Source organism: Cololabis saira, chromosome 3, assembly GCF_033807715.1.
Source record: "Cololabis saira isolate AMF1-May2022 chromosome 3, fColSai1.1, whole genome shotgun sequence".
In the NCBI taxonomy this organism is placed as follows: domain Eukaryota; kingdom Metazoa; phylum Chordata; class Actinopteri; order Beloniformes; family Belonidae; genus Cololabis; species Cololabis saira.
Window position 1 is genome coordinate 41,694,232 of NC_084589.1, and position 71,379 is coordinate 41,765,610.

At 40.7% G+C, this 71,379-nt stretch overlaps 2 protein-coding genes across 5 annotated transcripts in view; one reads left to right on the forward strand and one right to left on the reverse strand.

Annotated features, from left to right (window-relative positions):
* Window positions 1-248: 248 nt before the first annotated feature.
* On the forward strand, window positions 249-40,117 carry scap (SREBF chaperone). Of its 4 annotated transcripts, XM_061717544.1 has the most exons (24): window positions 3,626-4,129; window positions 6,621-6,821; window positions 9,075-9,195; window positions 9,478-9,635; window positions 10,336-10,556; window positions 11,880-11,985; window positions 13,040-13,212; window positions 16,338-16,464; window positions 19,693-19,805; window positions 19,898-19,992; window positions 20,783-20,881; window positions 22,287-22,499; window positions 23,860-24,263; window positions 24,896-25,045; window positions 29,611-29,812; window positions 30,764-30,879; window positions 32,947-33,094; window positions 33,185-33,490; window positions 34,572-34,657; window positions 34,878-34,960; window positions 35,243-35,409; window positions 36,286-36,366; window positions 36,678-36,884; window positions 39,380-40,117. In XM_061717544.1, the coding sequence occupies exons 1-24, from the start codon at window positions 3,954-3,956 to the stop codon at window positions 39,623-39,625; spliced, it is 3,999 nt and encodes a 1,332-aa protein (XP_061573528.1). In that variant the 5' UTR covers window positions 3,626-3,953; the 3' UTR covers window positions 39,626-40,117. The 4 variants fall into 4 exon arrangements, with proteins under 4 accessions (XP_061573530.1, XP_061573529.1, XP_061573528.1 ...); XM_061717546.1 differs by lacking the exon at window positions 3,626-4,129 and adding an exon at window positions 249-392 and having other exon boundaries at window positions 32,947-33,490; XM_061717545.1 differs by lacking the exon at window positions 3,626-4,129 and adding an exon at window positions 2,795-2,996 and having other exon boundaries at window positions 32,947-33,490.
* Window positions 40,118-44,034: 3,917 nt separating this feature from the next.
* Window positions 44,035-71,379, reverse strand: part of ptpn23a (protein tyrosine phosphatase, non-receptor type 23, a) — a 29,241-nt gene continuing 1,896 nt past the window's right edge. Inside the window, exons 2-26 of the mRNA XM_061717547.1 lie at window positions 68,747-68,821; window positions 66,710-66,837; window positions 66,154-66,230; window positions 65,292-65,341; window positions 65,079-65,210; window positions 64,081-64,161; window positions 63,849-63,980; window positions 63,709-63,756; window positions 63,281-63,337; window positions 61,703-61,761; window positions 61,516-61,595; window positions 60,931-61,045; window positions 60,782-60,847; window positions 59,827-59,972; window positions 58,331-58,648; window positions 56,926-57,080; window positions 56,496-56,827; window positions 54,419-55,499; window positions 51,866-52,872; window positions 50,158-50,530; window positions 48,738-48,922; window positions 48,230-48,334; window positions 47,995-48,133; window positions 46,991-47,104; window positions 44,035-45,477 (exon numbers count right to left, since the gene is read on the reverse strand). Coding sequence (XP_061573531.1) covers window positions 44,893-45,477; window positions 46,991-47,104; window positions 47,995-48,133; window positions 48,230-48,334; window positions 48,738-48,922; window positions 50,158-50,530; window positions 51,866-52,872; window positions 54,419-55,499; window positions 56,496-56,827; window positions 56,926-57,080; window positions 58,331-58,648; window positions 59,827-59,972; window positions 60,782-60,847; window positions 60,931-61,045; window positions 61,516-61,595; window positions 61,703-61,761; window positions 63,281-63,337; window positions 63,709-63,756; window positions 63,849-63,980; window positions 64,081-64,161; window positions 65,079-65,210; window positions 65,292-65,341; window positions 66,154-66,230; window positions 66,710-66,837; window positions 68,747-68,821 — 5,640 coding nt within the window. The 3' untranslated portion in view covers window positions 44,035-44,892. The remainder of the gene's footprint in view (window positions 45,478-46,990; window positions 47,105-47,994; window positions 48,134-48,229; window positions 48,335-48,737; window positions 48,923-50,157; window positions 50,531-51,865; window positions 52,873-54,418; window positions 55,500-56,495; window positions 56,828-56,925; window positions 57,081-58,330; window positions 58,649-59,826; window positions 59,973-60,781; window positions 60,848-60,930; window positions 61,046-61,515; window positions 61,596-61,702; window positions 61,762-63,280; window positions 63,338-63,708; window positions 63,757-63,848; window positions 63,981-64,080; window positions 64,162-65,078; window positions 65,211-65,291; window positions 65,342-66,153; window positions 66,231-66,709; window positions 66,838-68,746; window positions 68,822-71,379) is intronic.

A 71,379-nucleotide genomic window follows, 5' to 3' on the forward strand; every position in this document is an offset into this window, starting at 1 on the left:
TAACTTAATATAATAATACACTATGAAACCATATATCATGATAATGCCAAGAATAATTATTAGAATTAGAATTGGTAATTTATATATTGTATATATTCTGTATTATATTCTGATTCTGATTCTGATTCTGATCTTGACGTGTTTTTAAAGCGCCTGGGTGTATTTCCCCCCTCGGCCGCCAGGGGCCGCTGCCGCCCAGGCGGCGCCTGCGCGGGGTCAGAGGTCAGAGTGGAGAGGTCTCTCCTGAATCTGACAACCCGGAGTCCCGACTCTCCTCACGCACATCCGCGGCGGATAAAAACAACCAAAAAGAGGATAATAAACCGGAGGATCATCGATTCAGACGGGAGGATTCCCTCACGTTTGCCGAGCCGGGACTTTTGTCCGCCCAGGTGAGTGAGGAGCCGAGGCTAACGTTAGCCGCGTTAGCTCAGCGAGGGCACGTGAACTGTTTAAATGTTTAATCCGGTTTAATCGCAGCTCCTGGTCCTGCCAGCAAAGTTACACACACACCACTGGTGCTACTGTACACACGAGCCATAAAAACTAAACTATCCTGCTCTAAAAACCAACGAGTCCAATGCACTTTTGCAAAAGCTGATAATGTTTCAAGATTGTTTTAGTTTTTATTGTATTTATGTCACTCAGACCTTTATTTTCCTTTTCTTTTCTTACCTAAAGCTGTGTAAATTAAACCTACATCGAGTGGGATCCGAGTAAACGGAGGTAGCTGTTATTTAGCAGAGTTAGCTGGTGAAACTTCAAGTTGTTTTAGAAACAAAAACTTTATTCTTGCAACTATAAAAGAGTAAATGTGGCTGTAGTTTTTAAAGTGCTTCATTTTGAGGGTTTTGTTGATGCTCGACATCAGGAAACATCAGAAATCATGTTTGTTTTTTCTCCTGTTGTAGTTTTAGTGCTTGTTTTGATTCGTTGGTGCCATTTAGATCTTAAACCTCTGAAAGTGAAATGGATAAGTTTAGTTTAAGTATCAGTAGTTTTGGATCAGGGGCTTCAGTAGAACCCTTTTTTCTATCCATATAATTGTTTTTATGGGACTACACTTTTTATTTTGGTTTTTACCTTTTTTTTTATTTTTAATATTTTTATCTTTTTTTCTTAACCAGTAAACTACCTCATACTGTGCGATATTTTCTATTTTCTATCCATAATGTTTCAAAATTCCTTACTTATCTATGTGCAATACTCTTCCATCCTTCCAAGTGCAATATTCTTCCACCCATTCATGTACATTTTTATCCTCCCATTCACTCTTTTTTATAGTTTGTGTGTGTATGTATGTATATATATATATATATATATATATATATATATATATATATTAGGGGTGTGCAAACAAGGGTACCTCACGATTCGATTTGATTTCGATTATTGGAGCTTCGATTCTTTGATTATTGTGATTTTTAATGCTTTTTTCCATACAAGATTGATTTTGTCTTCATCTGTGGCTACATTTGAAAATAAATAGCCAATCAATTAACTCAGTTCCTGTAACAACACTCATTAAGTAAATAACAAGGTTTTTTGAACATTTGACATGTATTTTTCAAAGACACAAAATAATTTATTTTATGACTATGTAAACATTTGCTCTTTGACTTACTTAACGTTGACCAGGGAAAGCTGCACTTGCATGAGAGCCCACTCTATTGCAGAAAACACTGAAAACGGTCAAGCCCTGGATTTAATGAGTTCATTAATTCAAGTAAACAAGATATGTACTTCCATCAAATTTATTTACCGTAGTGTAACCATATCTGCCATATTTCAAGTGAACAATAAGAAATGTGCATTCTTGAAAATGAAATGATTCAGCAGCTTATTCAGTCTGGAATCTGGATAGGATAACTTAACAAAAAAAAAAAATATATATATATATATATATATATATTTTTTATTAATCGATTCCAAATCGTCACGTGACGCATCGCGATGCATCGACACATCGATGAATTGCACCCACCTCTAATATATATATATAAAGATGTTTCCTGTTTTTCATTTTGTTGTTTACAGTACTTGTTTACATAGTCTTTGCATGTGTGCACTCTTACGGAGCTGCTGCCTAATCTCATTGTACCAGTAAAATGATAATAAAGGCTTTCTATTCTATTCTATTCTATATGGGTGTTTGGGTTTTGGGGTGTTTGATTTGTAAATGACAGTGCTGTGTCTGTGAGATGGAGATGTCAATTTCCCTGAGGGAACCTCCCAAAGGGATTTAGTCATCTGAATCTGAGATGTCTTAAAAGCTCCTTAGTCAATAAGTGGGATGTGCTTAAATTTTGCCAATAGTAAATCTATCAAAGGTGACTTCTGACTTAGTTTGGGAGTTTGTTCTCGGCAGGTGATGTTGCACGACGGTTGCATCAGCCCTTTCATCTCAGCATTTGCCAACTGTCTTGGGGAAAGCCATTTCACTATTACTTCACCGCATGTACTGTATGTTTATGGTCGTTTCCTGGCACTATAAATGATAAATAAACTCAGTGTGGTCACTCTTATTTATTTATTTATGCAAAAAAAAAAAAAAGAAGAAAACTGCTTCCCTTTTAAGATTTCACCACACACAGAAGTCCAGGAGTGGAACGAATTAGCCGGTTGCACATCATTAGTCGTTACAGTATGGTTACTGATTGACAGAACCTTTCCCTGTTTTGTCATCAGCTCGGCTCGTGAATGGCTACGGCTGCAGCTCATTTACATTGAGCCCGTCTCTACATTTACAGCAGGTCGTGGTCTCCGCCGGTTAGAGGTGGATGTTTCAGCCTAACGCAGCCGTGTTACAGTGCGTGGATGCAGGTTTTCTCCTGAGAGCAGATGCATTCTAAAGCTGCCTGGAATGTTGATGGATATTACTTTTGGCTGCACAGTGGAAACCCTGCATGAAACATAAAGTTAACGATCATGGCGCTTGGATCTGTGAATCCTGGGAATGCTTTCAAGTTGAGCATTATACAAAGTATTGAGAAGAGGTAAGATTATTTTTTCCCCAAAAATAACTTAGTAAACAGTGTCGCACACGGCTGTGCTGTGACTGAATTTCCTCTTGCTGTGAACAAGTTTTTTCTTCTCTGTTTTAGCTTGGCTGTAGGTGTGTGAGCTTCTCGTGTGGGAAGCATGGAAACTTTTCTTTGTTGGGTTTGTGTAGCAAGCACTAAATGCAAAGACATGATGCTATTTGACTGAGATTATCAATGCTATTGTTATTAAAGTCTTGGGGTTTTATGAAAAGTGTCACTTTAGATGCCTCAACCAAAAGCGACCCAACAAATGACACTACAATAGGATTTCCTAACAGTCTTTGGTCAACTGCCAAAATGGCTAAAGAGGACATAAACTCACCAGCGTGAGTCTGCTGCTTACAAACACTCGACTGCTGGCTTGAGTTCATTTTCTGCGCTGGTTATGAGGTTTGTCGTGTAAAGCTCCCTTTGTCCGAGCCATGCTGTTGGGACATGAATGTCTTGACTTTCTATGAGGGATTATAGGCCGGAGGAGGGACCGGAGGAGGAGGGAAACAGTGCGATCTGTCTGCAGGGCCCGTGCCCCGCTTGTTGAGTTTCCGATCAGTTCAATCCCAGATTAGTTGACTGACGGAGATGCTGCTGAGCCTTTGCCAAATCAGGCCTTACAGCTACACCCACATAACCTTGCAACACTTAGTGAACCAGACTGACAGCTGAGACATGGAGGCACTCACTGAGAACTTTCAATGAACGCCTGGCAGGACCAACAGGCTGGACCACAACCTGGCTTGGAGACAGCACTACTTCAGAAGCGGAGACTAAAAAGGATTTTTTTCTTCAAAAAGCCTCTACTGACCTTCACAGAGCCCATTGTGCAAGCTTGCTGGGACGTTGCTGTGTTTACCGTATAGAGTATTTATAACAGCACATCAAGAGACTCCTGAGGAAAATTCCTCCCAGGGAATGTTTCCGCTGCTCCCGGGAGGACAAGCCAAGCAGTCGCACACTCTGCCCGAGTCAAGAAGGGAGCACTATGTCAACCACAAGGCACAGATCAAACTAAAAAAGCCCAGCGCTGCTGCTTTCAGGGGACGTAAACATGTGGGATCCACAGAGATAAACTGGTCTCCAATTAGCAGGTACAGTTTCAGAGCAGTGCAAGCCTGGTATGACTGGAACAGTGGCTGATTTATTTATCTTCTTGTGTGTGTGTGTTGTGGAATCGGTCACAAGTTACAAGGGGCTGCTTATTACCTCAGTAGGAGAGTTAATAAGAGTCAACACTATCAGCTGCTGTACACGTTTAGCCGCTGTTGACTTTGTGTTCCAGCAAAACTAGTTAAATATTGTAATAAAGCAATGTGCAACTGCAAACAGTGAAAGGCAGCTCTGGACCAGTATGTTAAGCAAACACAAAACAAGAGCTGAGATTGGGCAGGGACGTCGGCAGGAGATTGACTTGTTACAGGAAGGGGAAACCTTTTGAAGTAAGGTGAAGTGAACCCTTAGGGCAAAAAGACTTTTAGCTCAAGATGACCCATCAGTGTTCAGTCTGATTTCAAGCACAGAGAGAAAACTAAAATAACCTGCACAGCTTGTTGCAACTTAGTATCATACAGCGTAGTTACACTGTACTGAACATATGGGAGGTTTTCCAGGATTTTCATTTAAAATTTCTTGCCATTTACAAATCAAAGTTGACGGCCTATTATTAAGGGGGGGACAATCACAAGGGGGGAAAACAAACAAACAAATAACATTTATTAAACTACTCAGTAAACCCAATTTATAAGTAAAACATTGAGATCAACAATGAAACTAATCAAGTTTTCAGTTCCTACATCAGTCTTAAAATGGTAAACTGCATAATATATCTGCTAGCAGATCTATTTGATTGAGGATAGTGAAGGTCACTCATTAGCTCCACTGATATACAAACAGTACGTCTTTGTTTAACAGCGTTTCACAGCTTTTCTGTTATAAGATGCTTTCTTCCATCCCCAGATGTGAAACATGATCCAAATATTGTCCAAAGTGAAGACTTCCAGGTGTTTACTTGGCAGCAAAGGCTAAAAACATTAATATTATCAAGCCAAAAACTATAAAAAAGTTTTTTCTTTTTCTTTTTGAAGCTAAAGTGCTTGTATTCTGGGCAACGTATCCCTCTGCTCCTTCCTATCCACATGGAAACACACCGTCTTCTTAGAAAAGGGAGTGTTTGGTTGTGTTTTTCCCCCCAGGTGTGATCAGTTGGGGCTTCTTGCTTTTCTACACTGGAGAATGTGCCCACACCTCTTCGGCTGCTGAATGAGCTGTGTGTTTAAGCGCTGTCTAGCGTGTGACCACAGTAGGAGTTTCTCTTTAGGAAAAACTCACCGTGTCTTAAGTCAGCAGCATCCGTGCCAATGGAAGGAGTGTGCAACGGATTTGGTGCTCACGACCGAGTCGAGGTGTTTGTCTTTGCAGATGTAGCTAAAAAAAAGTATCCCAGTTTACAGTTTTCTGTCACATTTGTTTGATGTCAAACTTTACAATTTTTTTTTTTTTTTAAATCAGATTATTTATCCCTGTCAAAAATGAACAAAACCGGAGTTTGATTTTTATATTTTTAAGCAATTGAGCACTAATTTATTAAAAGACATATTGTATCATAACATTTTGGACCGTTATTTTATGATGCAGCTTTCAGAAATGTTCCAAAAATGAGCAAGACATTGACCCCCAAATGACTGATGGATCTTTATGCATTCCTCTTACTATTTTGGATTTCATTGTAAGACTTTTCTGTGTCATTTTTGCAGTGACAAGAACTTTTGTTGATTAATTACATGTGTCAAGTGACCTAATTACATTTTTTTTCTCTCTAATGAGATGCAGACTGGATATACTGTATAAACAGGGGGGAAGGCACATGCATTTGTATGAATTGTCAGGTGTTTCTGGTGTCATGCATATGTTGAGATAAGTTTGAACTGAATATGTGGATTTGTGTCTGCGATTTAAATTGGCAGATCTGATTTACCCTGTTAATGCAAGTCATGTGTCCTTGATAATGCAACAATGGAGAACGCCGTAAACACGGGTGGAAAGGCTCTTTGCATTCTTCTCCGCTGTAAGATATTCCCAATCCTTCCCAAACCTCCAAAAATGATTTGGAAGCAAAAGAGAGGGTTAAAATCTTGTGTAGTGTCGTCTTTCCCATTGTAATATAATTACAACTCTTGGTGAGACTTTGACCTGTGCTCATTGATTTTTATTTTTTAAATTCAATTTTCCTTCTTTCTGCCTAACTTTTTCTCAGCCAGTAGCTAAGACCCGCCACCTTGAATGTTGTTTCCCCAGGTGTTAACCAGTTTAAAAGCAGATTATGGATATGACTCTTTTCAAAACATGATGTCAACACCTTGTCAAATGAATTGGACTTGGCATAAAAGGCAGCTGTGTACATATGGTCTAAGAATCTTTCTAAGAAACACTCGTTTGATGCTTAAATCCAAATTGAAGTATTGTCCATGATGAAGACGTTACAGTTGGAAGAGGAGAAATGAAACATTTATTCAGATTAAATTAGATTTAGGGAAGTATTAATATGATTGTATTGTTAATCTCTTCACTTATTCACACCCGCAGGTCCTTGGATGCCACGCGGCGCGCTATCCACGGCCGCTCCGTGCTTTCCAATGGCCGGAAGCTGACCACGCCCACCAGGATGACGCTGCGCGAGCAGCTGAGAGAGAAGATCTCGGCGGCCTTCTACCGCCATGGGCTGCTGTGTGCCTCTTACCCAGTACCCATCATCCTCTTCACCTCCGCCAGCATCCTCACCTGCTGGTACGGTTCCTGGGATTCTGCTTTGCTTTTTAAGTTCAGAACTTTGATTTGATTTGTGTGATGTTCTCAATTAGGCCCTGTCCCAATACTCCCACTACCCCTAGTTTTCATCCCTTCCCCTAAATTTTGCGTGTTCCCGTGAGGGTAGTGGTGTCCCAATTCCTCTTTCCACCTAGGGTTAGTGAAGAAAACTAGTGTAGTGGCTATGAATCTGTCCCTACGGATCGAGGGATTTCTGATCCTCACTAGTTGATCTAGGGACAGAAAAATTTCCCAGAATGCTTTTCGTCGTCATTTGCGGACTGAATAAAAAAAAACAAAAACATGGCGGACATTTCTTATTTTTTAGTGAATAATATCAATATTTTGAGTTAGTTTCTGCAAAAAAATGCGTTTTTATTACATTTCTAGCGAGAAATATATATTTTACTTTCATAATATTCACTCAGTGAATGTACATAATCACTCGTTTGCCCGTTGTTGCGAAGATCACGCCAGAATAAAGGCTGATTTATGGTTCCGCATTACACCAACGCAGAGGCTACGGCGTAGGTTACGTAACTGAGTGAATATTATGAAAGTAAAATATATATTTCTCGCTAGAAATGTAATCAAAACGCATTTTTATGCAGAAACTAACTCAAAATATTGATTTTATTCACTAAAAAATAAGAAATGTACGCCATGTTTTTTTTTTTTTTGATTCAGTCCGCAAATGACGACGAAAAGCATTCTGGGAAATTTTTCTGGCACTAGATCAACTAGTAAGCATCGGAAATCCCTCGATCCGTAGGGACAATTCATAGCCACTACACTAGTTTTCTTCACTCCCCTAGGTGAAAAGAGCAATTGGGACACCACTACCCTCAGGGGAACGTGCAAAATGTAGGGGTAGGGATGAAAACGAGGGGTAGTGGGAGTATTGGGACAGGGCCTTAGTCTGCCAGTTTCTTCCTTATTTTGCTTTGTTTTACCTCAGCTTGATGGATCTGTTTTGAATTTTATGAAAAACATTTTTCACATTTCTTATTGGCGCCTTTTAAAATAGTTAATCTTCCACTAAAACACGAGAGGACTGCAGTCTTGTCATGCAAACTCAGCTGTTCAGAGCAAGACAAATAAACGGCCCGGTTCTTTGAGGCCACCTGAACACACACAACTCCCCGCTGACACAAACACTCACTTAACACGTGCACATACAGTATCTGCTCTTGCTAAATCACCGGTCCACAGCGAGGGCATAGGTCAGAGATCTGCCTGAGCTGCACCAGCGAAGGCATTGTAAAACAATCCCACATGCACCTGCTGCGTGCTGTCCTCGCAGCACCTTGCGGCGGGGGTGCCGAACAAATGGCCAACTGACCACCACCCGGGGGCAAGTGAAAGGAAAGAGCTGGACGAGTGGGCTCTTAAAGGCAGGACGGGGGCAGAGGGCTGTGAGAAAGTGGCTCTGTGAGAATGGGATATCTGTCCCCCCATCTGCTTGTCAGGAGGGGGGCCGGCTTCACACAAAAGAAGCCTTTGTGGAGGTACAGTGACCTGGGGGGAGGGAGAGGAGAGGTTTCCATCCAACTAACAAGCATGTGTTTAAAAGAGTAGTAATATTTGGATGAGTGCACAAAGTGGTCATTGATTGTCTGAATGGATAGATGATGTCAATATACCGTATATTACAACTCTGCCTCTTTTTAAACCACTCCTAAACCCTACATGCAGAAAACCTGACATAAAAAAATGATTTCAAACATAAAAACATTTAGTTTTTTAATTTGAGCAGTTATTTCACCTTTGCACCTCCTTCAGGGTTTTCATCCCTTTACGAAGATGGTGTGTAAAAACACCGAAGCTTTACTCCATCCATCATCGCTGAAAGCTCAGTTTTTATCTGGATTTTTTCCCAGTTTGTTCCAGCCATCTATTGTCAAAGGAAACGTTTGTCCCCTTTTACAGAAAAGCAAGCAGTTTGGCTGAGACACACCCGTCTCTAGGATAAATGGGTAGCAGGTCTTTCTGGGTAGCGCATGTTATTAAATCTTTCTAAAAAAGCCAGAGATGCTGGTTTTATGTTCTTAGAGGTGTTGCAACATGGAACGGGAAGATCTGACATTTATTGCAGAATCACTCACTTTTTTTTGTAATCGTCACCCTCTCTTTGAACACGTCTATGTTGCAACACCAGCCTAACCAGGTTTCCTGACTGATATCAAGCCGAAAACGATAACATTTGAGGTTTTTCCTCTCTTTCACCGCCAGCTATCCGTTGTTGAGGCTTCCTCTGCCCGGGACGGGTCCTGTGGAGTTCACCACGGGGGTGCGAGGTTACAGCGTCCCTTCCCATGAGCCTCACGGAGAACTAGGGGAGCAACCTGATTGGGTAGGAGATGAAAGAGCTCATAAAATGCATGCAATTCTTTGTCTTCATAGTTTCACCATCTATTGTCCACTATTTGAAAAATAAAAAAGTAAACAAACTATAAAGTCATTAAGCGACAACAGCAAACAAGATTCACAGAAGACTGACTCTCTGAATTCAAGTATTATTTAAAAGAGAGAAAGTTCAGCTGCAAGTTGCTTTGAGATGAGGCCATTGCAGGAGGTTTGTGTTTGGATGTTTGTGCTTCCCGTTGACCGTGTGTGTTTGTGTGTCGTGCTGCAGTACCGGGGTCCTCCGGTCGCCTACATCCAGCAGGTGTTGGTGAAGGCGGCCGTGTCTCCGTGGGACAGCAGCCTGGTGCCCGTGGACGTGTTTCGCTCGCCGCTGGGTCAGGTGTTCAGCCTTCTGGAGGAGATCCGTAACCACATCCACACCGACAGGTAACCATGGGAACTGGTAGATGACAGGGGAAGACATAGTTTGGGTAAAACGAACACCAAGATTGAATTGTTTTATATTTTTTTTTTTCAAATACAGGACTGTCTCAGAAAATTAGAATATTGTGATCAAGTTCTTTATTTTCTGTAATGCAATTTAAAAAAAAAAAAAAAAAAAATGTCATACATTCTGGATTCATTACAAATCAACTGAAATATTGCAAGCCTTTTATTATTTTAATATTGCTGATTACGGTTTACAGTTTAAGATTAAGATTCCCAGAATATTCTAATTTTTTGAGATAGGATATTTGAGTTTTCTTAAGCTGTAAGCCATGATCAGCAAAATTAAAATAATAAAAGGCTTGCAATATTTCAGTTGATTTGTAATGAATCCAGAATGTGTGACATTTTTGTTTTTTTAATTGCGTTACAGAAAATCACAATATTCAAATTTTCTGAGACAGTCCTGTACACTGGCATCTGTTTCACAACATGTTTTGCAAGAGGCTAAAATAAAACTAAATTTCAATCCACTTGTTTCTCCATAAAAAAAAAAAAAAAAAAACATTTTTAGAATTTCTGACTCTTTGAAAGATCAATCTTATCTTCTGCTTAAATCCCAGAACTACGTCTTTTCTTACATATCCTTCCCTTCTATATTCATCTCTCCGTTTCTTCTCCACCTCTGCCGTCTCGTCAGCTCTGGCGTTCGCAGCCTGGAGACGCTCTGCCTCCAGGTGACCGACCTGTTTCCAGGGTTACGGCGGATGCAGTCAGTGCTGCCAGAACACGGCTGCCTGCTCGTCTCTCCTGGCAACTACTGGCAGAACCAGCGGGAGCTGTTCGACTCCGACCCCGACCTCCTCAAGACCATCCAGAAACATGAACCCAAAGGCCTGCACACTTCTGCAACGCTGCGAGGTAGAGATCGTGTTTGAAGAAGACTGCACCTTCTATCTATAATTTATTATTACCAATATAGTCCTTATTTTGAAATTCTCTTTGAAGGTTTTGACACATAACAGTTAGTTCTGAATCCTCCAGTTGAAGTTGTTGCTTATTGCTTTGTACCAGAGGATGAGAAAATCCACCCCTAATTCTAGATCAGGGGTCGGCAACCCAAGATGTTGAAAGAGCCATATTGGACCAAAAACACACAAAACAAATATGTCTGGAGCCGCAAAAAATGAAAAATCTTGTATAAGCCTTATAATGAAGGCAACACATGCTGCATGTATTTATATGAGTTATAACTAGGGGAAGATTTTTTTTTTTCATTATGCACTTCGAGAAAAAAGTCGAAATGTTGAGAGAAATGTCGAAGAAATAGTCAAAATGTTGTGAAAAAAATCGAAATGTTGAGAAAAGAGTCTAAATGTTGAGAAAAAAGTTGAAATGTCGAGAAAAAAGTCAAAATTTCGAGAAAGCCAAAATGTCGAGATTAAAGAGGAAGGAAAACGGAAGAAAAAAGGAAAAAAAAGAAGGAAAAAAAAGGCCAAACATCTTTGACAAAGCTCCAGGAGCCACTAGGACGGCGCTAAAGAGCTGCATGCGGCTCTAGAGCCGCGGGTTGCCGACCCCTGTTCTAGATGTTTAAAGTTTGGTCACAATTAGTGTCCTTTAATCAGTTATTGGAAATTAAGGGCCCATATATCTGTTTATGAAGGGCATTGTTCTCTTGTGTATGTTGCAATCCCTCATAAGGCTCTGACAGAAGGTCATTATACTTCCTTTGTATGAAATAATCCTCCATCATTGACCTGAGTAACTTTTGGGATTAAGTTTTTTTTTTCTTGTTTGTTTTAATAGTTTCAGAGAATAAGCAGTTTCATTCCTTGAGAATGTAATGAATTCTTTTGAAACTGTACACACTGACACAGTGAGCCAGGTCATTCTCTCAGGCTCCCTCAAGCCAGCTCAGCGTTTTCACTCACTTTCCAGCTCCAGTGATTCAGCGGTGGGAGTTGTTGTAGAACCGGTCAGGGACAGCTAGGGAACCAGAGGAAGTCAGACTGATAAAAGGCGCCTCAGAATGCTCTAAAAAGACAATAAAATAAATCATAGCTTTTTCCCCAGCTCCACAGTATTAAAGTACCCAACGTTTATTGCATTAAGAATAATTATATGCACATATATTATATATTGAGGTATTAAAAAACATTGTAGAATATTTGTGACTGTGAATAAAAGTGCTCTCATTGGGTTTTGTGTTTGGAAAATCCTAATCAAGTGTTTGGATTTCAGACCTGCTGTTTGGAGTCCCTGGAAAATACACGGGGGTCAGTCCCTACAACAGGAAGAGGGTGGTGACGTACACAATCACTATGGTGCTGTCCAAATATGATGCAAGGTGGGTCGTATTTACATTCCAGGAAGAAATAAAAATGCAGTTTTTCTTCTTTTGTTTTCTATGCAAAACAGTGGCTTTCATATCTCTGTGGTATCACATGTTACTTAAACATGGAAAGCCTCACATGTCTGCTCTGACAAGTGCAATTGATCGAAATCACCTTCTTTTTTATTTATTTAAATGAAAAGTAAGTGTTTTCTTCATGTATCTTACTGGGTTTTATTTTGGCATTTGTGGTTCATTAATTTTTAAGATTTTGTCATATTTTTACTTTGCCTCTCCCATGTCGAGGCACTAGCATGTATTTGATGGGTTTGGTACCGTAACCGTACAGGCAAAGTTGAGGGTGTTTCATTACTGATGTGAACAGTCTTGAACTTTCTAATGTGTTGGTATGTTTTTGTGAAAGAAGCACAAGAATGATGTATTTAAAAAAAAAAAAAAAAATGTATTTATTTTTAAGTTCCTCAGTGCTGTGTGATAGATAGATGGATGGATGGATGGATGGATGGATGGATGGATGGATGGATGGATGGATGGATGGATGGATGGATGGATGGATGGATGGATAGATGGATAGATAGATAGATATACTTTATTTATCCCAACAATGGGAAATTGTAGTGTAGCTGCAGCATTACACACAGTGACGGTGGCAACATATAGGATAAGTATAAGTAACTATAAGAACAGATTGTACAAAATACAATTTCAAGATATAATAAAGTAACAAGCGGTTGTACGGAGAGTATATACAGTAAAAGTCAGTGTGTATAGGAAATAAACACACAGTGACTGTAAGTTATGAGCTGAGATTTTAAATTTTTCTGTATTCAGGAGCACTTTTGGTCTTGAGACTAATTTGCTTTTACACACTTCAGATTGTTTGTTTGCATATCTTCCCGTTTCAGTTCTACAGCAGCAAAGACTTTATTGATGAAGACTTTCTGTTTTATTTAGATTTAAATGATTTCTGGTTACAACAACAAAGTTTTTTTTCCTCAATTTTAAAGGCAGTTAGCTTATTTGATAATGATGATCCATCTGTTTCCAGATTCTTGAACAGCTTGCGGGCCCGTCTGAAGCAGCTTCATCCTTCGGCTAACTGCAGCCTGAGGGACGACCACATGGTTCACGTCCACTTTAAGGAGGAGATCGGCATCGCTGAACTCATCCCCCTCGTCACCACGTACATCATCCTTTTTGCCTACATCTACTTCTCCACACGTGAGTCCCGCTGCCTGCATGACCCCTCAGTCCTATGCCTCTTGTTTCATCCAAGAATCCCTGTTTTAATTTCTCTGTTTTGTTTCTTATTGTGCTGTTAATGTTTGTAAAATGCCAGACATTCAAAGGTGTGCCTACTGCACCTTTGCGCTCGCACATGTATTTATGTGCCAAGGTTGTTCCAGTCTGGTGGGGGATTATCCTCACACTGGAACATTGCACACCTCTGTAAGAATGTGCCTGACAATCCCGCAGCAGTCTGCCAGAGCAAACATTACTTCAGGGAACTACGCACACACACACATTCAAAGAACTTGAAATAAATACTCACACTCGAGCTGATTCATACGTGTTCATTTGAGCCATTCACAAATATTAAGAGAAGAATTCTACCTAATATTTATGGTATTAAGAATTCATATTTTAATGCAACTTTCTAATTTTGGCAAAATGCTGTACTCTGAAGACCTCCTCACAACCAAGGTTATTGTTTTTTATGTGTTCTTTTAATTTGATCTAGTTACTTTTGGTTGGATGCAACAATTTGCTGAGTCAGCTTTAAGTTAGACCTTAAAAATCCTAAATGCGAATCATGTACGTTTCACAACTCAAATCAATTTTGTCTTTTATAAAATGTGGCATCCCATATATATATATATATATATATATATATATATATATATATATATATATATATATATATATATATATATATATATATATATATATATATATATATATATATGTGTTTTATTTTTTAAATAAAAAATTTTTAAAAAAAAGTGTAGTGAAATACACTTAACGTGACAAATTCACTTATTTACAGAAATTGCTCTATTGTGTACTCACTATATTAAAACTAGTCTTTAGTACTTTTTCAGCCTGTGAGTGTACTAATACGTGCTATTTTGAGCCATCATGAGTATGAAATAATAATATTTTTTTATTATTATCATAGAAAATACAATTACAGGCCATTTTAAATATGATTCAAGTACGTTAACTATACATACAGTATGCACTGCGTTTATAATATAGTGCAGGTCCACTTTAATGTGTAAAATAATACATTGTCACATGTAATATTATATAGACATGTAAAAACTGTAATATTGTGCACGGATCCACAATATATTAAAAACAACAATACTTCATGTGAACCGGATAAATGAAGTTGGGCAAAATCAACAATAAACACTTAAAAGGTTTGAAATGTGATTGATTTTTCTTTTTTTCTAATGTGCGTTATCATTTCAATATCTAATCTGTGAGTTTTGTCTGGTAATGATATGAAATCGGACCAGCCCCGTCTCAAGATGATTAACTATTTATCAATGTTGTCTTCAAATAGCACACGAGCATGTAGTATAGTGGGACATTGTTTTGTATACTTAAATTATACTTTAAATATTTTGTGATAGAGTATATTTATTCGCTTTATCTAAAAAGTTTAACACATGATAGCAAGTTTAGCAGGGTCATTTGTTTTACGAAACTGAAAATCCATTAAATGTCAGTGGCCTACTGGTATGCTCAAGTACCTTTTTTGGTTTGAAAAATTATATTTAATTTAACAGTTTTTCATGAAACTGTTGAAATGTAAGATCAAAAGTACCTCAAAATATTGACACGAAAGCAGGACACTTAAAACATTTACATAGACTTTAGAGACGGTACACTTTATTTTAATACACTCAGAACAAATTTAAGTAATTGTTATGTAGTGTTTCAGTAAATATTTAAACTTTTTAAATATATTGCATCTTTAAATAGTTTTTGAATGTTTTCAGTTGTATAAGACATATTGCATTGAAGTAGTAATAGCCGTTTGGGGGTTGAGTGAGCGGGATGCTGCTAAATGATGGTTAAAAAATGAAATAAATAAACGAACAAGTCCCTGCATTGGACTCTCAATCCTTCATTTAACTTCCTGTACTGTTTTCTGTGTAACATCCGAAGAGGACCCCACACAAGGATGAATAAAACTAAAAACGTTTGAATCTGTTGTCTTTGCAGGGTTGGGTAAAAAACGTTGGGTAGGACATGTATAGATTTTATTTTTCTCCTCCCTCTCTTCTGGCACCAAATCCTCTGTTATCATTCAACCACGTTAGGTAGCGGTCAAACTTCAAAATTGGGAAATGGTGACAAATAGGTTTCAGTTCAGCATTTTCTATGTATTTATTTGAACAAATTAAGCTTTTTAAAGTCTAAGGGTTCAGGTATGAAAATGTTGAGTAATGACTAGGGTTGTCTCGATCAGGATTTTTTTAGCTCCCGATCCCGATTATTTGAGTTTGAGTATCTGCCGATCCTGATTTATCCCGATCCGATCACTTTTTTTGGCTCCCGATACATTTCCGATACTTTTTCCCGATCAGATACATTTTGGCAATGAATAAAAAAAAAAAAATAGGACTAAAACTAAATTGTCCCAAGTTTCTTATATTGTCCATTGGAACAACATGGACATTTCTTTGAACAAAGCTTATCAGCACTGGTGCCACAAAATGTAAAAACATGAAATTGTAAACTAAAACAAATAGTGCAATAACTAAAATAAATAAATTTAACTTCAAAAGAGGTAGTTGAATGACATCCAGTCAAACTCACAAACACAAGAAAATGTAAAGACTTTTTGGCTTAACCTTAGTGCAACATTCTGAATGGCATGAAATTAATAGCAGCAGCTTAATGCAACATGAACATATATAACATTTCACAATTCAAACATGTAAACCATGTTAGTTTAGCTTGCTTCGCCAGAAGTGACGTTAAATGCAACAATATATAAAACAATTTAATATATATTAAAAACATTAATAACTAGGTATGTCCCGAAACTTTTTTGGCTGATACCGATGTTTTGAAAATGCTGTGATCGGGCCCGATCGATCGGGCGGATGATCGATCAGGACAACACTAGTAATGACAAACGTGAACTGCCCCCAAAAACTTGAGTTTGGGACCAAATGTGTGGCTTCATCTATGAGAGGTTAAGCCCCTTGTAACCTGTTCAAGAATCCTCTCCAGCTAAACCCTGTCGTGTGAATGTTTTGTTGAGTGCATCTCCTTCAGGGCTGTGCAGACGTGCGTGTCATGCCCTGCTCCTTCCTCTCTTCCAGGTAAGATTGACATGGTGAGGTCTAAGTGGGGCCTGGCTCTGGCGGCCGTGGTCACCGTCCTCAGCTCCCTCCTCATGTCTGTGGGACTGTGCACACTGTTTGGACTGACACCCACTCTAAACGGAGGGTAGGAATTCCCACATTTTCTACATATTTCAGTTAATATGGCTAAAGTGGTTTCATCTGCACAACTGTTGGCTTGTTTTCCACCAGCAGAGATAAACGGTGTGAATTTGTGCCATTTTTGTCGGTTATTAGCCTTAAAACTTTTAAGCCAAGAAGGGTGACAACTTTCCCAGAACTAGGTTATTGAGACATGAGCTGAACTAAAAATAAGCAAACATCATTAGTGTCACTTAAACAATATCACCTGATGTTTGCAGGTGAGGTTTAAAATTAGTAATAGTGTTTCCACTCCCTGAACGCAGACACTTGTGTTTAATGTGATTAACTTTGAGAGGTAAAGTCTGAATATTTGTATTTGTGTTTTTGTTCTCGACAGAGATCAGTGCCTTTAGAGACTAAGATCAATTAGATTGTTTGTATATTTCTGTGTTTTTAGTGCTCTGTGTGCAGTACTCGAGTTGTAAAAAAAAATCAGGGGGGATGGTGGATTTGATCATATGGGGACAGATAATTTGTGCTGATTACAAATAATATAATATATTACAAATAATAGCACTGACCAAAACACCTGCAGAAATACTGCAGGAATGACATAGCAGCAGTTAAATACAGCCTTCTGTAAGCTTTAAATATCCACTGGGCTTACATCAAATACATCAAAACACAACAATAAAAACAGTTTTCTGATTTTATCAATATGATTCTGTCCTTCACAGGATAAGTAAAATGGATCACTGCAAAAACTCACAATCTTAACAAGAATATTTGTTTTATTTCTAGTTAAAATGTGTCATTTTAGTAAAAAAATCTCATTACACTTAAAACAAGACTCATCACTGGAAAAAACAACAATTTTCACCTGTTTCAAGTAGATTTTCACTTAAAATAAGTAGAAAAATCTGCCAGTGGAACAAGATTGTTTTGCTTGTAATGAGAAGATAAATCTTGTCCCACTGGCAGATTTTCCTACTTATTTCAAGTGAAAATTTACTTGAAACAGGTAAAAATTGTCAAATAAGTTATTTTTCTGGTGTAATTTTTCTGGTGATGACTCTAAATGTTGAAATAGCAGTAAAACCACATTCATTGATGAAATGACATAAGGGATGGAAAGGGGGGATGGCAGTTTTACAGGGGGGATGATTTTGAACGTTTTTATTTCAGGGGGGATGCCATCTCCCCTCATCCCCCCTCAACTCCAGTACTGTCTGTGTGACCTGAAGAGTCAATGTTTCTGTCTAGATCAAATTCTGAGTTTGTCCAACACGTGTTGAAAATCAGATCCTTATAAAGTTTGACAACGTCTTCATATACAGTACAGACCAAACGTTTGGACACACTTCCCCATTTGTTTGAATGAGAAGGTGTGTCCAAACTTTTGCTCTGTACTGTATGTACTTCAGAAACTAGGTCTGCAGCTGCTGGAGTCCTCTAAATGCTCTTTATTGCTATCATGGGTTAATTATCTTTTACCTTTTTCACATGAAGACAATCACAGTTCCAGTAGTCCCCTCACCTGAAAACACACACACTCACCAGGCTACTGAGCTTTACACTTCCTTTACATTGATCTGTGTTAATGTTTACAACAGAAGGACAAAAAGTCCCTAGTGTTGATAAAGGAAGCGGTGTGTGTGGAAGTGGGCTGGACTAGCGCAGGGGGAGGGAGGATGGCGTTATTGACATACATTGGTTGTCCAATCATTTGAGGATTATTAGAAAGCACATATGATGGCGTGACTATTGCACAACGTTGTCCAACCACTGAGTAAAATCCACGCAAGTCTGTTGTGGGCCGTGCTTCTACTGGCACACACACAATAAGGTCAGGATTGCGAAATGTGCATCTTACAAGGACATTTAGTGAACACAGGCCTCCACTAAGGCCAAACAACTTGTTTTATTGTTATTTTAAGGACAATAAACTGGGACTTCCGTTTTTTCCATGCACCATAAACGTTGGCCTGGTTTATTATTCTTCATTCTTATTGACAGACAAACACACGGATGATATAAATGTAGTACGTTTGACTTTCCAGAGGAACAAGTTAAACATTTTGCTTAGTCACGATCGGCTCCTGAGGCAGAGATACTGATGAAATGGCAGGATAAGGCCGTGTAATGTTGTATTTGTTAGGTGGGTCAATGACGAATAAGGATTTTCAACAGGTCAATTTTAAAATAAAAATATCTATTGCAGTAGTTCAAACATTAAGAACGTTATGTCCACAAAAAACTCAATTTAAATTTTTTTTATGACTTTATGTCATGATGAATTGGCACTAGCCTTAAAAAAGGTCATGTGGTGCAACCATGATTCATATTAAAATAAATTAATTTCCTTAACATCTTGACATCTTTTTTTTTTTTTTTTTTTTTTTTACAAGTTTTCAGTATTATATAAAAATGATTGTTTTTTAATGGTCGCGCCACATGATATTTTATAAAATGGACATCAGTCGAACTTTGTTTGTATATTATGATGGAAATATACATACAAATGTGTTGTAATCTTACACACTATAAGATACTTCGGAAATCATGCCAGATAGAAGAAGATTGATTTAAATACATTTAGAGTGATTTCAAAAAAAGTTTTCAAAACAAGAGTCCTGGTCGGACGGTCACACCACATGACATTTTGACGCTTAAAACAACAGCAAAATTCCATATAACTAGTATTTTTTTTGTAAAATTCAAGTGAGTCCATATGTGGGACAGGTAGTTCATATATATGATATTTTTTTATACATTTAAACCTTTTTTGAATTGAAAATAAATCTGTTTTTCAGAAAATATAGGCGTCTCGTCATTGACCCAGGTGGAGTGTTACTTTGTGTGATGTAATGTTAAAACTGTTGGCACACTTATACACTTATCTGTAATAACATGAATCTGTTTTCACAGTCCATCAGGGTGAGAGGTTCCCAGCAGGCAGATATGAATAAATAGTTATTAAATGCAGATGATAATTAACCCATACGGGCAGCTGATTGGAAGAAGGTCATTGGTGCACGTGTGTCTTGTGTCAGCACTGTCGTTATTTAACTGATTTATTGTTTGTTTTTTGTTATCCCCAGTGCAGGTTCTAATATTGATAGCTGCATGACCTTTGTACATAATTCTATTGCTTGTGGTCTTTCCATTTAAACTAACTGGTATACTTGTGGAACAGGCTAAAGTTCTTAATTGTCTAATTTAGTCTTTCTTTCTTCCTTTTCTCGCTCAGTGAGATCTTCCCATACTTGGTGGTGGTGATTGGCCTGGAAAACGTCTTAGTCCTCACCAAGTCTGTGGTTTCCACTCCAGTTGACCTCGAGGTCAAACTGCGCATTGCTCAGGGTAGGGCATTGTAGATTAATCATTTTACTTTATTTTGGGATTGAAATGATGATGCTTTTATTACTGAAAATGTTGCTTTTTATGTTCACCAGGCCTAAGTAATGAGAGCTGGTCTATCATGAAGAACATGGCCACTGAACTGTGCATCATCCTCATTGGATATTTCACTCTGGTGCCAGCTATCCAGGTCAGAAAAATGTGTTTAAATAGCTGCAAATTAGGGCTGGGCGATATGGACCAAAAGTCATATCTCGATATTTTCTAGCTAAATGGCGATACTCGATATATATATCGATATTTTTTCTGTGCCTTAATTAGGGTTTCCCCCAAAGCATTATAGCATAGCATCTCTGTTAGCTTCATTTTTTTCTGAGGCAAACCCTTAAAAAAACAGTCAGTTTTAATACAAAGCCTCGTGCCAAATGTCACACAGGTACCTTTGTTAACAGAGGTCTGCACAATATCAAAATGTATAAAACAAATGAAATGAAAATAAACTGCCTGCATATATAGAATAAAAATGCTTCTTGAATAAAATAAAACAAATATCCCTTTCCTGCATAACAATTAAATAAAATACACTGTGCAATTAATACAATGTAGACAGTAACAGGCAGACTTTTCCACTGAGGTTGACAGTTGTGCAAATAACAAAACATTTGTGCAAATCTCAAATAAAACATTCAAGTCAATTTGTCACAAAATAAGCTATATCAAAATCATAAATAAAAAAAATGTAAAAAAAAAAACAATTTTATTTTTTTTTAAATCGATATAAACGATATTGTCTCGTACCATATCGTGTTTGAAAATATATCGATATATATTAAAATCTCGATATATCGCCCAGCCCTGCTGCAAATCTTTTCATATGTGTATATTGTACAGCAGGTTAAAGCAGGATGTCTGATTTAACTAAGAACCAGCGGGAAACTGGGAGTTTGAAGTGTTGTAACCGGCTTCTTACTCATTTGTAGGAGTTCTGCCTTTTTGCCGTGGTGGGACTCGTCTCTGACTTCTTCCTGCAGATGTTCTTCTTCACAACAGTACTATCTATAGATATCCGCCGCATGGAGGTGAGACTCGCACACATTTAAACCTGCACTGAGATGGTCGTTTTACATATTAGAAATTGCTTCACTGATGATTTAAGCCATTGACAAGCCGTCTAGCCACAATTTTAAAACCACTAATAAGTGGGAAAAAAAAAATCCCTTTTGAAAGACACTTCATCATGGGTCTGATCTGAACAGAATGACGTGGAATGTCGGGAACTGGCTGGGATTCATTGATAATGACCCGGGGAGGCCCGCCAGCTCCTCATCTTTAGAGCTGAGGGTGCCATAAATCAGCTGACCACTAAAATGACAGACCCCTGGCATCGCAAGAAATGAAACTCTGGTCTTGAGCAAACTGAAAAACCCTCAAAAAATGTTCTATGCAAAGGAAGACCAAACTGGTCAAATTTCGATTTGTGCTACACTATTTGGAGGAAACCACTGCAAATCCTGTGGCTTTTCACAGTATCAAGGTCTGGCACCGGCTCCATCTTCTGGACCCGGCGCTGCATCCGCCAGCTCTTCTGGCAGTTGGAAGCAGCTACTACGGGGGCTGATTTCACATCTTCTTTAAGTCAAAAATAAGTTAAAGTATAAAGGAAGCCGCCCACTTGGCATGCTCATTATCTCACAGTTTCCAGCTAAACTTCTGACTGGCATATTTGCCATATGCTATTTGATTTCACACACTGATTTGTTGGCATAGTCAGGCTGCCTGACTGGAAACGTAGCGAGGCAAGCGTGGATTAACCAGGGGGCCATTATGATAGTAATGGCGGGAGGTGGATGTTGGCCACATTGTGTCTGAGAATTTAAATCTCTGTGAGAAGACGGAGGTCTCCCCAAAGAAAACATCTACATCCTAAAAGATGATGTACCTTTTAGCAAAATTGCCTTTTTATGCGTTTTTTTTTTTCTTTTGTGCACCTACAAGGACTTAATCTTTTATTCAGAAGGTTATGGTATTTTTGAAACTCAGACATGATATGAAACAGATAGTAGAACTGATCAAACACAGTAGAGGTAAGATGGGGGTCACAGAACTACATCTATTTATTTAATAGTTTTCAGATGACTGTTTTTCCACATGAGCCCATCTTACGCAGCATTTACACACATATTACCGTTAAGCTTGGTGCCTTTTGGAGCATCAGACGTAGCACAAAAAGCCTCTTCATTTAACAGAAAATGGAGAGAACGCTGTTCATCACAGTTTATAAGAGTTTATCAGTCTGTTGTCAGGAGTGGTTGTCTTCATTAAACAAAGTCCAAAATTATTTTAAATTAAAAGCTGCTAAAAATCTTGTGTTAATGTATAAAACCATAGGATTCAAGAAGGATATGCTTCTTGTCTTTTTCAAACAACTGTACACAAGTTTGAGCGAGAGTAAAGTCCTGTCATTGTAACCCATGTCATCTCCAGCTGGCCGACCTGAACCGCCGCCTCCCAGCCGAAGCTGGTCTTCCTGCACCGAAGCCGGGCCCCCTCCGAACACGAGAGGTTCCCCCTCCCCCACGACCCTCTCCCCACACCATCACCCTGCAGACCCCCGCCTTCAGGAACCTCAGGCTCCCCAAACGGCTGCGTGTGGTTTACTTCCTGGCCCGCACACGCCTGGCTCAGCGCATCATCATGGTAAGACAGGAGGTTTGCAGTGTAAATGTTAATGAATGAATGAATGAATGAATGAATGAATGAATGAATGAATGAATGAATGAATGAATTACTTTTTATTTCGAACATGTATATAAAAAAATAAATAAAAACAAATAAATAAACAGTAACATCTTCATATTCACATATGTTCGAAAAAAGGAGTAGGAAGAAGTCTACACTTTTTCCTAGTTCCTACTCCTTTATAACTATGAATTTACATTATTGCTATTATATCTACACAATATCCATATAAATATAGTCTATATAAATACTAAGTAAACATGCCTATTACTACATAATTATCCATATCAGTATATAGAAAATATAAATATTACATAAATATTATATCAATATATAGAAAATACAAATATTGTATAAATATACACTATATAAACTACATAAATATCCCTGTAAATATATATACCGTATTTTATGGACTATAAGCCGCTACTTTTGTCATAGGTTTTGAACCATGCGGCTTATACAAAGGTGCGGCTATTCTGTGGATTTTTCTTCCACTGCTAGGGGGAGTGCTAACCGGAATTAGAATAAAAACTAAGACAAAATAAATTCAAAGAAGAATACGCTACTTCTTCTTTAGCAGATAGAAGTAGGTAGAAGCAGATTTCAAACAGATAAATAGATAAATAAATAGCGGTTATTTTCTCTTGGTTCTGTCCAGTTTTAATCAGCAAAGTTGCTGCCGTGTTAAAATACACTGTTAGGAAAGTATCTATTTAGGTACAAACATGTACATCATTTACAGTTCAAAATGGTTCTGTACATGTAGTAAATATATAATCTAACAACATAAATATCTGCGGCTTGCATATCTTTTTTTTTTTAAATAAAATGGTCCAGAAAATACGTGTATATATATATATATATATATATATATATATATATATATATATATATATATATATATATATATATGCTACATACCTAATAAATATATAACATATATTACATAATTATCCCTCTCAACATATAATATATATACTACAGAAATATCCACAGAAATATCAAAACATCTTAAGCAAGTATAATATACCTTTTTCCCTATTTTATTTGTTTCTCACACTCCTTGTTAACCAATTTCCTCTTCCATAGACCTGTTTATAAATATGTTTTTGTATCTCTTTTTAAACCGATTTATGTTAGTACTTTGTTTCATTTCCTGCTCCAAACTGTTCCACAGAGTCTCCACAGTTCCATATGCACATGCTGCACATTGTTGTTCCTACTTTATGTTTTCTAAAATTTAGTTCTCCCCTAATGCATTATCATAAGTTAAATAATGAATAAACAACAAACACATTTCTCCCTCCATCTGCAGGCCGGCACAGTGATCTGGATCGGCATCCTCGTTTACACCGACCCGGCCGGGATCCGCACCTACCTGGCTGCTCAGGTGTCGGAGCAAAGCCCCCTGGGAGACCCAGCAGCCGGGGGTCTGGCCCCTCCGCTGGCCGTGGCCCCAGTTTTTCGTGGTGGGGATCCGACCAGCACTCTGAGCATCCACCCTGCGCCGGATCCCACTCCCGTACCCGAGAACCAGTCGCAGGGCCACCACGGCTCGGCCCGGGCGGGGGCTCTGCCCCCGGCGGGGGCTCTGCCCCCGGCCCCGCCCTCCGTGCCTCAGATCACATGGGGAGCCGAGGACGAGGAGGGATGGAGGAGGTTGTCCTTCAGGCACTGGCCGTCGCTCTTCAGCTACTACAACCTCACTCTGGCAAAGAGGTGAGTCGTGCAAGGGGTTTGATGGTTTCTCCAAAAGATATAAGAATTTTAATTTAGACATACCATTATTGAAAAGTTGTTCATATCCATTCCAAGCATTAACAATGGAATGCTGTATTTTATTTTATTAAACCATTCTATCAAAAACAAAAGATATTATGCATAAGAATATAAATGTTTACCAAGACATTTGGTATCTTGAAAGTTTGACCTACTCAAGCTTAACTTACAATTTAACATGTCAAATCCATAACTGAAGCACCAAAATATCTCTGTTTAACGTTTGAAGTGATTTCATCTCAACATGTCTCTCTGGCTCGCTGTGGTTATTTTACTTTAATATTTTGTTGGCAGACAAGTCTCACAATAAACACAAAGTCTAAGAGTTTGCAGTTTTTTTTTCAAAGCTAAATGAGATTACCATTTATTCTCATGTTTTTTCTTGTTTTGTTTTTTAGATGCTCCATTAACAAGTTGCACAAGCTCTCTAAACTAGCAGCTTTCTCAATTTGCTTGTATGAAGTCAGAACAAAAATCAGCAGTTCTTCACTAACTGATTTATGTCATCCATAAATAAGTGCAAATCCTGCGTCAAAGGTCCTGTGTTTGATTTTCCTTTTGTCTATTTCCAGGTACATTAGCATCTTACCCGTTATTCCCGTCAGCCTTCATCTGAGTCCCCAGGAAGCCATCGAGACGCGTCACCCTCAGGATACGAGGCATCCTCCACCCCCCATCCCCAAGCTTTCTGTGGATCTGCAGACAGACCTCACCCTCTACAAGTTAGTACTCACAAACTACTTCCTAATATCCAGCCTGTATAGCCGGATTTGTTTAACCTGTTTAAAGATAATTGTACATAATTGTTGTAGCTTTGGGGTTTGTGGTAACGTGTGTGTGTGTGTCTGTGTGTCTGTGTGTGGTCTGCACTAGCGATTTAAGAGTTCAAAGAAACGAGGTTTAATTCAAAATAATGTGTCTGGCTGACCAATCCTCCCACAGCTGTTCAGATTATCTTAGTTTTTCCTGAACCCGTTCAAATGCTCTTTCAAGCATAAACGGAGCAATTATACTGCTCTTGATGTGTACCGCTCAGCGGACGACCTCATCAATCATTCCCAGAACTCATATTTGGAGAAAGGAGCACGTGTGACGTCAGTCCTGACTGCAGATTTACATCTGGGCCGAGAGTGTGACAACAAATCACAGCTGATCTGAGCTTTGTTTTTTGTACAATTTACATCTGTGAGCAAAACGTGTATCCAATTTTGCACAGGAAAAGGATGAACATGTTGGCTCCTTGTTTTGACATGACTCCTGACATTTGATACTGGATAAGATGATTGAAGTTGGGTGTTTTCATAAGCTCTGCCTTTATTTATTAACTTCTTTGGTTTGACAGGAAACTCAGTGTGCGAAGTGTTGCATGGACTGATAGTTATCTTATCTTAACCTGCAGATAAGATAGCTTAAGGTTCTTACTATGACCTTAAGCCATAGTAAGAAAAAAAAAACCAAACAAAGAAAAGGGAGGTGATTTGCTGTTTGTCCTTTGACTCACCGAGCTCAGCTAACCGGTTGTGTGCAGGCCCAGCAGATGACGCATTCAGGTGCAGAACAAGTAGATAATCCTCCTGAGAAGTCTGTACTCGACTGTGCAGTCCCGGGTTATTCCTGTTGGCTGTCGCAGCTTGTGCTGACAGTTCTTCCTTGCTGTATTCATAGCAGAGTTTTAAACACTTTTGTACAATCTGAGCTGTCTTAAAAGCCACAGCACAGAATCACAGCATCCCTTATGTACGGTGGCCGAGACCCGCCATTGCTGCAAATAAAATAAACGCTGCAAACAAAAAGAAACCCTGCTGCAAATATAAAGAAACCCCACTGCAAATATAAAGAAACCCTGCTGCAAATATAAAGAAACCCCACTGCAAATATAAAGAAACCCTGCTGCAAATATAAAGAAACCCTGCTGCAAATATAAAGAAACCCCACTGCAAATATAAAGAAACCCTGCTGCAAATATAAAGAAACCCTGCTGCAAATATAAAGATACCCCACTGCAAATATAAAGAAACCCTGCTGCAAATATAAAGATACCCTGCTGCAAATATAAAGAAACGCTGCTGCAAATATAAAGAAACGCTGCTGCAAATATAAAGAAACGCTGCTGCAAATATAAAGAAACCCTGCTGCAAATATAAAGAAACCCTGCTGCAAATATAAAGATACCCCACTGCAAATATAAAGAAACCCTGCTGCAAATATAAAGATACCCTGCTGCAAATATAAAGAAACCCTGCTGCAAATAAAATAAAAAAAACGATGCAAATAAAAAAGCCACAACGGAAGTGAATTACCGGGGACTATTTTTGCCGATGCACCGGTGTTGCACATTAAAAATTACACGTAGCGACGTTGAACACTAACCTTTTCACTTATTTTCTCGTTCGATGTTCTTCTTATTCCTCGCTCTTCTTATTTCTTCCTTTTCATTTACGTCCTCTTCGTCTTCTTCTTCTCCTCTCACGTAAAAAACACCGGAGCATCAGCAAAAATAGTCCCCGGTAATTCACTTCCGTTGTGGCTTTTTTATTTGCGTCGTTTCTTTATCTGCAGCGGCGTTTCTTTTTATTTGCAGCGTTTCTTTAATTTTCAGCAATGGCGGGTCTCGGCCACCGTACTTTGTGACCAAATAGTATCAGAAATGTTGAATGTTGACATTTATTTTTGGGAATGTTATGTATACATTTCCTAACAAAGTACACCTCTGGATTAAAAGTGACCTTTTACACAAAATCAGTGATGGATATCTGTTTCAGAAGCCTGTGAGCTTCATAGGTGGATCTCAGTGACAGCATTCTGCGTCCCTGCCAGCATTATCAGCGTATAAAACCGTCACGGAGCTGAGTCTGGAGATGATTTTCATTGTGCTGCGTTATATAAGGCAGCGTGTTGTCCTCCTGACTGCAGTCCGCTGAAGTGGAAGTCCTTCCTTTCATCTTTGGAAACTAGATGTGAAGGCTGTTACTGTAATTGGGTCAGGGCCGTGACCCTCACAGTTGGGACCGGGGGACTGGGTGTACGTGACCCTGAGATGGAGAGAAGGCCAGGCTGATAAAGATGTTGGACGGGGATTCACCGCAGGTTCCACCGCGCTGCGGGACACTAGTGATACCGGCCGGTGAAAACCGACCTTCAATCCTGAGAAAAGATCTTCACATGAAACACTGTAAATGCATTATCAACATTCCTCTTATCGACCTTGACTATGATTCATTTCACACTCTTAATTTAGATAAACTAATTATCAGCAGGTACTGATAAATGACTGATTTGTCTTTACAATCTTCTCGAGGCATTACTTTATCAGCGTTTAGATGTGTTCCAGGTAACGTTTGTGTGCCAGAGAGAGAGAGAGAGAGAGAGAACCAATTAGGACTTTCTCTTAAAATGATCTTAATCTAATTAAGAGCTTACGGTCTAACAGTTATTTTTTAATTACCAACTTTTAAACCAGCAAACTCACTTACCCCATTTAGACTTGAGGCTTTTTTAAATCCTAAAGGTTTTCTGGAGAAACTCAAGCTAGGTTTTTAACCTTCTTTTGAGTGAGAATTTATGACAATGTCCTCATCTTTTATCAACATTTAAAAAACCTATACTGTGCACTTCTGGAACCTGCTAAACCAGCTTGTACGTTGCCGTTGGTTTGAAAGACAAAACGTCACATCAGTTTATAACGGGTCAACAGACCAGAGATACCGGCTTCTGACGGCTCCTGGAGATCAATAATCTGGAAAGCTGCTATAATTTAGCTTTTAAAGACTGTTTACCGTGTTGCAAAGACATGAATCCTAACATTGTGGCTTGTCCGAAGCTGAAGGGCCATACGGTTTTTACATGGGCATATTTTTCATCAGGATTTAATCTGATCAAGTCGCACTAAAGTACGATCACAATGCTGCATGCAGTTTTCCTGTGTGTGTACTTGTAGCTCCGTACAAAGCTCAACAGGGTAAAGATCTGCTTTTCCCAGAAGTCGAGTCTAAACTGGTCTGGGAACACTTGAATGTGTCCAGTTCGCTTGAAAAGGCACAATTCATTTTGATATCAGCAGCTGTGGCTGCAAGAGGACAAGCCACAGATCTCATTTCATTTCATTTTATTCCTTATTTAATCCAAAAAATAAAACAAACAATTCAATACAAATACAAATGTTCATAAATTGTGAATGAAAAGGGAGCAGAAAGAAGAAGAATCTTATCTAATCTGCCCCTTTTTTCCAAGAAATAGATTCACAAATAACATAAATAAAAAAAACAAAAAAACAACAACTTAGTAAATATAAACTTAAAATAAAATAAAATTACTGCCGTCTATGGGTATGTCAATCAAACTTAACTAACATATTTCATTATATTTACTTAACATACAGGCTTTAATTGTTCTTTTGAATGTAATGTTTGATTTGGATTCTTTGTTTTCTTTATTCAGATTGTTCCATAAACTGATTCCTTTCACAGAAACACAACGTTCCATCAATTTTGTCCTGAATCTTGTTTTTTTTTTTTTAAATCTCTATTCCTTTTAAGTTATACTTGCTTTCTCTGTAAAAAAGAAAAATCTCTTGACCATTTAGCCTATTTATGTTTGAAATTAATTATTTCAGGTCCACAGGAGAAGTTTGGAAAAATCCAGGGCTGATTTTTAAAATGGAAAAAAATGAAGAAAAAAAAACTTTTAATCATGTTTGTTTAATTCATAAAAATCTTCATCCTGGGTGGCCTGTGCATTTAATATGTTTACCGTGTAAACAAGAGAAACCCTCCATTTTTTTATCCTGCCCTGTTTTATTAAAGGGAGAATGATTGAAAGGTATAAAAATAAACACTACTCTCAGTTTCTCAGTTCTAACATCCGCACAGACCCACAGCAGCGCCACGAGCAACTTCTAGTCCTGCTAGGGTGAGTCCTGCACCTTGTTTTTGGGCAGAGAAAGTCGCACTGCTTTGGTAGATTTCATCTTCACATCAACTCTACATTCCTCAGCAGACAGACAGGCTTGACTTTCTGGGCCAGGTGGGCAGCCCGTCTGATGTTTACAGCTTTCTTAAATTAAAAACTCTGACATCTAAAGGCTTGGTAGATCTTAAAACGGTACATATCACGTCTAATAAGAGAGAGCCCTTGTGACCGTAGGGGAAGAGGTGTGTCAAAATAACACAGTAAGTTCATTAAATGCATATTAAGATGTAAAGTTTTCCTCTTCATAGTGGTGTGTAAACAGTTTTCGTGTTTGTGCAGTTCTTTACTCTGTCCCTCTTCTGCCCCTCCGTCCCTCCAGGGTGGCAGCTCTGGGCCTGGCTGCCGGTGTCCTGCTGGTTCTCCTGCTCTTCTGTCTCTACCGGGTTCTGTGCCCTCGTAACTACGGTCAGAACGGCGTTGCTCACGGGCGCCGGCGCCGGGGGGACCTGCCCTGCGACGATTACGGGTACTCGCCGCCTGTGAGCGAGATCTCCCCCCTGCTGCTGAGAGGACACAGCATGGTGAGAAGAACTCCAAGAGAAGATGATAACCCTTGTGCTGTCTTCAGGTTGAGGAAGGGAGGAAGGGAGGAAGGGAGAATGGAAGGGAGGAAGGAAGGAAGGAGAGCAGGAGGAAGGAAGGGAGGAAGGGAGGAAGGAAGAATGGAAGGGAGGAAGGAAGGAAGGAGAGCAGGAGGAAGGAAGGGAGGAAGGGAGGAAGGAAGAATGGAAGGGAGGAAGGAAGGAAGGAGAGCAGGAGGAAGGAAGGGAGGAAGGGAGGAAGGAAGAATGGAAGGGAGGAAGGAAGGAAGGAGAGCAGGAGGAAGGAATGGAGAAAACAAGGAAAGAAGGAAGGAAGAATGAAGGAAGGGAGAAAACAAGAAAGGAAGGAAGGAAGGAAGGAAGGAAGGAAGGAAGGAAGGAAGGAAGGAAGAAAACAAGGAAGAATGAAGGAAAGGAGAAAACAAGGAAGGAAGAATGAAGGAAAGGAGAAAACAAGGAAGGAAGGGAGAAAACAAGGAAGGGAAGAAGGAAGAAGAGAGCAGGAGGAAAGAAGGAAGGAAGGGAGGAAGGGAAAAAAGAAGGAAGGAAGGAAGGGAGAAAACAAGGAAAGAGGAAGAAGGAAGAAGGAAGAAGAGAGCAGGAGGAAAGAAGGAAGGAAGGGAGGAAGGGAAAAAAGAAGGAAGGAAGGAAGGGAGAAAACAAGGAAAGAGGAAGAAGGAAGAAGGAAGGAGAGAGCAGGAGGGAAGGAAGAATGAAAGGAAGGAAGGAAGGAAGAAAAGAGGAAGGGAAGAAGGAAGGGAGAAGGAGAGAGCAGGAGGAAAGGATAGGAGAATTAGGTCATTTTGACCCGAAGACAGCACAAGGGTTAACAAAGAGCCATCGTCCGTCTCCAAATATAACATTGGTATAAAGACAGTAAAGGAATCCTCTTGTGTATCTATCATAGTTATTTTCATATCTGTCCTGCAGGACATCGAGTGTCTGGCCAGTGACGGGATGCTGCTGGCTAGCTGTTGTCTGGCCGGACAGATCCGGGTCTGGGACGCTCAGACTGGGGACTGTCTGACCGTCATCCCCAAACAAGGGTGAGACCACACGGATATTCTTTACTTTAGTTCTCCATACCACAAAATATATATTTTTTCTTTACTCTCCGTGTATTTGACAAACTCGTTTATGGAAATTTGTAGAAACTTTCCCTCTGGACATTTCCTGACCTGCTGCAAGTTCACTGCAGGAACAAGGAGCTAAAAGTTTACAGTGAAGCAAAAAGATGTTTTACTTCCCAAAGCATGACGTGCTCAGGATGTGGTACTTTAGAGAGTATATTACTAGGGTGGAGTTTGTTTTTGACTCTCAACGTGAGCGTTTAATTTCCACCCTGCTGTCACTGCCGACAGCTATAACCTTCTACAATGTGCCTTTTATTGTGACTTTATAACATTTACTGAATGAACACTCCTCTTTTTTATTTTCTCTAACAATATAATTAACCTGAATTAGATCAAGTTGTATCGTATGAATAGTTGCTACTATTCATACATTCAAAAGTCGAACTCAACAGTTTTTTGTGCGCTTCAGTGCACGGGGGGAGGAACAAGGTGTTGTATGCGCTGCAGTAAATGGCCGAGGTATAGATTTGGGTCAGAGGTTGTGTACACGGAGAAATAGGACATATATATTTACATTTTTTAGTACTTTATTGCTTCACTGCAGTTAAACACACAGGGCTGTGTTTTTATCTGTACTTGTTGCTTGGGAACGACGAGGGGTCGTATAGGACAAAATGCATTTTTAACTCTCACACGCACCTCTGAAGTCATGCACATATTACTATAATCACTTGCACATACAGATAAATTCAACTCATATACACACACAAGCAACATCTCGCATATATACTAGTGAAAATTAACACAAAAATACTACTAAAACCGCACACACATACATACAAACACTGTATACAGTATGCATCTGAATCAGTAATAACAGTATTGTATGTGAGAGGTTTTACATGTTTATGTGTGAACTGATCAGGTTATATAAGTTATATAAGTGCACTTAAATGTTTAAGATCATCAAACTAATTTAAATATTAGACAAAGATAACACAAAATGCAGTTTTTAAATAAAGGTTTTTATTATTAAGGGGGAAAAAAATCCCAAAATACTGTGTGAAAAAGTCATTCTTTCTTTTAACCTTCATTTAAAAATGGCATTTTGTGTTTACTTGCAAATGTGGAAAAAAGTAAAAAATCAGAAAGGGGGCAAACACTTTTTCACACAACTGTATGTGTATGTGTGAGGGCATAGTAGTATGAATGAGGTTTTATATGTGGATTGTTGATTTTATTTGTATGCGCAAGTGATTATAGTATGTGCATGAATTCAGAGATCTGTGTGAGGGTTAAAAATGATTTTTTTTCCTATATGGCCACTCAGAGGGGACAGCTCCTCGGATACACCAAGTTATTTCACAGGGACTTTAATAATCACCTTCTGAAATTATTGTTTAGTCCTCTGAAAGTAAAGCTTGGGTTCTTTTGATCAAAATGAATGCTTTCAAATACAAGTTCTCTTACTTCTGTAGTCAGATCTTGATACTTGATGTTATATCTAAATTCCCTCACGACTCCATCGCCCCATCTCCGTTACTGGGATCCAAATACAGGACTGTCTCAGAAAATTAGAATATTGTTATAAAGTCCTTTATTTTCTGTAATGCAATTAAAACTAAAATGTCATACATTCTGGATTCATTACAAATCAACTGAAATATTGCAAGCCTTTTATTATTTTAATATTGCTGATTATGGCTTACAGTTTAAGATTAAGATTCCCAGAATATTCTAATTTTTTGAGATAGAATATTTGAGTTTTCTTAAGCTGTAAACCATGATCAGCAATATTAAAATAATATTTCAGTTGATTTGTAATGCATCCAGAATGTATGACGTTTTTGTAATTGCATTACAGAAAATCACAATATTCTAATTTTCTGAGACAGTCCTGTATGTCCTGTCCAGGGAAGATGAATATTCCTTTCCACATCTCGATATCTAATTCCGAGCTGGAGTTATTTATAATGTACAGGTAAAGGTACATTTAGAAATGTTCCCAGTAACTGATCAGGTGCTGACCCCACTCTGCAGGTTGAGACGGAGCAGCAGCAGTGGCTGCTGGGAGCCGAGAGACGGCTCCGACAGCTTAAATGGAGCTGCAGAGTCCAATTGTTTAGGGTTTGAAAGCCGAGACACCTCGATCGGTGGGGACGGCCCGTCAGAGGACGAGTGCTACCCGGTGAGACGTCGCACCACACCTTCACGGCCGGCTCTTTTCAATGACCAGCCGGATCTGACTCCGCTCATTGACACCAACTTCACCTCCCAGCCTCCCTCCCACGTCCCCACCCCGCGAGGAGGCTTCGACTTTGGGGGTCTGGTGGAGCGTGCCTACATAGAACACGAGCCCCCGTCACCGTCTAGCTACCCCTCTCCTTCCTCAGCGTCGTCCTCGCCCCCCTCAGGATCTCAGCTGCACAGGAGGCCTAGCTTAGGAGACGCAGCCGGGCTGCTGAACCACGAGCGAGGCCCCGGGGCCGGGACACACGTGGCCGGAGACTGGGAGAGCTCCGTGTGGGCCATGGAGCTCCGGGGCAACCTGATCGCTGCCGGGAGGAGCAGCGGCAAACTGGAAGTATGTAAAACAATGACTAACTCTTCTGAATCTGTGCACCCCTGTTTATGCTTAAAAAAACATAACTGTATTGTAAGCTTACAATGCAATATTGACCAACTTATTTACACATGTTGGTGGCTGCAAACATACCGTATTTTCTGGACTATAAGCTGCACCTGCATATAAGCAGCATTCGCTCTATTTAAAAAAAAAAATAATAATAAAAAGATATACAAGCCGCACCTGCATACAAGTCGCATCCCTCTATTTAAAAAAAAAAAAAAAAGACATGCAAGCCGCAGATATTTATGTTGTTAGATTAGATATTTACTATTACATGTACAGAAGGATTTTGAACTGTAAATGATGTACATGTTTGTACCTAAATAGATCCTTTCCTAACAGTGTCTTTTAACACAGCAGCAACTTTGCTGATTAAAACGGGACAGAACCAAGAAAAAATAACCGGTATTTATTTATCTATTTATCTGTTTGAAATCTGCTTCTACCTACTTTTATTTGCTAAAGAAAAAGTAGCGTATTCTTCTTTGCATTTATTTTGTCTTAGTTTTGATTCTAATTCGCCCCGAGCGGTGGAAGAAAACTCCAGAGAATATATATATATATATATATATATTCTCTGGAGTTTTCTTCCACCGCTCGGGGCGCTTTAACCGGAATTAGAATATATATATATATATATATATATATATATATATATATATATATATATATAATGTATAAGCTGCATGGTTCAAAACCTATGAAAAAAGTAGTGGCTTATAGTCCAGAAAATACGGTAGTGAGTTGGTACTCCCTTAAAACACTAAAAATATGCGTTCTGAAGCACAAGACATTATTTTTTTCATATGTCTCCTTTAAATCATCTTTTTGCTTTTAAGAGCCCAGATTAAATGTGCTTTTACAGTTGCGTTTGAGAGTTCACCTGTTTTTTGAAGTTTTCTTTTAAGAGACAAAAAGCTATTTGTCATCAAATCTATGTAAAGCAACTAAAATGACTGCAATGGGGGCAAACTGAACGTATTAAAAGTGTCATATTTGTGTGAGATTTGATGAAATGTGACTCCCCTGTTTGCAGCTGTGGGATGCAGTGGAAGGGTCATTGCGGTGCTGTAATGAAGACGGAGTCTCTGGCATCACGGCTCTGGCCTTCCTCAACAACAGGTGAGGAATTACTCACCCATCCTGGGTTTTATTTATTTATTTAGGTGTATTTTACTGCTTACAGTTTTTGGGGAATGTTTCCTGAATGAGGTTGTTTCAATAAGAAATGAAGATCTGTTTAAATGATCAGCGTTATTCTCATTTTATGATACGGTGTTGTGAAGTAGTGCAGTGAGTCAGGGAGACATTATTCTGAGTTTCTGGTTCTTCTCTTCCTCAGAATCGTGGCAGCTCGTCTCAATGGATCTTTAGATTTCTTCACTGTTGAGATAAACAAACCTCTGGGCCTGTTGCAGTACAGAGGTGAGACTTCAGCTGTTTCATAACTTCTGCATGTCATCTGTTTATCTTACACCTGGTAGAACAAGATTTTTAAGACGCTGCATGAGAGATGTACGTGCAACGTGATCTATGAAATTTCCTAATCTCATTCCTGAAGCTGCAAGAACTAAAGTGCATTTCTTTGACTGAAAAACATCATAATTTATAAACTTAACCGTAACTTTGATCTAAGCATGAGGACGGGGGAAGGAATAATTTTGTAACAGAGCTACAGAAATCACGGGTGTGCTTGTGCTTCCCCAGGTGCCCCCGGGCGAGGCAGCATGCCGCCCTCCCCCTGTTACAGCAGCGAGGACGTGATCAGCTGTCAGCTCACGCGCTCCGTGCAGTGCGCTCACCAGAAACCCATCACGGTGCTGCGAGCGGCCGCCGGCAGGGTCGTCACCGGCAGCCAGGACCACACAGTCCGGGTAACGCAACAATACTATGCAACAATACTATGCAACAATACTACGGCCTATTGTTTTAAAAAAACAAGCTTTCCTAACGTAATAATGGCAGCTGTGGTGGATAGAGTGATATTATTACATAATATTAGCATATATCCTCTACATATAGCCTAATATATGATATTTTTGGTGGATGTAGGACGATCCTACCTTTTTTTTTTTTTTTTTTTTTTTTCTTCTCCTCTCTCTCCTTTCACTACTTTTCTTTTCATTCCAATGTATAAACTGTTTATATTTAATTATTTTTTTTTTTTTTACTTTTTTTTACCCTTTCGCTGCATGTGCTTTGAGTGCACTGCTGCTGCACTAAGAGAATTTCCGCATTGAGGGTGGAATAAAGGACAATCTAAAAATCTGATAAAAATAAAGCATTAAGCTTCACTTTCTCTAAAAAGGAAGAAGTGGTGACAAGATGACGACATGCGCAGCAGCATGCGGTAACAAACTTCTTATCTGGCATCAAGCTCGAAGTCTCGTCAACAAAGACCACATTGAAAGCTCTTGTCACATTTGTCGCTCAGTAACCATGGCAACTTAAGCATGTGTACCTGTACAAGCCATGTCACTTGTCAAAATGTGCCGTGTCGTCACTGAAGTTCAGCTGCAGCGCATGTGATTAAATGGTCATTGTTTAACAGAAAGCAAGGCTTTGATGACACATCTGGGGATTAATAAAAGCAAAATTAAAGTAAAACAGACTTTATTGTGTGAAACACAGACGAGGGATTTTTGTGTAAACTCTAAATTTTCATAACATGCAACTGAAATAGATACCAATAGAACTTTGACTGCAATTCTATGGATTGAACTTAAGAATCCTGTTTGTGTGTTGGTCAGATTTATCGTCTGGAGGACTCGTGCTGCCTCTTCACCCTGCAGGGCCACTCTGGAGGGATCACAGCCATCTACATAGACCAGGTCAGTTCTTTACTCCTCTGATCCTAATTTACTCCAGAAACATGAAAGAAAAGCAACACTTGTCCCTTTAAAGTTTATTCAATTTTATTTATATAGCGTCTATTACAACAGGAGTATTCTCTAGGCGCTTCCCAGAGGCCCAGAACATGTTATCAAGTTATTTCTGAAACGGCAACGTGAACAGGGATATCTTACTTCATCTTGTGACTGTTTTAAGTAGTTGTTGGTTATGTGATGCTGTTCATTAACTTTATTCTTTAAAAGTCGGTAGTCCTGAGTTCTCCTGTGAATCTGTTCATTGTTCTGTTCAGACGATGGTTCTGGCGAGCGGAGGGCAGGACGGCGCCATCTGCCTGTGGGACGTCCTGACAGGGAGCCGTGTCAGCCACGTCTACGGTCACCGTGGCGACGTCACCTCACTGGTCTGCACTACCTCTTGTGTCATCAGCTCAGGTCTGGACGACCTCATCTGCATCTGGGACCGCAGCACGGGGATCAAACTCTACTCAATACAGCAGGTACTTCAACTGGACCGGTCATTTTAAGGATTCTTCCATACAGTCATCTGCACTTCTCTTCCACCAGGTTTAATGAAATCCAACTAAATCCTAAAGATTTAGGGCCAATCCCAATACACCCCCTACTTTCTACCACTACCCCTAAAAAAGAAGCCACAGATTTTAGGGCACTTGAAATCTTCCCAGGGCCCAGTCCCAATACTCCCACTACCCCTACTTTTCAGCACCACCCCTAAATTTTGCGTGCTACGTCACTGCGTGGTTTACGTTTGGGTACGTAAGCGACTGCGTAGTTACGTTTGCACATACGTCACACCATATCAGGAAGCCGAGAGCTAAAAGCTGTTTAATTTCAGCTGTAGCGCTGTTAATATGCCACTTTATTAAGTTTTAATATTTTTTCAGGTGTAAAAGTAACCGTTAAGATCCCCAACCTGGGCTCAGTTTATCCAAATAACGCCTGTTAAGAAATTTGATCTGATGTTTTTTGGGAAAAGAGCCGCCGGCTCGGAGCAGCAGCAGCTCACGGCCGGGTCAACCTGCGCCGTCGTCCCGGGGAGAAACCTGCAGCTCTGTGGATAATTATCGCTGGCTGAAATAAATCATTTAGGAAAATAAAAGTTGGTTTAATAGATAAAATCTAACAGTTGTAGCTACGCCTGTTTTTGTTTTTTTTTGCTCCGAAAATTTCGGGATGATGATGCCTGCCGGCTTTGGAACTGATCTATGGTTCCGCGTTAAATCGACGCAGAGCATTCACTGAGTGAATATTATGAAGGTAAAATATATATTTCTCGCTAGAAATGTAATCAAAATGCATTTTTATGCAGAAACTAACTCAAAATATTGATTTTATTCACTAAAAAATAAGAAATGTCCGCCATTTTCTTTGGTTGATTCAGTCCGCAAATGACGACGAAAAGCATTCTGGGAAATTTTTCTGGCCCTAGGTCAGCTAGTGAGCATCTGAAAACACTCGCTCTGTAGGGCCAAATTAATATCCACTACCCCTAAATAAGCACACTCCCCCTAGGTGAAAAGAGGAATTGGGACACCACTACCCTCACGGGAACGCGCAAAATTTAGGGGTAGTGCTGAAAAGTAAGAGTAGTGGGAGTATTGGGACAGGACCTTAGTGTATTTTTGCATACAACTGCACAAAATCACATATACCCCTTTTCCACCAAACTGGTTCTGGGCCAGTGCTGAGTTTGGAACAGAGTTTTCTGTTTCCACTGACAAAGAACTGGCTCCGGGACAGAGAAACTGGTTCCAAGGTAAGGTAGCACCAACTCTGCTGGGCTAGAGGAAAGAACTGCTTACGTAAGCAGAGGGGGGTGGAGTTATTAAGACTGCCATTTTCAAATAAACGACAAATTAATATAAATGCAGCAAAGCAGCAGTGGTCTGAGGAGGAGACAACCTGTCTTTTAGCAATATTATCCACTGAGGTGCTACGCGGATCAGGTCTGTATTAGAGCAAATACGTTGTTGTTGCTTCAGATTTTGCGCCAATGCAGCGATGTAACTGACGTTTGCAGTGACGTAATGACTTGGCTCCCCTTAGCTCTGGGGTATAAAAAAACAAACCAGTTTTCAGCTGATTTGCATGTTGAATGAGTTGTGAATCAGCACAACAATGGCTCAGAGCAGCTCTGGAACCGGTTTGGTCGAATAGAGGGGATAGTCACAGTTAAGAACTAAAATAAATATTATGTACTTTTTTCATTCGTAACTGAATGAATGAATCGTTTTTATTTTACAGGCCAGTTTCTGGAAACTACTAACATACTTATAAAAGCTTGAAATGAAGTAAAACACAAAAGCTGGATGTTTTACTACCTTTTTTGGTTTCCTGTACATGTTTAGAATTTTAAATTGTGCCAAACTGACCAGGTTCTTGAACGAATAGATCCGTCCCCATGAATAAAACTGTAAATCTGGCTTTTAAACAGGTTAAAATTCTTCAGTCATTTGGCAGAAATGATAAATCACATTCACCTTCTCTCAAAATCACTTTTTTGAGTTTAGGATTTCTTCATTCTGTTCACCGTCCCTGAAAAGAACTTGAGAGAATTAATGCTTTCTTTTTTGATTGATTTAATTGTTTATTTCGAACACATAAGGGAAAAATATAAAATTTAAAAACAAATTCAAAACATACAGAAAAAAACCCAACAAAAACGTAATACAAACAGGGAAAGAAAAAACAGTGTCCAAAAAGGAGCAGGTAGACGTAAAACTTATTTAACTCTGCCCCTTTGTTGCCTCTATTATAAATTAAATATTAATAATAAATAGCTGCTAATTTACCTATTAGGCTACAGATTTTCCCATTGGTTGTGCCTTTGCACCTAACCAGCTAACAAACACAATCTTTCCTTAACATAACTCCTCAATCAAATAACTTCCCAGAACTTCCTTTTTGTACCGTTTTTTAAATTGATTGATTTATATTTTGTGTGGCGAGTGACCCTAACGTCTTCTCCCCCCAGGAGGTCGGCTGTGGGGCCAGTCTGGGCGTGATCTCCGAGTCTCTGCTGGTGACCGGCGGCCAGGGCTGCGTGTCGTTCTGGGACCTGAACTTCGGCGACCTGCTGCAGACGGTTTACCTGGGCCAGAGCAGCGACGGCCAGGGCGTGCGGCAGCTGCTGGTGCTGGACAACGCCGCCATCGTCTGCGACTTCGGCAGCGAGCTCAGCTTGGTTTACGTGCCCTCGGTGCTGGAGAAACTGGACTGAGGAGTTGCCGGCAGCCGAGGCCGGCGGGAGCACTGGATAAACCCTCGCTTTGCTTTGATGTTTGTGACATTTGGACAAGACGCAATCATTAGATGCAAAAGCGTACTTCTTCATAGCAGTGAGATGTTTTCAGTCTGGATGTTACGAGGAGAAGGAGGAGCCGCGGCGCTGCGGCGGCGCCGGCGGGTCGGTGCAGGTCAGTAGATGCGTGAAGGAAACGATGGACGTCTTTCACCCAAACAGATCTTGCCAGGTCGCAGTTTGTGCTTTGTGTGCTCGATTCGTGGCTCTGCCCTTGATGCTGCTGCCATGGGGGGGTTTCACTGTGACCCCACCAACACAGAGGAAAGAAAACGGTTTCCTCCCTCCTTTTTTTTTTAAATATATTCTTGCTGTGCTGTTCACTCAATAGTGAAATGCAGCCACAGTGAACCTGACAGCTCTGCAAGCCTGTTTGAAAGAAGTGTGTGTGTGTGTGTGTGTGTGTGTGTGTGTGTGTGTGTGTGTGTGTGTGTGTGTGTGTGTGTGTGTGTGTGTGTGTGTGTGTGTGTGTGTGTGTGTGTGTGTGTGTGTGTGTGTGTGTGTGTGTGTGTGTACGCATCCAATTAAAGAATGAATTTCGGCCTTTTTTTAAGGCGAAACACTGCTGAGAGCAACGATTTGAATGGCTGTGATGCGTGCGTGAGGGAAAGCTGATTACTGTATAATATAAACCTCCTGAGGGGGATGTTTTTATATGTATAAATCTATTATTTATTAGCGATACAGTTTTAAATAACAGGATGTTTATGAATGGCTAATCCCAGCTCTTAAAACTACGGAAGAGTATTAGGGCCATGCAAGAGGAAAAAGAATTGAGTGGAAGATATTGTTTTTTTCTGTGCACTTCGAGAAAAAAGTCGAAATTTCGTGAATAAAGTCGAAATTTCGCCTTTTTTCGACACATTTCAACTTTATTCACGAAATTTTGACTTTTAACATTTTGACCTTTTTTCTCGACATTTCAACTTCTTTTTCCAAATTCTACTTCGGACATTAATCTCGACTTTTTGACTTTTCTCAACATTTCGACTATTCACGAAATATTGACTTTTTTCTCGACGTTTTGACTTTTTTTTTCTCGACATTTCGACTTTTTATTCTCGACATTTCGACTTTTTATTCTCGACATTTCGACTTTTTATTCTCGACATTTCGACTTTTTTCTCGAAATTGTACTTCAACATTAATCTCGACTTTTCGACTTTTTTCTCGACATTTCGACTTTTTTTCTCAACATTGACTTTTTTTCTCAACATTTCGACTTTTTTCTCGAAGTGCATAATGAAAAAAAAGTTCTTCCTTCTCTATTTGTATTTTTCTCCTGCCTGGCCCTAATACTCTTCCATATAAAACACAACGTGGAAGTGAGGCGTCTATTTGTACGGCAGCATTTGGCTGCTTCTTTTTAATACTGAGCTGGAAACACTGAAGTGTTGCGATGGAGTCGGGGGCCGCGGGGACAAACGTCCCGCTGTCCTGAACCCGCCTCTGATCCTGAGGTCACTCAGAGGTGTTACAAGGTGTCCCTTTGTGCTACTCCTTCATCAGCCTACCTCCATTTTCAAAATTGCTTGAATTTTGGATGATTGATGTCACTCTGCACAGGTTGTGAAAGACTACTTTAGTTTCAGAAAATGCCTCCTCCTGAGTTTTTAAGAATTAAAAACACACACACAATCATTCTATACTGTTACTGTCTCCACTCGTACTGTTTTCAATCCCCAATTCAAGAATTAAGCTACAACATGAAATCATTTAAAACCAAACCGGACCCGAATAACCCTAGTTTGTTTTATAAACTCCCCACGTCTTTCAGTAACCAGGTACTAAAAATGTGAAGAAAGGCTTTTGCTAAAAGCACCTTTTGACGATGTTGAGTTTAATGTCCCCATAAGCTAATAATACTGGCGCTAATCATAGATGATCTTGATTTAGTTTACAGTTTGCTGTCACAGAAGTTCAGATTCAGTTATGCAAGTTTGGAAGAAACAAGAGTTTCTATGTAAAAACTTGTAATAGTTCACGTGAACTCTTGTTTTTAAAGGTTCTCTGCGTAGCAATCCCACGTCTGACTACACAGCACAAGACATTCACATTCCAGTCCCGGAGCGACATGCATGCATGTCACACCTGGTTCAGATGAAGCAGCGTCAGGTTTGTCAGCGAGTTTCTGCACAAGTATGTTAGTGAGTCACTGAATCAGGGAAACGCCTAAAACACGCCCTTGACAACCGGAACTAAACAACTCTGCTTTACAGGGACAACGTGGTAGTCAAAGACATGCTGATCTGTATACGCCCCCCTGTGGTCAGAGGTGGGATTGATGCATAGCGTGCCTTTAAAGGTTAATACACATCGCATATTAGGAAAATTCCTCACGTTGAATCAAAAAAGAAACAAGTGTCTTTCCATTTTAACCAATTGTAGCACCCTATAATGTAATCATTTCCTGATAACGCCTGAAAATGTAATAAAATTTCCACTTAACTCAATTAATAATGTAATAAAACCCAATAATGTAATAACTTCATCAATAATGTAATAAATATATCCTGACGGATATTGTAATAACATTTTTACCGATAATATAATACCTTATTACATTATTGGGAACTTATTACATGGTACTCAAAGTCTGCAATTTAACCCAATATCCAGCGTATATAACATTCTTAGATTCTTAAAACACAAAATGTAAAACTCTGGACTGAAAATGAACATATATATTACATTATTTGTCAAGTATTACATTATCAGTTTTTGGAAAAAAAAAAAAAAAAAAGACCCACCTGAAAATGTAATAAATTCCCAATAATGTAATAAAGGTATTACATTATTGGTAAAAATGTTATTACAATATCAGTCAGGATATTTTATTACATTATTGGTCAAGTTATTACATTATTGGGTTTTATTACATTTTTGATTAAGTTAAGTGCAAATTTTATTACATTTCCAGGCGTTATTACATTTTTAGGAAATTATTACATTAGGGTGCTACACCAATCTTTTGTTATCCAAAGCTTGGGAAATAGCACTACAAAAAAGTTAAATTTTTATGACAGACAAGTGTACCTAACTGGATATTTGGACTTTTAAACTCCCTTTTCTTGTGATCAAGTTGCATGAACTTCCATCTTTGTCTGGATGACCTTTTTCAGAATGTAGTCCTTCACATTCAGGACTTTTCCCAACCTGACTAAACCATCCAGAATGTATTTTATCCGAATCGTCTACTGTATCTGCATCTATTACTGAATGTAGTCAGAGAGTCTGATGGAGAGATATTTACAGACCACCAACTAAAGTTTTTCAAATCTATCGTATCCCAGCGTTGATTCGGCGTCTGATGCACATGTTCACACACGTTAAAGGCACTTTGGCGAACGTCAGCTTCCACACGTGGGATGTGGATGTAACTTGATTTGCACACACCTGCAGCACCGGCACATGAGCACGTGTCAACAAGAACTTCTGGTTTCTCTGGGGTGCAGTGAGCATGTTTACATTCAGGGAACGTGACAGAGCGGATTTCACGAACGCCGCTTCAATTTTTCCAGACACCCATCGCATCCCGCAGAAACCAGTGATGTAGCTGTGATCATTTATCACTCACGTGTTTTCCGTTGTGTAGTCGAGAAAGCTTTAGGAATTGTACATGCAGTTTTTTGTAGATATTTGTTTCGTAAACTTCTGATTTTATTTTTTAGCAATGTGAATCTGACATTTTGGAAAATAAGTTTGCTTTTGTGCAGAGCTGGAAATGGCTTTTACGTTGACTTTCAAACACATCTAAGGTTAAAAAAAAAGCCACGTTTGTTCATAAAACAATAACCAACTTGTAAATATAATTTTACTGAGCAGTTAGCTGATGTTAGAAGATGACTGATCACTTTTTTCTGTTTACTACCTGTAAAACTGTGCAGCTCAGTCTATTTTCTCTGCTAAAAAGCAAACATCTATTTTCCAAGATGCCAGCATATTCCTTGAAAGAGGAGGGTTATCTGGTGTGACAGTTTTTTTTTAAGTCTTAGCTTATGAATGTTTTGGTTCATATTATTGAACTTGGCCTTTTAACAAACCATATTCAGCAGCACCTGCCAGGTAAAGGATGTGGTTCTGCCGAGTTTCTTTTAGAAAAACCATGCTTTCTGTTGCCGTCTAGCGTCAAACACACCTTTTCCTCTCTTTGCTTTCACTCGTGCAGCCGTTAGTGTGACCATATCACGAGACTGTGGATGCAGCCGCCGCTCTTTTCTCCTTGGAGCAGAAGGAATATCCTGTAACTGCATTTTCATGACAAAAACATGTTTAGTGCATCGTGATCCTACAAAAACAATGAAAGTTTTATTTAATTTTTCTCAAAACTCTTGACTGCTTTTCTGGCTGACCACAGTCTCGTCAGGCTGTAGTGATGGAAGTAACTTATTTACTGTTTTGTAACAAAATGAAAAAGTAAAAGACAACTTTGTACTAATTTTCAAATAAAGAGGCTTTGATACAGCAGTTTTTGTCTACTGAATTTATTGATATTTTTACAACAATGAATGATTGATTAGTTCTGTCTTCCCCCAAAGGGAACAACTGTTTTTGAATAGCCTAACTTTATTTAAGATATTTACATTGAACAAAAGAAATCACTGTTAAAACGTGCTAGTTTGCTGTTATGTGCTGCCAGTATGACTGAGATATATTTACGCACCGACGTGGAAAAGTGTCCTAAACCCAGTTCATCTGGCCAGCGTGAACCTCCGAATATCAATCATTCTAGTCGCTAAAATCAAACATGGAACTGTGAAGAAGAGCCGTATGATGCTTTTACACACACCTGTAGTGGGGCTGTGAGAGAGGAGTGCATGCTGGGATTGGTTTGTTTTTTTCTGTTTGTTTTTAAGGTGTCCCAGATCTAGTGCTGGAAGTGAACAAGTGCTTCCAACCACCAACATATAAAGAAAAAGCAGCCAACAGAAGGAACGAAGAGATACAGACGAGTGCATAGTGATCAGGGCCCTGAAGCCGGCGGCGATGGAAAGAGATGCAAGTGTGTTTTTAGTTTCAGGGATCACTCGGTTACCATCTGCCAACAGGCACATCTCGGTGAGCAACACCACGGAAAAGTCACCAACGCTCCCGGGAGTCTGTCTGTCTTTCCACCTTAAAAAGCAGGATCGCTGTGTTACTGGCTTTTTGCTGACACCTGGTGGTACAAAAGGGGGAGAGAAGGCTCAGTTCTTGTTGAGGCTCCAGAGCGGGTCCAGGCTACTGAGCGGGTCGTCCTCTTCGTCTCCCCGCGTCCCGTGGATACCCTGACCCTCGGCGGGCTGCAGGAAGCTCTGCTTGGTGAACCGCTGCTTCCCTCGGCCTCCTCCGTCCATGGAAAAGGCCTCGGGGGCCAGAGCGGCCAGGAGCTCCAGGGACGAGGGCGCGGGGGGAGGCGGGCTGACGCTGGGCGGGGCCTCGGCGGCGGGCTGGGGGCTCGGGGCCGGTGGAGTGGCGGGGGACGGCCCGTCCAGGCCGTTGGGCGGCGGAGGAGACTGAGGAGGGGAGGTGAGCGGCGGGCTCAGGGAGGAAGGGGGCTGGCAATCTGTGGGGAGACAGGGGTCCTGTAACAATTGCATGTCTCCCATGGCGTGGAGGCCTGGTAAGATGGTTCGAACCTGTTCCTCCTCCGGGCCACAGGGGGCCCCGGCCTCCGCGCCCGGGTCGCTGGGGGGCCGGATGCTGAGCTTGGCGATGGTGGCTTGAATGGAGCTGATGGGCATGTCGCCCCCGAGGACAATGTCATGTTGGGACTCTTGTCTTGAGTAAGGCTGCGGAGAGAGAGCGTTCAGCAACGACAACAAAGAGAAGAAGTCAGAATAGGAAAAGAAGAGATGAAGGAAAATGAAGATGGAGTCTTTCTACTGTTTTCTACAGTTACCTCTTCTGACAAGAACTCGTGGAAATACTTTGGAATTAAAGAGGGGGGGGCGAAATGTGAGCAGAAACAAAATTAATCAGTTGAAATCGACAAAGAAGAAGTTGTGCAACAGAGTAACGAGACTCAAAGACTAAACTGAAGACCTTCACTTTTTCTACCATTCATCTTCCAGGATGTGATGTAGGTGATGTGTGGGTTCTGTTAGATCAGGGGTCGGCAACCCAAAATGTTGAAAGAGCCATATTGGACCAAAAACACAAAAAACAAATATGTCTGGAGTCGCAAAAAATTAAAAGTCTTGTATAAGCCTTAGAATGAAGACGATACATCAGGGGTGTCGGACTCCAGTCCTCGAGGGCCGGTGTCCCTGCAGGTTTTAGATGTTTTCCTGCTTCATTGCACCATGATACAAGTGACTGTGTCATCAACAGAACTATCCAGACTTTGATGACAAGCTGGTGACGATGATTAATTAGAATCAGGTGTGTTAAAGGAGGGAAACATCTAAAACATGCAGGACACCGGCCCTTCTGGGATTCAGTTTGACACCTGTGCGATACATGCTGCATGTTTCTATATTAGTTATAACTGACTCTTTTTGTTACGCGAATCTATGGAAGAATATTAGGGCCAGGCAGGAGAAAAATAAAAATAATATTTTAGAGGAGGAAGATTTTTTTTCATTATGCACTTCGAGAAAATAGTCGAAATGTCGAGAAAAAAAAGTAAAAATTTTGTGAAAAAAGTCGAAATGTCGAGAAAAAAGTTGAAAAGGCAAAGTTTCAACTTTATTCTTGAAATTGTATTTCAACATTAATCTCGACATTTCGACTTTTTTCTCGAAGTGCACAATAAAATTTTTTTTTCCCCTCTCAAATATTTTTTCTCCTGCCTGGCCTTGATACTCTTCCGTACAAATCTTCGTTAACAGAAATGTTGAAATATATTTATTCTACACATTTTTACAGCATTTGAAAACATTAAGAATGTTTGTGTCATGTTTGTGCTCCTACAGAAACCATATTAAAACAAAAAATATATTTCCCTCCCCCATCGATTTCCATTATCAAACATTGTTGAAAAAGCTCCAGGAGCCACTAGGGCGGCGCTAAAGAGCCGCGGGTTGCTGACCCCCGTGTTAGACTAATAGGACTGGAAAAATAAGTGATCAGATTTCTGGGCAGCGTGTCTGACATTTGTGACGGGTCATTTTTCAAAGGAATAAAAACAAAAACACTCAGCTGCCACATCTCTTCAGGGAAAGTGTCATTTTCTGAATTCCACGTTTCCTCTGTTAGAGACAGCTCCAGTGCTGAGTGGCCACAGACGTGCTGTCAATTACCAAAGTGAAAAATAATTGCCTCAGTTGGCTGAAATCACTGTCCATGCGAAGGGAGTCAAACCTTTGTGGCTGCAGAGTTGGTGTTCTTGCTGTAAGAAGCCGTCGTGATGCCGTGGCGCTGAAGAACCTGCTCGGCGTGCTTTAACACGGATTCATAGCAGAACTTCAGGTGGAGCTGCAAACACACGCCAAAGTGAAGATCAGCATCACATCTTTTATTAACAAAAAGGGAATAACTGAAACCAATATTAATATTTCAAGCTCTAGTAATAATTAAAGAATTCCTGTATGAAGCGCTCAGTCACAACAGTCTATCAAGGCTTTAGTAAAGTGAAATGAATGAAAATTATGACTAAATATCGTCGTCAACGAACCTTTATCAGCTGAGGAAAACGAGATGAGATGCAACAAAAATGCTGGTCATGTGACGATAACGATAATTAAATATATAATGCAATATCGTAGAGGAATAAAAACCAGACTAAAATGTAGATTACAAAATAAAAACTATGCTGTGTGTATTCATTTTCGTTGACCAAAACGAGACGAAATGTTATAACAAAGATCCTTAATATCCATTTTTTTTAGTGGTTTCATCTGGTTTAGTCTTTAGATACACTTTCCTACATAGACGTGGAAAAGAAAACCGAATGTGTCGTTGAAAAAGAAAAAGATGGGGAGAAATGCGGAAAAATAAATATGTTGTAAACTCAAATGAGAGTCTTCTGTATCTGGAATGAATGCATTCTTGAGTCTATAAGGTAACAATAATGTAATAATAAGATAACCTTGTTTGAATTGTAAAATGGGTTTGGCTAAATACAATCTTTGACTTAAATGAGACTAAAATGTTCCTGGACAATTCTGACTAAAATGAAAGTTTCGACTGAAACTTGACACGACTAAAAGGAGAATGAACGTGACTAAAACTAATAAAAACTAAAATTATAGCCTGCCCCAAAGACTAGACTAAAACTAAAATTGAAACAGGCTGACAAAAACAACACTAGGCTTCAGCTTTGAGCTTGGACATGCCTGGCCTAAATTAAACAATCTACAACGGACCTTCTCCTGTAGCATGTTCTTCCTCTGTTGTCTCATCTTCTTCACCAGTAGCAGCAGGTCTGGGATCCCGTTTCCTGCCTCCAGCTCCTGCAGAGCCGCGTACAGCAGACAGAAGGCGCCGGTGCGCCCAACACCAGAACTGCAACGACACAAGTACAGGGTGATAGGTGTTAAAAGCAACACTTTTCTGAGCTCAGGACCAACACAAACATGGGGGAACTAATCCTCCTCCGACCTGCAGTGCACCACGACCGGAGTGTGCAGGGGCCTCTGGTGCAGGTAGTGGCCGTGCACCTCCTGGATGAATCGCAGCAGGTTGCTCTTGCTCTCAGGAAGACCCCTGAAGAGAGACAGAACTGTAACTACGACCTCCAGATCTGTGTCATCACAACCATACAGGACTGTCTCAGAAAATTTGAAATATTGAAAGCCTTTTATTATTTTATTATTGCTGATCATGGCTTACAGCTTAAGAAAACTCAAATATCCTATCTCAAAAAATTAGAATATTCTGGGAATCTTAATCTTAAACTGTAAACCATAATCAGCAATATTAAAATAATAAAAGGCTTGCAATATTTCAGTTGATTTGTAATGAATCCAGAATGTAATATTTTTTTTTTTTTTTTTTTTTTTTTTTTTTTTTAAATTGCATTACAGAAAATAAAGAACTTTATCACAATATTTTTATTTTCTGAGACAGTCAGTCCTGTATTTGATTGGGGGGAGTTGGGCACACGTACAACTCTGGCCATGACGTGAACTGGAGATGGACAACGGTCCGCTTGAGACTCTGGTCGCGGTACTGCAGGCTGATCATGCGCTCCACGTGGGTGGGCGCGCTCTTCTGCGTGGTCAGGCTGAGCGTGATCTGTCCCTGCGAGACCTGCTGGCCGCGCTCCGTCGGGAAGTAGCGCAGAACCTTCCCCTGAGAATCAGGGAACACAAATTCAACACCAATGACAAAAAAGAACATTTCTGTTAGGGCTGGGTTTCCATTCAAATGCCAAGAATTGATTCGATTCCGATTCTTAAGATTCAGAATCGATTATCAGGATTCGATTTGATCCGACATCGATTTGGGTTAGTGTTATTAAAACTGTTTTTTGAGCTGTTGCATGAATTATATGACTGTAGTTCTGCAACATATTAGTACTGGTATTATATTGAGATTCAACAGCAAGTATTGGCAGCTAATGATATAATATATCCATTCTTTTTCAATGTTTGAACCCAAATTATTAGTTTTGTTTTGTATAAAAATGAGTCGAGGTTCATAAAAGGGTAGGCATAATAAGCCTTGGATTCAGCCTATATCTTTTCGGTGCCACTTAAAAATATTGGACCTTTTTTTTTATGTTGTACTATGTTGTATCCAAATGGACCGAAATAAAAAAACTCAAATAAAAAAAAAAAAATCAATCAATGATGCTGTAAGGACCAATCACTTCCCAGAATGCTGATAGAACTACTTTCAGAAACATTGTATGGGGCAGAATTATCAAACAGATCCAGGGCAGCAAACAGAGGTAGGGCCCTATGAAATCGCTTTTAGTTTTTCCCACATTCCGTTTTTATTTTTTCCATTTTCTGTTTTTCTGTTTTTAATATTTGAGAATTTGGTTTTTAGCATTTTATGCAAATATAACTCTAAGAAAGTATATAAAGCAATGAAATATACACAATTTATGCAATTATACCTGAAAACATTAATGTTTTCATACTTTTAAACATATTCAAAAGGCAAAAACATGGCAGTAGTTACTATCGTGTCCAACAAAACATTACTTCTTGGGGCAAAAACGAAGAAAGTTATTTGTATGAAATAAATAACTAAGAAATAAATAACTCAAATATGCCTTTCAATATCCATTTAAAGTGCAAAAAAAGAAAGAAATTGCAACAGCTCAACAGCGCATGTGTGAATTAAATGACATGACTACTGGGATTAAAGTTCACCAGGCGAAAATGTAATAATGGAAAAATAAATATATATATATATACTGTATATATATATATAAATTAAAAAAAAATCAATCTTTAGACATACGAATCAATTTTTAGGAATTAATATGAGAATCGATTTAGAATCGGAGATTCGATTTTTTTTCAACACAGGCCTAATATCTGTTACCACAACCGTTAAAGGATGAGACCTAATACCTTGTCCAGTTCCTGCTCCGACACCAGCATGACGATGAGCGAGACCTTCTGCTCGTACACCATCAGCCAGAAGTCTGCTGCCGTGCCGGTGAGCGGCGCCTGCGTGGCGATGAGCCGCGGGCAGTACGGGGACAAGTCCTCCACGTAGCTGGCGTTGACGTAGTCGTCCTTCCCCGACTGCAGCACCACGCGGTTGAAGTCGTACGGCATGACGTCCTGGTGCCGGTTCTTCATGCTGTAGCAGCGGGCGATGGCGATGGAGAGCTGCCGGGCGTCCTTCTCCTGCTGCTCCTGCAGCTCCTTCCAGCGGGCGTCCAGCACCGACAGCCCGCCCTCGCTCTCCGCCGGCAGCTCCAGGGAGTCCACCTGGGACCTGTAGGCAAGGCACGTTTATTTATATAGCACAATTCAACACAAGGTGATTCAAGGTGCTTTACATCCACAATAAAAGCAGCAAGACATAATTGTACAGTAAATAAAATTATGAGAAAAGGAGGTAAAGTAAAAAATAAAATGATAAGAAAAGAAGTAAAATAATAAAAAGCACAAGCTGTTAAAAATAAAAATAAGGGCAGTAGAGTACAGCAGGTAAGTATTTAATTTAAGCGTACGCTTGAATAAACAGTAATGTTTTTAGGCCTGATTTAAAGGAGCTGACAGTTGGAGCAGACCTCAGGTCTACAGGAAGTTTGTTCCACCGGTGAGGAGCAGAATAACTGAACGCTGCCTCACCTTGCTTGGTTCTGGTTCTTGGGAACCACAACAAACCAGATCCAGATGAACCTCAGGGGTCTGGGAGCTTCATAGGAACTAACAGATCAACCATGTATTTTGGTCCAAGACCATTCAGGTCTTTGTAGACCAGCAGGAAGATTTTAAACTCTATCCTTTGACTCACTCAAAGCCAGTGTAGTGATTTCATGACCGGTGTAATGTGGTGCAGTTTCCTGGTGTTTGTAAGGACTCTGGCAGCAGCGTTCTGGATCAGCTGCAGCTGCCTGATAGATTTCTTGTTAAGGCTTGTAAAGATGCCATTGCAATAATAATTGCCAACCTACTGAAAATGAATGCATGAATAAGTTTTTCCATGTCTTGTTTAGACAGAATCTACGGAAGAGTATTAGGGCCATGCAGGAGAAAAAATATTTGAGAGGGGAAGATTTTTTTTATTGTGCACCTCGAGAAAAAAGTCGAAATGTCGAGAAAAAAGTCGAAATGTGGAGATTAATGTTGAAGTACAATTTCGAGAAAAAAGTCGAAATGTCGAGAAAAAAAAAGTCGAATTGTCGAGAAAAAAGTCGAAATGTCGAGATTAATGTTGAAATACAGTTTCTAGAAAAAAGTCGAAATTTCGCCTTTTTTCTAAAAATTTCAACTTTATTCACGAAATTTTGACTTTTTTCCCAACATTTCGACTTTTTTCATCGACATTTCGACTTTTTTCTCGAAATTGTACTTCAACATTAATCTCGACATTTCGACTTTTTTCTCGAAGTGCATAATGAAAAAAAAAAATAAAATTCCCTCCTCTCCAATATTATTTTTATTTTTCTCCTGCTTGGCCCTAATACTCTTCCGTACAGAATCCCCTTAATTCTAGCAATGTTTTTTAGGTGGTAATAGGCAGATTTAGTGATAAACTTTAGATGGCTGTTTAAGTTCAGGTCTGAGTCAATAATTACACCCAGATTTCTGGCTTGATTTGTACCTGTACTGCTCCAGCTCCCCGTGGAGACGGGCCACGCGCTCCGGCGCCTGGTACGGGTCCCCCTGGATGAGCAGGACCCCCTGGGAGCTCTTCCTCCGCCGCTCCCCGTCCTGGGGGTCGGCCTTGGTGGGCTGCAGCACGTTGGTGGGGGCCTTGGGGCCCCCGGGCTGGCTCTCCGGGCTGGAGGAGAGCAGGTCGTCTGTGCTGGAGTTCTGCCGCTGGAACAGGGAGGTGGAGGGAGACGGGGAGGGGGAGGGAGCGGGCGGGGCGGGGCTCCCGGGGGTGGGGGCCGGGGTCGGCCTCAGGCCCAGGGACGCAGGGCCCGGGGAGGCGGACGGGGAGGGCGACGGCGAAGGGGAAGGGGGGACGGCGTTGGGCGGCTGCACGGCGGCGGCGGGGCCTCCGGGCGGGGGCTGGATCAACGGCTGGGTGGGTGGACTGATGACGGGGGGCTGCGGCGAGGCCCCCGGAGGTAGGTTAGTCCCTGACGGGTACAGGGAGGGCTGCGGGTGAGCCATGGGGAGAGGGGGCTGTGGGGCCGGCGGGGGCTGGGGGGTCAGGGGCTGCTGCGCCGCCATCATGGGGCCTCCTGCAGGATAACACACCCCCCCGGAGTGAGCAGGGTGAGGCGGGGGCTGGCCGTGCATCTGCAGGGGCTGCTGGGGCATGTTTGGTATCGGGGGCTGCCCGGGCAGGGAGCTGTGCTGGGGGGGGAGCCCACCAGGGGCCATGGGGGGCATGGGGGACATGGGGGGCATGGGCCCCCTCTGCAGGTGCACCTGAGGGCCAGTGGGCATGTGCGGCATCTGAGGATGCAGGCCCGGGTGGATGTTCTGGCTGCTGGGGGGGATGTAGGTCTGGGAGACGGGGGGCATCGGGGGCATGGGGGGCATCTGTGCCCTGGGACCCCCGGGACCCCCGGGGCCCCCGGGTATCTGCATCTGGGGGTGTGGCAGACCCGGCTGGGCGTTGGGAGGCACTTGGATTTGCTGCGGCGGTTGCATCACCTAAATGAATAATAAAACAATAAATGTATATACTGTACATACTGGAAAATAATGTGCAATATCATTCACTACAACGTGCAATTATGTAAATAGCCTTCTGTTATCTTATTTGTATACCAGTATTTTTTATTAGGGCCTTCGCACTGTAAGTGTGAAGGCCCTATTGTATCTGTAGGAATTTTTCTTTTTTATTTTTCTTCTGACAAAAGGAGGGCCTTTTTCCCCCCTTAACATGCCCAAAAAGTCACAAAATTTTGCAGGCAAGCCAGGCCTGGTGAAAAATTTGATATTTAATGGTTTGCATTAATGGGCGTGGCAAAATGGCTCAACAGCGCCCCCCGGAAAACTTTGTGCCTCAAGCCCCACAATACGGTTTGACTTACATGCACAAAAATCGGTACACACCTGTATCATGGCACAACTTAAAGAAAAGTCTCTTGGCGACATGGCCGAAACCGAACAGGAAGTCTGCTATTTTGAATTAATTGTGTAATTTTGGCACAATTTATGCCATTCCTTCGGCAATTAATACGGCCCAAACCGTAACGTGTCCCCAGATGTGTTATACATCAAAATGTGCGTCTCCATCCTGCGACTACACGCATTACTTTTGTCTTTCAAAAGCGCTACCGTGGCGACGCTAGACGCCAAAAAGCGCGCCCACCCTTCATCTGATTGGTTCAGACAGAAAAAACTTTGTGCCTCAAGCCCCACAATACGGTTTGACTTATATGAACGAAAATCGATACACACCTGTATCATGTTGCAACTTAAAGAAAAGTCTCTTGGCGCCATGGCCGAAACCGAACAGGAAGTCGGCCATTTTGAACATTCTAAATTAATCACGTAATTTTGGAGCAATTTATGCCATTCCTTCGAGAATTAATACGGCCCGAACCGTAACGTGCACCCAAGTGTGTTATACATCAAACTGTGCGTCTACATCCTGCGACTACGCGCATTACTTTTCTCTTTCAAAAGTGTTACTGTGGTGACGCTAGACGGCAAAACGCGCGCCCCCCTTTATCTGATTGGTTCATATTTGATAGTTCCCCAAAAGTCACCAAATTTTACATGCAAGCCAGGCCTGGCGATAAATTTGATATTTAATGGTTTGCATTAATGGGCGTGGCAAAATGGCTCAACAGCGCCCCCTAGAATACTACTCTCTGCTATAACTTTTGAAAGGTTTGACATAATGAGTTGTGGGTGGTGTCATCGGACCCGGTATTGAGTCCTTGACCATAATTGGTGAAAATTAGCCCCGCCCCTTCTTCTGATTGGTTGTCCCTATTTTCTGCTATAACTTTTGAATGGTTTGACATAGGAAGTCGTGGGTGGTGTCATTTCTGATATGCTTATGGGGGACGGTGGCCATGAGTGCGAGGGCCCGTTCATCGCTGCTTGCAGCTTTAATATTATTATTGTATATATATATCAGTACTGATTATATTTATTGTCATACTCTGTTATTATGACCCTTTGCTGCTGTACACTGCGAATTTCCCCGCTGTGGGACTAATAAAGGAATATCTTATCTTATCACCTGATGCCGGGGGAGTCCGGGGGGCCCGTGCTGGTTGGGATGGGGCAGATACGGCTGAGGGACAGCAGGTGCCGGCTGGGAAGAAACGGGGGCCGGCTGTGCGTTCTGGGGGGGCATCTGTACCTGGGGGGGCCGGGGCAGGGAGCCCGGCATCATCTGGGGGTGCTGCTGCTGGGGCACGAAGCCCTGCGGGGTCTGGTAGCCCTGGGGGAACTGGAGCTGGGGCTGGAAACCGTTCTGTTGGTGCGGCTGGAACGGCTGCTGGTACTGGGGGGGCAGGTATCCGTGAGCGTACATCTGGTGTGTTGGGAGGGCGGGATTAGGGCCGGGGACGGGTCTGGGTCCCGGCTGGTACCCCTGGGGGAGGGGCTGCCTGACGGGGTGGGGGAACTGCTGCAGGTGCTTCTGCTGCTGCGGCTGAGCGGCCGGTACCTGCACTGGGCGGTGGATGGGGAGCCCCGGCTGGGGCATCATGTGGGGGTACGCCCCCATCTGGGGCATGGTGTAGCCGGCTGGGGCAGCGGGCGGGGCGGCGTGATGGGGGGCCGGGTTGTAGCTGGGGATGGGAGCCTGGATACTGTCCACGGTGGTGGTGGAGGGCCGGACCGGGGCGGGAGCAACCACCCCGGGCTGAGGGGGGGGCGGCCGGTAACCAGGCTGGGCGGGGATCTGAGGAAGTCTCTGCGGAGCCATCTGAGGAACCGGTCCTGACGTGGGGAACTGAGCGATCCGAGCCAGGAGCTCTGGGGGCGGCAGGTTAGCGGGGAAATGAGGGAGACCGGGGGCTGGGTGGCCCGGGTGACCCGGGTGACCCGGCCAGGGCAGCGAGGAGCTGCCGCCCGCTTTGGCACCGGGGGGAATGAAGGCTTCGGGTCCAGGGAAACGCCCCGCGGCATTGGGGAGGGTTGGAATGTCACAGGGGAGGCTGCGCAGCTCCTCCGGCAGGTCGCCCCCCAGGGCCAGGATGGCTGCGCTGAGCTGGGCCAGCTCCGGGTCGTCCATCATAGAGGGGTCCACGTCTTTCGGCTTCAGCGAGGGCTTCGCTGCTGTGGGCCGTGCCGGGGGCTTCTTTTGTGTGTCTCTGCGATAAAGAAACAAGCGTACGGCATAAATAATTGAGTATCACGTTAGCTCTTTTCAAACAAATATGTTTTACATATTTGGAGGTGATATTGTGAAATAGAAACTTATATATAAATACTGTGACATTATGATTTTGGGTAGTGATGCACCGAAATGAAAATTTGTGGCTGAAACCGAAACCGAAACTAATAATAAACACTTGGCCGAATACCGAACGATACCGAACATGGTTCTTCTCAGTTTTTCATTTATTTTGCCAATTTTTTCACCATTGCATAAATCAAATAAATTTGATTTAGGCATGCTCTTATCTTATTTTATATACCAGTATTTTTTATTATTATTATTATTATTGTATATAACAGTACTATTTATAGTGTGTCATACTCTGATATTATTATTGTATTATTATTATTTCTATTGATGCCTCTTGTTTTGCACTATCCCCTTTGCTGCCGTTCACTGCGAATTTCCCCACTGTGGGACTAATAAAGGAATATCTTATCTTATATTTTCAAAGAAAAAATCTTTTACAAAATTACAAGGTAGAAAATATTTATTGAACATAAAAAACTGAAATTTTTTTAATTTCCCAGCATTATGTTGTTTTGGTTCCACCTCCTGGTGAATGTTAGGTAAAATTCTTATGTGGTTACTTTTTGGTTGGCCAACGATTTATGTTTGTGGTGCGCAACTTTTACGGGAGCGGCCAGTCTATTTCCTTATATTACAACGCCGTTATTAATTGTTTTTTTCCCACTTATTCTACCGAACACCGAAAGTGTTTTTTTGCCATTTTCGGTCGAACAATTTCGGTTACCGAACAATCGGTGCATCACTAATTTTGGGACCAAGCCATTAAGAGATTTAGACATGTGGTGCTAATAACTGATCACATTCTGAAGCTTCACAGGCAGAAGAAGTATGTTTGTAACGACATGGCTTTAATGTGATCAGCTTTATTCAAATACTACTGGTCCAGGATCTTCCTTACTTTTCCAAGATAGGATTTCTCTCCACCGCTCTGGTCTGGCACACCGTCTTTGCCTTCTCCAGCAGACGTGATGCTTTGGCTTCCAGGTCGTCGTAGAACTCCTTTCCCTCCTGCGACTTCTTCATGAGGTCCTCGTACGCCTCGTAAGAGCCCACCAGTCCCTGGACGGTGCCGTTAAACTGCTGCTCCGTCTGGCTCAGGCTCTTACGAACGAAGGCGTACTGAACGTTGGCCTCCGTCAGGGCCTTCAAGATGTTCTCCTGTGCTGCCAGGTTCTGGTCAATGTAGACCTTCACTTGCTCGTACTTCTTCAGCTGCTCCTCAAATATGCACTGGAATGACACAAATCAAGGCCTCCAGTATGAAGAAAAGCAAAGTGTTTTTCTACGACTGACATATTATAAGTTCTTCAGTCTTTAAAAACCAATACCTTCATGTCCCCCCTCTCGGTGGTGACCAGCGTGGAGGTGATGTCGTCCTGCTGGATGAGGTCACGGAGCTGTTTCTCCAAAGATCCTCTCTGCTCCCTCATCTCCTGAACCTTCCCCAGGATCCGCTTCATGCACTGCAGCCCTGCCACCTCCTCTGCAGGCACACGGGTACATTTACGTCGGAAATTAATTTAATCCCTTCCAACGCTTCGGAGTAATAAGCAATTTCCTTCAGTGATCCCATTTCCTACACTTATTATTAGTTGCTGATAGCAAAAAGAAAACAGGAACATTATGATCAAAGATCTTTAGCAAAAATCGGTGCTGCTTCTTTAATCTAAACTGAATGTTTTCAAGCTTTAGTTTGAGAGAAAAAAATTTGATAACTCTGTAAGCAATGCAAAATGACATCATTTTTCACCATTTCCTGAAAAAGATAAATAAAACTCCTTGTTACTCCCTGTCTGTGTACAACGGTTTTTCTCAGTACATGAGTCAAAATATAATTTGCGTGATGTTTGTAAATTTGTTGTACAAAAAGCTAGAAAAGAGACTAAAAGGAGATGTATATCTGTTGTGGGATTTAAACTGGAATAACGCTAACCTAGATTTACGAATGTGCAGCTCATTTTCGGTTTACAAAAAAAAGATTTGTAGAGCAATCTTTGAAAGATACAAATGTTAATCTTTATTTGTTTTTGTTTGTTGCTGTTCTCTGATATTTATATGTAAAAAATGCCTTTACTACTATATATGTAAACCTTATTGGTCCTCCTTTTCTGGATTAGTTTTGCTATTGTTTGTTTGTTTGTATGTATGTATGTAGGACAGGCATTAATACAGGACTGTCTCAAAATTAGAATATTGTGATTTTCTGTAATGCAAATACGAAAACAAAAATGTCATACATTCTGGATTCATTACAAATCAACTGAAATATTGCAAGACTTTTATTATTTTAATATTGCTGATCATGGCTTACAGCTTAAGAAAACTCAAATATCCTATCTCAAAAAATTAGAATATTCTGGGAATCTTAATCTTAAACTGTAAGCCATAATCAGCAATATTAAAATAATAAAAGGCTTGCAATATTTCAGTTGATTTGTAATGAATCCAGAATGTATGACATTTTTGTTTTTTTTAAATTGCATTCCAGAAAATAAAGAACTTTATCACAATATTCTAATTTTCTGAGACAGTCCTGTATAAGCACTATGCTTCTGCCTGTGCCTTTTCAGTCACTATTTTTTTGATAATGTTTGTGTTAATAATGCTTGTAGTGTGATGTGACTGAATAAAGAATTTAAATAAAAAAAAAAATCAATCAAAATAAAAATGTAGTTCCCTCAGGTAAATGATCAAGACTTTTGAGGAGCAGATGAGCCCCAAACCCATCCTCACCTTCGCTGAGCTGCGGCCGCGGCAGGGCGTCTCTCAGACTCTCCAGAGGACCCCCCAGCAAGCGCAGGTTGCTGATGTGCAGGTTCATAGCCCGGTGGAGCTCCGTGTTGGTGAAACTGGCCTTCTCGTGGGCCTCCATGTACTTCTCCAAGTCCCTGCGGATCTCCGCCAGACCCGTGTTCTGCGCTGGTGGATGCACTTCGCCTGCAGCGGGGCCGCCGACATCCTTGAGGGCTCTCTCGCCCGCTTCGTCTGCCTCTAGGACGTCTTTGATCTCTTTGAGTGAAGACTCCACATCAGTGAAGACACCTGAGAGCACTATAGAGACGAGGACGTGACAGCAGTTTAAAATTATATAGATAAATGACTGCACGTGCATCTACAGCCATATGTCTAAAAGGGTGCCGTGACAGAAGGCTAATGCGTTTATATGCAGGTCATTGGCAGTGTTTGTAGAAAGTTGCGTGGTCTTTTTGCAAACAAATTGAAGTCCATCATTCTTAGGAGTGTAACGATACACTAATCTCACGATACGGTACGATACACGATATTGAGGTCACGATAACGATACGATATTATAGCAGTATTTTTTTTAACAATCTTGAATGAGGAACATATGACTGGAAAAAAAGTGTCTTTTATTTGAAAGACACAAAATACAAAAAAATACTGTACGTTTGCCCTATGGTTACTGTTTGTAATGCTTTATAACTGTTTAAGTTTTAAAGAGAAAGCCAGGCCAACCATTTTCCACAAACTGAACTAAAAGTAAATGTCAGGTTTGCATTATGCATCTTCAGTTTCATACAAGTACAAATATTTTGCCACAAACTGAATAGTTTCTCTCATGTATGATTTGACTTTTTTCTTTTCCAGAAATGTAAGAACTAAAATTAAATAAATAAATAAAAGTAAATAAATACATACAATTTTACATCATAAAAAATATTGATTCATGCTCAACTTATAAGTGTAAGAGGAGATTTATTTTTGTTAAGAAGGTATTCTGTTGTGAATCAGCGACTATAATGACACTAGTCAGTTTATCTGTAGTGATTAGTCTGTTTTAGATTGGGATACAGCACTAGCTGCTGTGTTGATGTTCTAAAATCCTACACTGTTGAGCGGACATTAAAGTACACTCGAACTCGGAAGAAGTTGCCCCTGTGTTTATCCTACTAAAAAGGTTTAATTTAATAGGGTCAGGCTTAACTCTACACCAGCCTTACATAAGTAAAAGTTCAGAGCTTAAAACCCCCGTGATCCGGACCACAAAACGGTACTAGTTTCTTCTGAGCGGAGTAAGATTTTGGTCCACGGGTCGAGGCGCGGTCGGATGCGCGTTTCTAGTCAACACAATAGATTAATATTAATAACCCAATATTGCGATACAGTTTGTCACCTCCACGACATGTTTCGTGACGTTTTTGTATCGCGAAATTTCGTGGCACGATATGTTGTTACACCCCTCATTCTACATTAGACATGAAACCAACCTTGCATGGATTGAATGAGGCTCTTGACGGTGTCTGGCCGGACGCTGAGAGCAGCACACTTCTCCATCAGGACCGGGGGAATGTGGTTGTAGATGTCCAGGTTGTCCACAGACTCTGGGTCCAAACCTAGAGAGTCCATGAACTGTCTGCAGGAAGAGGTGACACCAGCCAAGGGACAATTGAAAAAGTCTCTTCCTTTTCGGTCCTGATTTTTTTATTTTCTAGGTGTGAACTTCTACTTTGGACAGATAAGAGTTTGAACACCTTAACCCTTGTACTGTCTTTGGGTCAAAATGACCCAATTCTTCTATCCTTCTTTCCTCCTGCCATGCTCTCTCCTTCCTTCTTCCTTTCCTCTTTTCCTCCTTTTTTCCCCCTTCTTTACTCCTTTTTCTTCCTACCTTCCTTCCGTCATTCGTTCCTTTATTACCTTCTTTGCTTTTCCTTCCTTCTTTCCTTATTTTCTCCATTCCTTCCTTTTTCCCTCCCTTCTTTCTTTCCTTTTCTCCATTCCTTCCTTCTTTCTTCCCTTTTCTCATTCCTTCCTCCCTCCCTTCTTTCCTTTTCTCCCTTCTTTCCTTCCTTTCACCTTTTCTCCCTTCCTTACTCCTTTTCTTCCTTCCTTACTCCTTTTCTTCCTTCTTTCCTTCCTTCCTTCCATCGTTTCTCCCTTCCTTACTCCCTTTCCTACTTCCTTCCTTCTTTTCTCCTTTCTTCCTTACTTCCATCTTTTCTCCCTTCCTTCCTTCCATCTTTTCTCACTTCCTCCCTTCCATCTTTTCTCCCTTTCCTACTTCCTTCCTTCCTTCTTTTCTCCTTTCTTCCTTCTTTCCTTCTTTTCTCCCTTAACCCTCCCTTGACCCGAAGACAGCACAAGGGTTAAATATTCAGTTCGGGGTAAATTGATAACTGAAAGAATAGCATGGATTGGCACACCCACAAATAAACAACTCACTCTAGGGTTTCGTTCTTGCCGTCGATCTTGGCCATGACATCCCTCAGCAGTTTGGCTTTCTCCTCACTGAAATAATACCAGACATTACAGTACACGTGACTAAACTGTCTCGCGGCGTGAACCGATAAACACCTGCTAACAGAGCCTACCTGTACAGGGACGAGGCCTCGTGAGCAGCCATGGGCACCAGTTTGGCAAACAGGTCCGGTCCAGTGACACTGGGGTCGGTAGGATTCACTGGCAGAGCTTTAACCAGCGGCGCTCCTACAAAAGGCAAAAAGTTGTTTTATTAAAAGCAACAACGCGTGAGCTTAATTGCTTAATTTAAACAAAATATTGGAAGTTAGACAGCTCAGCCTCTGTAATCATTATTAGTCATTATCATTATAGTATTTATATAGTGCCGCTAGAGCCAAATTGGTTTTGCTTTTGTAAGTAAATTAATTCAAAGCGCTCATTAAACTGTGAAACTTTCTATAATTTGTTAATTAAAAAAAAAAGAAAGAAAGAAAGAAAAAGGGGTGATTACAGATTACAACCAAGATGGAGAGGAAACAGTTTGACCAAGTTAGAGACAGCAGAACATATTCCTACCACTGTACCTGTACTCATCCAGGAAAACGCACCTGTATGCAAAGCCAGCTTTGCATACAGGTGCGTTTGAGATTCAAAGCCGGCTTTGCATGCACACCATAACCGACTGAATGCAGGAACAAGCGGAAACTTTCTGTTACCTTTGACTGATGCTAAAGTCTCAAGGGAGGGAACCGTCTCGTGATAGATGAAGTCGTTGTCCTTTTTGGCCGAATTAAACCTTCAGATTCAAAGAAACCGTTATCACATAAATGTTCTTGTTCCATAAGAAGTAAGATTCTACTAAAACAATGTGAATATGTCATAAATATAGGATTCGTTGCTCACTTTCCCCCAATTACATCCATGGTGAATCTCAGGGCCTCTTGCACGCTATCAGGTTGACCCTGGTTGGATCAGGACAAAACAAAGGACAGTTTAACCCTTGTGCTGTCTTCGGGTCAAAATGACCTCATTCTCCTATACTTCTTTCCTCCTGCTTCTTCCCTCCCTTCCTTTCTTCCTTCCTTCCTTCTTTTCTCCCTTCCTTCCTTCCTTCTTTCCTCTTGCTTCTTCCTTCCTTCCTTCTTTTCTCCCTTCTTTCCTTGTTTTCTCCCTTCCTTCCTTCCATCCTGCCTTCTTTTTTCCCTTCCTTCCTTCTTTCCTTGTTTTCTCCCTTCCTTCCTTTCTTCTTTCTTTCTTTTTTCCCTTCCTTCCTTCTTGCCTCCTGCTCTCTCCTTCCTTCTTCCCTTCCTCTTTTCTCCCTTCCTTCCTTCCTTCCTTGTTTTGTCCCTTCCTTCTTTCCTCCCTCCCTCCCTCCCTCCCTCCCTCCCTCCCTCCCTCCCTTCCTTCCTTCCTTCCTTCCTTCCTTCCTTCCTTCCTTCCTTCCTTCCTCCCTCCCTTCCTTGTTTTCTCCATTCCTTCCTTCCTTCCTTCCTTCCTTCCTTCCTTCCTTCCTTCCTTCCTTCCTTCCTTCCTTCCTTCCTTCCTTCCTTCCTTCCTTCCTTCCTTCCTTCCTTCCTTCCTTCCTTCCTTCCTTCCTTCCTTCCTTCCTTCCTTCCTTCCTTCCTTCCTTCCTTCCTTCCTCCCTTGTTTTCTCCCTTCCTTCCTTCCTTGTTTTCTCCCTTCCTCCCTTCCTTGTTTTCTCCCTTCCTCCCTTCCTCCCTTCCTTCTTTTCTCTCTTCCTTCCTTCCTTCCTCCCTTCCTTCCTTCCTTCCTTCTTTTCATTTTTCCTTCCTCCCTCCCTCCCTCCCTCCCTTCCTTCCTTCCTTCCTTCCTTCCTTCCTTCCTCCCTCCCTCCCTCCCTCCCTCCCTCCCTTCCTTGTTTTCTCCATTCCTTCCTTCCTTCCTTCCTTCCTTCCTTCCTTCCTTCCTTCCTTCCTTCCTTCCTTCCTTCCTTCCTTCCTTCCTTCCTTCCTTCCTTCCTTCCTTCCTTCCTTCCTTGTTTTCTCCCTTCCTTCCTTGTTTTCTCCCTTCCTTCCTTCCTTGTTTTCTCCCTTCCTCCCTTCCTTCTTTTCTCTCTTCCTTCCTTCCTTCCTCCCTTCCTTCCTTCCTTCTTTTCATTTTTCCTCCCTCCCTCCCTCCCTCCCTCCCTCCCTCCCTCCCTCCCTCCCTCCCTCCCTCCCTCCCTTCCTTCCTTCCTTCCTTCCTTCCTTCCTTCCTTCCTTCCTTCCTTCCTTCCTTCCTTCCTTCCTTCCTTCCTTCCTTCCTTCCTTCCTTCCTTCCTTCCTTCCTTCCTTCCTTCCTTCCTTCCTTCCTTCCTTCCTTCCTTCCTTCCTTCCTTCCTTCCTTCCTTCCTTCCTTCCTTCCTTCCTTCCTTCCTTCCTTCCTTCCTTCCTTCACCCGAAGACAGCACAAGGGTTAAACAAAACAAAGGAAACAAACTTCAAATCACCCATGATGACCGTATAGAAAGAGCATTTTTACCTTCGCTAGCTTGATTGCTTCACTGAGTTTGTCCAGGGAGCTCTGCAGGTACGCCAACTGTGGAAGGCAGATCATTTCAGTGATGCAGCTGATGAAAGAGACACGAGGCCTCAGCTCCAGAGCTCTTAACGGCCTCGTGGGGATAGAACGTTACCTGGAGTGCTTTGATTCTTATTTCTCTTTGGTTCGTTGACGTAGTTGTGACATTGTTTTTTTGTGATGTTATTTACAGTGAGAACAGCAAAACCTTTATGAAATCAGTGAAGTACTAGAATAGAGCAGAGCTACGTAGAGCATACCGCAGGCTTAACAAGTCCTCACAGATTCAAGGACTGTTTACTCCTGTCAGCAACAATCCATCAAATTCTGACTGCACTGATCAGATCAACAACACTGACAGGTGACGGGGAAAAAGAACAAACAAATACCCGTTCTCCGTACTTCTGCTGCTCCTCTGCTTGTTTGCCCATATGAAGCTGTTGAGGACAAAGAAACAAACACAAGACTGAAGCAAAGGGCTAAGATGATCATGTATGACGTTTATAACTGTCCCGCTTTACATACTTACATGTGCGATAGAAGCAAAGTAATAAATCTTCATCTGAACCAGTTTTTTCCAGTCTTTCTGGATCTTTCCCAGCATGGAGGCTGTTTCAGAATTCTCCAGAGCTCTGCAGGCATCTTTGTAGTAATCTACCACCTGCAGGAAACGAACCACACTGTTAACACTGATTTGTTTTTATTATTTTTGATTACTAGGATTAACTTTAATAAGTAATATAAAACTACTAAAAGGCTACCTGGGCACTGATGCGCGCAACCAGAAAGCTCTTCCTGTTGTCCAACATGGACTTCTCCAGAAGACACTCCTGAGCCTGGCCCTGAAAGATAGAAGGTGACGAAAAGGTTTTTGAGTGCGTGTGCATCTTTAACATTAAAAAATAACCCATATTTGACAGGAGCCCCTGCCCCCCCACCAAATAAAGGCTATTTTGTGTAACGTGGGTGTTTGCATCCTCCATGTAAAAGCCCTTGTGGTGGGTACATAAAAAAATATTAATGCAATAAATAATAACCAAGCAATTTTTGGCAATGGAGATTGTTAACAGAGTTGATTTGTTTCACGCAGACTTTTCTCTAAATGATTACAATAGAAACATGTGGAGAAAAAAAATACTAAATTCTTGAGCGTGCAAATGAAACCAATAAACAATAATAAAAAAAATGTTTTACACCACCACCAAGAAATGTCACTTTCATTTTCTCTCTTTCTATTCTTATGTAAAAATGGCTTTGCGGGAAACGGATAAGGAAGCAAAACTTTTACTAACAAATAAATAAAATTTGGCATTGGTCAGTCCTGCCACTGAGACTGAGCAGAGGAAGTTCTTTTCAGCGTGATACCAGAACACTTCAGAATGCAAAACTGAATTTGGGAGCAACTAAAGACCACAAGTTATCCAAGTGTCACGTCCATGTTTGGAAAATCATCCGGGAAAGCTGCCATGAAGACAGTTAGGGGCCTGAAGACAGCAAAAATTGGGGGGGGATGATTATACTATATAGAAATGCCCCCAAAAAAAGGGATATACATTTTTAGACTACAAATGGCACTAAAAGTAAGTTTTATTTCAATTAAAAACATCTCAATTTGCTTGAAACTTTAATGATTTTATTTTTTTCTAATTGCAGTTAATAGACGCTAGGCAGGAAAACAGTAAAATAAAAAAGCTTTTGAAATCCCCCTGGTGCTGTGGCAGCCGAGTTCCCAGCCCTGGTGTGCACGTGTGTGACCTACCAGCATGAGGTTGATGTTGAGGTTAAGAATCTGGTGGCTCATGTCTACGCTGAAGTTGTGGCTGAAATGGTCCCTCAGGTAGGAGAAAGCCCCTGCCGAGCACTGGAAGTGTGTGCACGACACCTTCATCCCCTGGAAACAGAGCAGAGTCAGCGGGACGGTGTGCAAACACGTGAACTATTCCTCTGCCGGAGCGTGCGTTCGTGCCGTTACCTCCTCAGACACCCTGTTGTCCATGGCTCCCAGCATGGAGTGCAGGGCCCCTGCAGAGCATCAACACATACGTTTGAAGAGATCCTAACATAACAGGAAGTCCCTGTTCTCTCTGCTTCTCATTACATCTCTGCAGTTTGGTGTAATATGATAATGCACAGTACAGGAAGTAGACTGCTGTAGGACAGGTTTATCATTTTAGAGATTACATTGAAATGGTCACAAAAAGAGACCACGTCTGTCCAGTTAGCCTCACTCCATTGGCTCCCTGTAAAACTTAGAATCCAATAACGGGGAGTTTTTTCCTTGTCACTGTTTGGCTTAAGGTTTTTCTCCCACTAGGGGAGTTTTTACCTGCCAGTGTTTATGTAGTAATTGATCGGGGGTCATGTTCTGGGTCTCTGGAAAGCACCTACAGTCATTTTCTGTTGTAATAGATGCTATATAAATAAAACTGAATTGAATTGTTGTCTTTACTGCTCTTTTAATTTACAATAGAGTATAATGATAAACAGCATCAGGTCGGTGATGGATCAGTAGCCTGATCTGACTTCTTAAAAACAAATCAATAACTTTCATTTAAACATGGCAATGAAATCTAGAAATGTAAAATTCATGCTAGAAAAGCACAAGCACAAATATATGAGTGTAGTACAAATATAACATCAAAACATAACCACACTGATCATTTGAAATGTTGGACATCCGTTAAGGTTTAAAACTGCCTCAAGCTGGTTTAAGAAAGAAAAAAAAAAAATGACACTACTGTGTTTGAAATGGTTGAAATATTTGTTTATATTAGTACAAACGTTTGACCCTTCTGTGTTCAGACGCCAGTGTCTGTTTAAGTGTCGTTACTTACCGAGGTTGTAGAGGATGCAGGCCTGCTCATAGCTGATATCATCATGGGTGACTGTTTTTCCAGAGAAAATTTCGGTCCTGATCAAAATTTAGAGGAGTTTATTAATAAAAGGAATATCCGCTGTGTAAACAGTATCATTTATCTGATTTTTTTTTAAGAAATAAAGCTTAATGAAGCACTGAACACTGGTGTTCAAGCTAACTTTCTTTCAACAGAGAGCACTTACTAAATGTGTGAGAAAAATATCACTGAAAGGTTTTTTAAAAGATGCTTAACAGAAGATTATTTAAGAAAATAAAAGGTGCAGTGTTTTGCCAATTCTATGACAATCCAATCAGAACAAACATGTCACATAATCCAATATGTTGCAATGCATCTATGAAATTAACTTCAACAGAGACTGTACAATACACTGTTTTGTCAATGGACGCTGGAAATTAACAAGTCAAGTAATAATCAGGCAATGTTTTCTAACACTAATAAACTATTAGTGTTAGAAAAGGCACCAACAACTAAAGCGGCAGATTTGCTTCTGTGTATTTCCGTGTGTTATTACCATGAGATTGGCACTGCGGCCTCCTGGCCTGCTCCCATGGGAACTCTGCTCTGGAGGTAATGCAGCTGTCCGAAGTATTTCCTCAGAGTGCTGCATCCCTCGAAATCTCTCGTAACATTCACTGCGCCCTGGAAAGCAGAAACAATGGCTTTTTGTTGCACAGCATCAGCTGTCCTTGAACTTTACAAAAAGACCATCTCAGCAGAGACACGTGTGCAACCGATCTGCAGGATCCATGCAAGCTAAAGACTCTAAAGACTCTCTAATGAGCATTTCTGCATCTAGTTAACTGCTCTGCTCATCAGAATGAGTTAGAAGATTCGTCCAGATCTTTGCATGACTCAGCACTAAGAAAGCTGCATGCACTTATGACAAGATGACCGTGTGATGGCATCTTTTAAGACGTTGTTTTCTTGTATAAAGGGACTGTTGTGTTGGGTGGGATGGGAACGCTTGTGTCCAACTGGACTCTCGGCAGTCTGACCAGCACTTATCCATGCTTTCCCACTTTTAAGTGAATTCTTGCTTGTGTTGTTCTCTCAGATGTAAGTCACTTTTGGATAAAAGCATTTGCTAAATGACAGTAGTATCAGTAGTAGCAAGCCAGCTGATTTGATTAATTTTTCAAAGATTTTCTTCTTTTTTTTTTCACAAGGGTCAATTTTGACTTTGTTTTTAACTTGGCAAGAGCAATAATGGATGACAAGTTAGAAACAAATGAACCTCATGTAAAACTTTAAAGAAAAATGGTGCACAAATGACCAAACAAGGAGCTTTACTTGATTTCATCCCAGAGTTCTGGACTTGATAAACTCTGTCCAGGTGTAAAGGAAAATAAAGATTGAATTTCATCCCAAAATTACCATTTAGCAGGTAAGTTGATGAACGTGAGCAAAAAAAACTCAAAAAGGCTTTAACCAACATGTTTAGACACCATCAACATCTCACCTATCAATTCTCCTAAATGATGAGATAAAAACAAACCAACAGAAAAACGGGCAAAGTAATACAGAATCCCAACGATTCATTTCAGATCCAACATTTCGGCTTGGTTATGTTTGTGGAAGCTTTGAGTTTTGAGTTTAATTTTTCGCTGCTTGTCACAATCGGCCTCATTCCAGATCCTGTCTTCCAGATCCTGGCTAGCTCTTTATGTACACTATGCTTTCAGAATAAACCAGGAACCTTCACGCACATGGTCTGGGAATGCCAACCTGTTGCAAATTTCTGGCAACAGATTGCAACTGCATTATCCTCGATAACAGTACAGAATATTCCAATAAACCCTCAAACACTTATTTTATATAATTTATCAACAATCAATACTTCACTATGTCAAAAACTAAATTTGCTTGCTGGCCTAACAGCAGCAAAAAAGATAATAGCAGTAAGATAGAAACCACCACACACGCTTAACATCTCCCATTGGTATCTGACCTTCCTTGAAATTATCTACCTGGAAATATCTACAGCCCGAATCCATAATGCAAAACAACTAAATATTTTATTTTGGTTTATGGCAGCAGATCAAATTAAGGCCAAACTTGAAAGATGTATTTAAAATTGCCATAGACGACCTTGTTGCAGCTATCCTTGTCCAATTTTTTATATTATTATGTTTTGCCTTTGTTTTATTTTGTCCTTTGTTCTATTATCCTCGTAGTATCTGTTTTTCTTCATTATCTTTTTTTGTTTTTTTTTTCCCATCGAATGCTTAGGTCCAAGGGGTGGGTTTGGAAGGGGCTGAGAATATGTGTTAATGCTTGTTTAACATCATTGTGGATGCCACCGTTGATAAGAAAATCATGAAAAATAAATTAAAACATTTGATCACAAAAGACAGTGAAATAAACTGTCATTCATGCAAATGAACAAACCGCGGAACAATCGCTGCCTTACTGACTTTGTTCAACAAGAGATGGCAAAAAGTTTCAGAAGATACAACAGTAGTTTAAAAAATATATATATATATAAAACACTGCGTTGAATACAATGACAAAATAATTCTGCACTGGTGACGTTTCAAACAGTACTGACCTGCCGGAGACTCTCAAGTTTCTTCAGCTGTTCGTTGTAGTTGTCCGGATTCTCCCCATAGTTTTTCAGGATGAACTAGAGTGAAAGTAACAGTAAGAAGTAAGAAGATGTGCAGCGTTCAAAGACAGACTTACTGTAAATTATTAATTGCAGTGCTTTGGTTTTAGCAACACAGTCAGTTACATTATGTAAAACACGAGGATAGTACTTAAAATAATTCATCCAATGAGTAATAATACTAATCTTTAGTGTTTACCAAAAGCTTCGAGTTCAGACTCTCTTCAAGGCTTTTTCCTAGTGACACTTTGGCAGATTTTCACCATCACAACCATCTTCTATAACAGGGATAAGCAACCCTGGTCCTAGAGAGCAGCGGTCCTGTGTGTTTTAGATGTCTCCTAGCATCAATACCCCTGATTCTAATCAATGCTCGTCATCAGCTTGTCATCAAGTATGTTAATGACACGGCACTTTCTATCAGGGTGTGATGAATAACTGTATGTCTTTATTAATGAAATCATGGTAGCAGGAGGAGTTAATAAGGCTACTGGAAAGACACAACGACACAGCAACAAGACAGACGTCGTCTAGTTTTAACTTCCATGTGTAAAAATGTGCTGAACTATATTCAGAATACCGGGAAAACACTCTGGTAATTTGCAACAATTTCAAAATTAGAATGCGAGTGATATCTTAAAATCTTTAAATGAATTTGAAATCCAACATTAACCCTTGCAAGGCACTAATGCTTGTATCTAAATGAGCCAAGCCGAAGCAAAGGTTCCAGGTTCCCTCAGAGGACTTGCTTAACCATTAACTCCTTGCGAAAGTTCAGATGTATAGCCACCAAGCAGTCAGAGATGTTTGCCATAAATAAACCTCAACCCCTAACTTTAAACTGCTCTTACTTAGTCAATCAAGGATTTGGGAGGCTGGAAAATAGTTCACTTGATGAAGATGATATGGAGGAGTAACATGAGAAGCCTAATGGTCTGGATTTTTAATTCATGTAAACAGACATGTGAGACGTGTCTTTGAGGGCAAAAACAAGCAACAATTAATAACATAATGTATTTTTATGCAAATTTGTGTCCTGTAATTCAACAGGCTAACTGTGCAACCTTTCTCTTTTATCTTCTGTAAATGTGTCTCATAATACATAGTGTTGTCATGGGACTTCTAACAGTCATTTTCAAATCATCCGACCAAAATAACATGAGCTAGCCACAATTATTTAGCAAATTCCTGGAACTGTTTCCATTCCCCACAAAAAAAGAGCTAAACTGGCATAAATTTCCAAGTCCCATGACTATTTCTAACTTATTTTGCACCTTATTTTTCCATTTTGGTTTACTTTCTTCATTTGCTTTCCTCGGGGGAAATCAAAAACCTGCTCTGAGCATTTCAGCGAGCCTTAATTGATATTGAAAGAATCCAGTTACAAAGCCAAAGGGTGGCTGTTAAAGCAGCAAATAACTTTTTATTGCAAGCCACAGTAAACAGCTTGACCATTAAACTTCAATTAACCTTGTTTGATTGTGTAATAACTTGTCATGTCCTCTGATATAATTCAGATGACAACCTGGATCTCTCTTTTAATGACTTTAAACACTCATATTATTAATAAAAACAATTACGACTGGTAACACTGAAAACCCCCCATCATCCAGTTTTCATAATCCTTGAGTCTTTATGTATTCTTGTTAGTAGATATAGTTAATCTATGAGTCATAGATATAGTTATTTCTTTTATGTCTCATATTGATGACTGTGTTAACATGGACTACATACCAAGAAGCCTCATGAAAGTGCTGAAGTTTGGGAGAGGACTTGCTACAAAGCCCAAACACAGACGATCAATACCAGATACAAGTTATTACAATACAAATGGCTTATGCAAATGTATATTACTCCCTCTCTACTTAATCGTTTTGATCCTAATATACCGGACCAATGTGTAAAGTGCAACGTGGAGAGGGGTACATTATGTCACTGCTTATGGCAATGCCCAGAGATCGCAAAGTTTTGGAAAGAAGTACTTGGTATCTTATCCCAGATTATCTCAGAAGATATTCCTATTTGTCCACAATTGTGTATTGTAGGTATATTTCCTAATAACTTCAAAATAAACAGTAAAAAGAAGAGTATGAACCCAGACAAACCAGACATCAAGCAATGGTACAAAGAACTCTCAAATTGTCTTGCATTAGAGAAATTGACATATGCCATGAAAGGGAAATCTGATGACTTTTGAGAAATCTGGGGACAGTTCATGCGTTTTATGAGGAGTAATCCATTGGGACCTGTACTGATGATTGTGTTGAATGATAATGTTGGGAGGATTCTGTTTTGTTTTTTTCTGTGCACCAAACCTCCAGACACAGGGACAGTTTCTTCCCACAGGCGGTTGCTCTGATGATCTCCCACAACTAACAGTCTCAGAGTAACCAATCACGTCCAATAATAATAGCAATAGCAACTGCTGACAATATCAATATCAGTTACATGCTGTAACAAGCACCTTCGGTAATAATCATGTCTGCCTCACTCTGCTGCACCTCTCACTTTTTGTATTTTTTGTATAATTTGTTTTGTATAATTGTAAATAGGTTATTTTATTCAGAGCTGTCTTT

Excerpts from the sequence above, each read along its gene's own strand:
- scap (XM_061717543.1), top strand. The coding sequence starts at position 3,954 with ATGTTTCCGCTGCTCCCGGGAGGACAAGCCAAGCAGTCGCACACTCTG. Across the intron at positions 6,822-9,074 it reads GCCAGCATCCTCACCTGCTG|CTATCCGTTGTTGAGGCTTC; the intron begins GTACGGTTCCTG and ends TTTCACCGCCAG. Across the intron at positions 34,961-35,242 it reads GGGCCTGTTGCAGTACAGAG|GTGCCCCCGGGCGAGGCAGC; the intron begins GTGAGACTTCAG and ends GTGCTTCCCCAG.